Genomic DNA, 72,089 nt, shown 5'->3' with positions numbered 1-72,089 from the left:
ACCCCTGTGAAGGGGTCATTAGTCCCTTAGAGAGGTTGTGACCCATAGGTTGAGAACCACTAATCTAATGGAAGGTTAGCCAAGTCCTTCCACTTGGTCTACGTTGTTCTTCCTCACTCTGTTCCTTAGGGAATAAAATCAGTGCTACCCATCCGGCCTCCCATGAATGGTGGCTTCCTGCAGACTTCAAATAAAACCTGACTTAAAGGCTCAGTCCGTAAAGCACTTGCTGACTCCATTTTGATCCCTGGAATCCAGGTGCAAAAGCTAGGTATGGGTCTAGCGAGATGGCTCAGTGGTTAAGGTGCTTGCACCCAAGTGTGGACACTGGAGTTAAGACGCTACAGACACCCACAGAGAGTCACATCTGCAGTCCAGCCACAGAAGGTCAGGACAGGGAGCCCTGGGGCAGGGGGACTAGCAAGACTAGCTGTGTCGATGAGCTCTGTGTTTGATTGAGAGATCCTGCTGCAGTGAATCCGGTGAGAGAGTGATTGAGGATGATTGCCACCATTAGTGTCTGGCCTCCACCTGTGCACACACACGCACGTACGTGCACACACGAACACACAAAAACATGTCCCCTGAACCAAGCCTATGCACAGAGATACATACTACATGCATAAAAGAATTGAAGAAGAGAGAAAGAGCCAGGTGCAGTCATGTGTGCTTGTGATCCCAGCACCGAGGAGGTGGAGACAGGGGGACCCCTAGGGCCTGCAAACCAACCAACCTAGCCAAACTGATGAGTACCAGATAAAAATGAATGACCCTGTCTCAAAAACACAAGGTGGGATACTCTGGTGTCCGAGGCTGACCTCTGGCTTACACACACACACACACACACACACACACACACACACACACACACACACTGCACACATCAGGCATACCCATATCTATATACACAGATATGTACACACGTTAAAAAAAAAAAAAAACCCTGCCTAAAAGGCAAGGTACAAATCAGGTGTTAGATTGTCCAAGGTCTTTCCCAGGAAGTCATCATGAATAAAAACAATAGCTCGCCGGGACTTTTAAACCTGCAGCCTCTTTCTTAGGCCAGGGCGGGACTCTATTAATAATCTCTTACATACTCTTGAGCCCTCCCTCACAGCAGTGCTTGGCAGTCAGGCACCATTGCAGAAATCCAAGCCAGGCCTCTCCTCCCCACTGTCACCTGTAGCTTTGACTTACAACCAAGACATGGCCACCCACAGATGGTGTATGAGAGGCCCAGAGGACAGACAGACGGCTGGGCTGGCCACATCCCCAGCACACCTGTCACTTAATCACCCTGCTCGGAGGCCTGCCAGGTGACTGCAGCAGCGGCAGCCGCAGTGAAAGCCAGTTAGCAGTTTGTCTCCCAGCCTCCCAGCCATCTGCCGGAACTAGTTCGAATCGTTTTGTTTTGGTTTCCAAACAGATGCGGTAAACAAAGCCGGTCCGAGGAACCCAGTCAGCTGGGGTTCCTACCACACCATCTTACTGAGATAACAAGCCACAGAACGAATCCATCTCTTTAGAAGAAGGGTCCTCAGGGTACCGTACATTACCAGTCACTTCTCTCTCCCTTTCCCTGCCCCACCCCCCATGTGTATACATGTGTATGTGTCTGTGCAGATGCATCGACACACATACATGCCTGTATATGGAAACCAGAAGTCATCCAGAGGTGGTGTTCCTGAGAGCACCATCAACAACAGTCTTTTTCTTTTTTACCCGGGCATCCAGGGAGCCCCAGTGATCCTCTATCTACTTCCACCTGGATCTACCTCCCCAGACCTGGATTGCAAATGCACCCCACCATGCCCAGCTTTTTATGTGGGTTTTGGGAACCCGACTCAAGTCCTCATATCTGCAACGCATGAACTTTGTGCACTGAACGATCTCCCCAGCCCAGAGCAGAAAACTGATAGTGAGAATTCCTTCTCTGAAGAGAGCAGCTGTGAGAACTGGTTTGATTTCCTTGAGTAGCCAGCCCTCCATCTCCAAGGTTTGTCTTAGAGTCTGGCTTCGCCAGGGTTGCGTCTGCTGCACTGAACACCATGCCCAAAGCTACCTCGGGAGGAAAGGGTTAATTTTCATATTTCTGTTCATCATCGAAGGACGTCAGGACAGGAACTCAAGCAGGGCAGGAGCTGATGCAGAGGCCATGGAGGAGTGCTACCTACTGGCTTACTCATTATGGCTTGCTCAGCCTGCTTTCTTGTAGGACTCAGGACCACCAACCAAGGGGTGACACCACCCACAATGACCGGTGCCCTCCCCCATCAATCACTAATTAAGAAAATGCCCTACAGGCTTACCTACAGTCTGATCTTATGGAGGCATTTTCTCAGCTGAGGCTCCCTCCTCTCTAATGACTCCAGCTTGTGTCAAGTTGGCATAAAGCTAGCCAGCCAGAACGGAGTCTATCTGCCTTGCCTGTGGATCCCAGGGCCCCACTATTAACAAACTAATCACATTTCTCAGGAACAATGGCCGTCACTACTGAGTGCTGAGCAGTCAGTGTGCCTGATATTTGGTCTTAATAAGAGCGAGGGGGAAATGCAGAGAAAGAAGTCTAAGAAAGGAGAACAGGAATTATCCAAACTCACTTAGTTTTCTTCTCAAGCAATTTCAAAGGCATCTGTAAGGCCTTGCAAGGCAAACCCATGAATTGTGAGACCACTGGACTTGTTAGATATTTTGACAGATTCAGGAGTCCTCATAAATACTGCCCCACTTGGGTTGCCCCCTATTCTTTTGGCCTCCTCCTTACCAATGGCATGGAATGATGCTGGGTGGTTTTTAAAACAGTAAATTTTGAGGCTGTATTGTGTAGCTGTTTTCTTCCTCTTAACATTCCACTAAGATTCAGGAAGTGAACAAAACTTATAATGGCCAGGAAGTTCCTGAAAATTACAAGACTCACAAGGCCCCCTTGATTCACAAAGCTTATCCATTGCCAGGGAGAAGAGACTCTTCAGTCCAGCCGCCTGCAAGTCCTGCAAAATGCTCCTGGGATGCCGTTGTCATGTAAGGCCAGCTGTGGTGGGCTTTTCAGTGATGCAGCTGCCTTTGAGTGCCCGTGTTCCTGTAATTAACCCCTCACTCACACTCCTGTAAGTAACCCCGCTAAACTCACTGGTTCACTAAACTAGACGTGGGTGTATTGAGTTCTTTGTTTTCTCACTGGTGCCCTAGCTGGAATGAATAGAAGTTTATTTGCCTATGCAAGAAATCACACACACACACACACACACACACACACACACACACACACACACAATTTTGAAGAAGTTGGTTACGTAATTGATTTTCAATGTAAACAGAAGGAATAATGGCAACGCTGGATTTAAATGCCACTGGTGCAGTGGGTTTTGACTAACAATTAGCTTGAGTATGGTTGGACATCTGTCACTAAGGTGCATATATGACCGCTGCACCATACTCAGCAAGTGCAACTCTGTATGGCTAGAAAAACATGTCAACAGGGGCTGGGACAATAGTGTTTGTTCTGACTCCCAACATTCAAACATCAGGTGGACGGGGTTGCCTGCTATAATCCCAGGGCAGAGGAGGCAAAGACAGGGAATTCCTAGAGCAAACCTCTTTGGACCACAGGTATGCCTGGTTTTTGCAGTGCTGGGGATGGAACCTAAAGCTTAGGGCATGATAGCAAGCATTCTATCAACTGAACTGCATCCCAATCCAGGTGATTTTTTTAACCTAAGATGAATGACGTCAATGTTTCGGTAGCAGACAGAAACTAGGTGTGTTTTAACAGTCATTTCCCCCAACATTGCATACTCCTTCAGTCTCTTCATAGAGAACTCAGCCACTCCATTCCCCCTTTGGAATGTTGGACATAACCTAACCCTTTGAAAGCAATTAGGGCATAAAATATGCTTTATGCTGAGGAAGGCTCTATTTGGGAATAAATCTGAGAAAAATAATTTCTCAACAAATTCAAAAAAATGTGTTTATTCAAAAATAGAATGAAAACTTGATTTTTAGTTAACTACGTCTGGCAAACTCCTTTTAGTGTGATGAAAATACCTGCCGAAGACCAATAACTGATATCAAAATGTGACAAGCAAAACCTAGACAGACCTGGAAGAGAAACAGGAGAATCTACAGTCCTCTTTTAATGATTAATAGAACAATTATCAGAAAACCAGCCAGGATATAAAATGGTGGAACAACATCACCAACCAGCAGGACCTAATAGAAATGTATAGAACACTGTACCCTGAAACAGCAAAATACGTATTTTTTTCAACTTTTTAAAATGCATATGCCGGAACTGTCAATATCATAGCCAAAACACAAAGCTTGACAAATACGAAAGGATTGAAATTATATAAAATGATTCTCTGGGGTCCACAGAATCGATAAGAGAAAAGAGAACAGGAAACTCTCCAAATGCTTGGAAACTTCACAGCGTGCTTCTCAGTAGTCTACGGATCAAAGGGAGGCTCTCTAGAGGAGTTTTAGCATGTGGTGATGGAACGGAATGAAAATGAAATTCAACATATCAATACCAAAAAGAAAAGTGAGCAGCATTGCAAGAACACACTGATAAAAAAGAAAGTGCCCACTAATCTAATAGAATCAGGGCTGCGGAGACGGATGGCTTAGTGGGTGAAGAGTGTACCAAACAAGCATGATTTCCAGAGTCTGCATAAATAAACCGGGACCCCACAGACAGGGCACTCCGTCACTCCCAGCACACCTATGGCGAGAGAGAAGGCAGAAACAGCAGAGTCCCTGGGAGCTTCTGGACCAGTTGGCCTCCTGTACAGAGGCAAAGAACAAGAGTTCCTGTCTCAAACGAGGTAGACAACTGGCACCCGAAGTTATCCCCTAACCTCCACATGCAAGATGGGAGTGGACCTCCACACACAGACATTCACACACACATGTGAACACACAAAGAAATGTGTAAAGACTCTAATACAAATAATTAAAATAGGGGCTGGTGATGGGTCAGAGAATAAGGACATCTGCCAACCCTGACAACCTAAGATTATCTCTGGGACCCACGTGGTGGAAGGAGAGAATCCACCACTGCAGGTTGTCCTCTGATCTGCACGCGTGTGCTAATAAGGCACACCGTGCTCCCACAGCCAAGCACACAATAAATAAATACATAAATAAGTAATCAAATTTTAAAAAACAAAATTAAAGCCAACTGGAACAGGAAAACAAACCAATAGGAGAGAAAAGGGTGAAATTAAAAACAAGAAGAATGGAAAAAATAAATGAAACAAAGCTATCTCTTCAAAGAGTAATGAACTTTAAGAACACTTAGCAAGAAAAACAAAGGATAAAGAGAGAAGACGAAAACTGCCAGTATTAGAAATGAAACCCGAGGTGTTGAGACGTGGGGAGGAAAGGTACAAAAAACAAAAACAAAAACAAGACATAACCCCTGCAACAACTTAAGTGAAATAGACTTTCTTCAAGAAATAAAAACCACCCAAGAGGAAACAGACACGTTAAATAGCCCTGCGATATTATATAATTTGACATCCTGGCCCCTCCCTAAAATCTACAAAGCCAGAAGTTAGGACTAGAGAAACCTACTAACATTTTAATGGCTAGTTTCATGCAACCTCTGACAAATGTAATTTAAGGGAGAGAGGACTTACCCCTGACCTGGGTTCAGCCCATGATGGTGGGCAAGTCAAGGCAGCAGGAGCCTAAAGCAGTTGGTCTCAGTCAGGAAACAGAGAAGAATGCAAGCTGCTGCCCAGCTCCATTTAAACAGTCGAGGATCCCAGCCAGGGAAAGGGCACCATCCACAGCGGGTGCATCTTCCCACCTCAGTTAATACAATGTCCCCCAGTCAGGCCTGGAGGCCCATCGCCCAGGCAACTCTAGATGTTGTCAAGTTGACAGCATCAACCACCATAGAAGTCTACACACAGAACTCCAGAAATTGGCAACCACAGGGGCTCTGGGGAACACAGCTTAGCAGCAGGAGGCAAGACTGGAGACAATCCACTCTCCCTCTTTCCTGCCTGTCCGATCTTGAACAGTGGGAATGTGTTGTTCTTCAAAACACAAATTACTGCTTACTAAACTACAACGTTAGAAAAGTACAAAGTCACATGCTTTTACAAAACAATTTTTCTTTTGGTTTGGAGTTATTTTTTCTTTCTTTCCTCCTTCCTTCCTTCCTTCCTTCCTTTCCTCCTTCCTTCCTTCCTTCCTTCCTTTCTCCCTCCCTCCCTCTCTCCCTCCCTCCCTCTCTCCCTCCCTCCCTCCTCTCTCTCCCTCCCTCCCTCTCTCTCTCTCTCTCTCTCTCTCTCTCTCTCTCTCTCTCTCTCTCTCTCTGCCTCTCTCTCTTCCTTCTTCCTTTCTTTCTTTTTCTTTTAAACAGGATCACACTGTGTATCCCAACTGCCCTGTAACTCTATATAAACCAAGCTGGCCTTGAACACACAGAAATCTGCCTCCTGAGTACTGAGAGTAAAGAAGTGTGCCACCATACCCCATTTTATGAAGCAAAAGTTTTAAATACAAAGAAAACTGTGATGTTAATAATAAATCTAATGAAGTTATTGTAACAACTTTTTAAGATTTGTTTGACTTTAAATTATGTGTGCATATGGGTACAGTGCCTACAGAGGCCAGAAGAGGGCACTGGATCCCCTGGACCTGGAGTTGCAGGCAGTTGTAAGCCACCCAGTGTGGATGCTGGGAACCAAACTCTGTGATGCTGGTTACCAAACTCTGTGATGCTGGAACCCAAACTCTAGAGTCCTCTGCAAGAGCAGTATGAGCTCTTAACCACTGAGCCATCTCTCCAAACCCTGTAACGTCTTAGATATAACCAACTTCCTGTGATGCATTTAGAAAAACATGCCAAGAACAAAAACATAATTTCTATAAGCTGGCCTACAAGGACTAATGAATACATGAAATTGTCTTTATCCTAATTAATAATCAAGGATATATAAATTAAAAAGAGCACATTTCACCTATCAAATTGGCAACAGATTTTTAAAGTTGATATTCAGTGTTGGTAAGATGCATTAACACCACTCTAGATTGCCTCCAGAATGTGGGTTGAAATAATAACAGTGACAATGGCCAAAAGAGAAAAAATGTTTACATGCAACATGATGTATCCTTGCCTTGGGATATTATACAGGCATGTGTGGTTGTTTTACAATGCTCACATTGTGGTGGGATATTAGCATACAAAACCGAACATGGAACATGGAAGCTGGAATTGTGTGATTCAGGCTTGGGAAATCGTTCAGCCAGCGAAGCATTTTCTACACAGATGTGACGATCCGAGTTCAATCCCAGAACGCCTGTGAAAACGCCACATGTGCTGCTGCAAGCTTGTAATCCCAGTGCCGAGGGTGGGGTGTGTGTGTGGACAGACAGTCCCCTGGGGCTTGCTGCTCCGCCAGTCTAGCCTACTTGGTGAGCTCAGGCCATGACCAACCTTGTCTCAAAAAACAAGGTGGATGGCATCTCATGAATGACCCAGTTTGATCTCTGGCTTCCACATACATGTATACCCCTGTCTATATACATGTAAACACAGGTGCATGTACACTCATACACACATACACAAAAATGATTTGTGTAATTGAATTTTTTGTCTGTTTGTTTGTTTTTCGAGACAGGATTTCTCTGTGTAGTTTTGGTGCCTGTCCTGGATCTCACTCTGTAGCCCAGGCTGGCCTCGAACTCACAAAGATCCGCCTGCCTCTGCCTCCCGAGTGCTGGGATTAAAGGCGTGCGCCACCACCGCCCGGCTCTAATTGAATTTCTTTGAGACAGCATCTCACTGATCATGGAGCTCACAGATTTGACCGGACTGGGCTGACCTTCAAGCCCAGGGACGGTCCTGCCTCTGCCTCTCCAGCCCTGAGGTTCCAAGTACTGCTACACCTGGCTTTTTAGATGGGTTTTTGGGATCAAACTCAGGTCCTCATCCTTGCTTGGTAAACACTTTAATCCCTGAGCTATCGCCCTAGTCCCTAAGTTTGGAATCTTTGATTGCAGAATTCTCGATTGAAAGCGAGAAACATTTTGACAGTTTTCTGAAATCCGGTGACTCACTGCCTTCTGCCTGGGCCTCGGAGATGTCAGAGTTGAGCTCAAGTGGCTTTCTCACTGTTTGGTTTTGCTCAGCTCGTCAACATCCCCTCTCCAAATGTGGCTCTTTTCTTCCCATTATCTTTCTCCGTGGCAGTTGAGATTCGCATTCAATTACTTTCAGAGGCTCCTCTAACCGAGTTCAGAGTCTTGGATATGGACTTGTCTCCTTGCCCATTGAGCTTGTCAATCAACCCATCAGATGGGAGGGACCCGGGAGGAGACAGCTTGAAGTTACAAAAGACCGAAACACAATTCACCATGCAGGGAATTCACTGTGCAGGGATTGCTCCCACTTGGCTCCCACGTCGGCACCTGTGGAAGGGGCAGATGAGTCTGTTCCATTCCCGTCATTCAGACTGCCAGGGCTCTTGTCTCACCAGCCAGCCTCGCTGAGAGGGCAGCACTTTGGCCTGTGTCAATGTTCTGCTCGAAAATGCTTGACCCTCTCTCCTCCGCTCTCCCCCTTCGCATCACTCAGAGCCCTTCCAGATTGCTTTCCTCCTCTGGGAAGCCAAGGTGTCACTCACCAAAATGAGAAGCAGCAGTGAACTGATGGTCACTAAAGCATCCCTGGTTGGTACCCGCCGCCCAGGGGAAAGAAGCCAAGGACGGAGGCTGCATGAGTCACGTTTCCTGTTGCTCTGACTAAATATTTCACACAAAAAAAGCCACTCAAGAGAAAGAAAGGGTTTGTTTGGGCTCACAGTTTGAGGAGATACAATCCATCACGGTGGGGCAGGCATGGCGGAGAAGCAATGAATGAAAAAAAAAGAAAGAAAGGAAAAAGGAGGGACGTGGCTGCTCCTAGGTAAGGCAGGAGAAAAGGTTTATTGTAGATAAACGGGAGAGCAGAGGCGGAGGCAGGAACATCTGGGAGTGTCCAGAGTGTGCATGATCCTGAGCCAGGCCATGTGAGGAGAGCAGGGTGAGAGCAGGGAGAGGAGCCTCCAACCAAGAGGGGCAGCCTGGGCTAAGAGAGAGTAAAGGGTAGACCCAAGGGCCAGGTAACCAAAATGGCTGGATTGTACAGGGAAAGGCAGCTTGGGGAAGGGTGCTCCTGGGTTAGAGAAGTTTAGGGTAGGGGGTGGGATGTGCCAGCCATACCCTATAACAGGTAGGGACTGAGGGATGCCTGGAGAACCTGGTGGACAGTGTCTGCTTTGATATGTTAATGGGCGCCTCAGCTAGCCCAGGTTTGAGACCTAATAAGGAAGAAGCTATTGGTCATGTTTCATCCAGCCGGGAAACAGAGAGAGGTGACGCTGTACTCAAATTATTTGCTTATTTTTCTTCAGTCCAGGACTCCATCCCTGGGGGCAGTGCCATCCATATTTAAGGTGGGTCTTCCCACCTCAACTAGCCTGATATAGAAACTTCCTCACAGACACATCAGGAGATTTGTCTCTTTAGTGAGCCTCGATCTTGTCAAGGTGACAGTATCAACCATCACAGACCCACAAACTAATTCCAGGGGATCAGCCCATCACACCTCAGACGGCTTTTGGTTTCTCCAGGCCTGGGTCCTGGAAGCTTAACCTTCTGCAGACACAGCTGGGCTTCTGCGTCCTCTCCGAGAACCTGCAGGTACCCAAGACTGACAGGTCGCATCTGGGCTCCATGAGCCTCTGCTGAGGTCGCACTGAATTTCCCAGACTTTTGCATATTGTGGTATCTTTGCGGGGTGCCACAACCTCCTTCAAGAGACCGGAAGTAACTTGAGGACCAGGGATGGCTCCAGTTGCTGGCCGGGCTCCATTGTAGCTGAACAGACCCCCGGTGATCTCTGCATCCACTCGGAAGACCCCACTTCTGCCTCCTGCCTGCCCTGATAAGGAAACTTCAGTTAAGACCCCCGACTGTTGGGTGCTACTTGCCCGTTCAGTCTAGTGCAGCGCTAGTTTTTACTGCGTGGTTTTCTTCCTGTGTAGAGCTCTCTGCTCCAAGACCCTGAAATGGTTTGATCAACACCTGGTTTTCTACTTTACATATTGCAGAAGATGATCTCAGTTTCAAAATGATCACAGCTTTCACAGCAGGGACATTAATTTAGCCACCCTGTGACTCTCCTCTGAATAAACGTCCAAAGGTAGCCACCCTCCTTAGCCTGGGTTAACCCACACTGTCCACTGAACATTGATTCATGAAATAGCTCACATTTGAATACTATGCCTTGACTTAATCACTTCTTGTGTGCCAGTGTTTCTGAACAAAAATTTGTGCATGTGCCCGTACATGTGTGTGTGTGTGTGTGTGTGTGTGTGTGCATATGTGTGTGTGTGTGTGTGTGTGTGTGTGTGTGTGTGTGTGTGTGTGTAAAACCTCACCTGTGTGGACCGGAGACCTTCAATTGCTCTCCACCTTATTTTTTGAGTCAGGCTTTCTCATTGAACACGAAAGTCACTGATTTAGCTAACTGGCTACCCAGCAAGCCTCCTCCCATCTCTACCGTCCCAGGGTTGGGATTCTAGGAGCACATCATCACACAGAGCTTTCTAAATGTTTTTTATTACACTTTACTTATTTGGCAAAGGAAGTGGCCCATGCATGCCGTGGCACCCATGTGGAGGGCGGAGGGTGAGTTACAGTGTGGTCAGTTCTCTAATTCTACCATGTGGGTCTGGGAAATCAAACTCAGGGGAACTGAACTCAGGTCCTGTCACTTGCACAGCAAACAGTTCACCACCTGAGCTATCTTCCTATTCCTGAATCACTTCTCAATGCAGAAGTACCTAGCGACCCAGCAAACGGACTGGGGTAAGTGTGGAAGCAGAAGTTTAAACTACCCTGTTATCATAATGTCAACTGGATAAAATTCATTTCCTCAGCTAATGTTTTCAAGCTTCAACTCACAAAGCTCACAGTACCACACAGAGCACCACATAGAGCACCACACGGGAGCACTACATGGGAGCACCACCCGGGAGCAGAATGAAAAAGAGAACACCAGACAAGCTGACACCAGCATTGGGCTCCCTCTGCTTCCTGACTGCCGGGGCCATGTGACCAGTGGCATCACGCTCCTGCCATTAAACTTCCCTTCTGTGATGGACTGCACTCTTCAACTGTGAGCCCAAGTAAGCCTTCCCTGCTCTAACTTGTTATTGGCTAGGTCTCTCATCGCAGCAGTGAGTAGCTAATCCACTGTCTTCTACGTATTTGCTCTCCTTGGGTTGTATACAATGAGCTAGAGGTAAGCTAACTGAAAGGGAGGAGGCGAGGGGTGACAGATTTGCATGGGAGTGGATGCCATCACAGGATGGCAGATTACAGAGCATGTACTTGCTCTGAAATCATAAGGACAGACCAGAGTCTGAACTCCAGTACCTGTGGCAACAAGTCAGGGTTCCACACAGACGCATGTAACTACAGCTCCAACTTTGGGGGAGACAAGGAGATCATTGGGGGGAGGCTGGCTTCCAGCTCAGGTGAGAAAATGTGAGCCCCTGGTTCAGGGAGAAACCCTGCCTCAATGAACAGGTGGAGGGCGACAGAGAACACCCAACAGCCTCTTCTGGTCTGCCCCTTTCCCACACATGTGCATATACACTCACACATAAATACACATATATGCACACACATATAAATAAAAATAAACCTTAAAAGAAAAAGCATGAAATAGTTTTTTTTTTTTCACTCTGAAATCACCATCAGAGAAAGTCTATGTCTTTTAGTAAGTACATCCACTAGCAGTCAAAAGATGCTGCAGTGGTTCCGGGCATTGTATCTGTCTTCAACAACTCTGACGCCATGAAGTGAAGAAATGACCCCTTAGAGGTGAAGGTATTTCCTGGCTCCTCCATGCCCTGAATCAGCCGTTGGTAAAGAGAATTGAAACCACATGATTTTTCTAGATCCCTGACCCCAGGAACGGATTGTCACCACCGACAGCACTTTATACCTACTTAGACCCAAGGCTCTAATTTTTCATTGTGTTTGTTGGCATCAGGTCTGACGCGGCTGGCCTCATTCTCACTCAGTAGCTGAGGGTGACCTTGGACTTCTGCTCCTACTGAGTGCTGGGATTACAGACATGTATCGCCATATCTGGTTTATGTGTCCTGCTGGGGATCAAACCCAGGGCTTTGTGTAGGCTAGACCAGTACTCTATCAGCCAACCACATCCCCAGCCCCAGGGGTCTATATTTGCAAAGACCTTCTGATGCATGGCCAGGGTTGAAAAACCCTGTTGGAACTAATCAAATGTCAGTGCCTGCTCCTGGGTCAGATGTCTGGAAAAGCTCCCGGTTCTGGCAGCCAGAAAGAAGGTATGTAGAGAGAGTTGCCGGAAGGCCAGAGAGTATGTTTGTCACAGATGGTCCCACTAGCAGGAGTATGGAGATGCAGGACTCAGGACCGGAGACTGATATGGCAGGAAAAGGCATTGAACAGAAAACGCAGACTGTGAGCACGAAACCTGAGTCTCTGTCCCAAGCCAACTCAACAACTCATCAATCACAAGACACCCTGCACCCCCTGACCCATCCCAGGCCCGCCCACACCACAGCCCTGTCTGCCTTGCACTGCTGATACCCACACAGCATCATGGAAAGGTTGGCAGAGCCACAGAGGAAAGGGTAGTTTGGACAGAAGCCTCAGGAGGACACTCCTAGAGAGATTAAAAAAGACACCAAACATAAAAGCTCCCCGTTCTGGGATTTTTCCGTGGTCTGACCTAGCCTTCGGTCTCCTAGGAAACTTAGGCAGCCACATGTTCTTCTGCAGACTCCAAACGGGCGTGGTACTCCTGTGGGGTCAAGGCGGGATGCTGGGGAGGCTGCACCAAGAGGCACTTCTCCTTGGGTCTCCTCCTCACGTCTGTCAATCACTAGCAAGTCTTGATCCTCCTGCCTCCACCCCATCAGTGCTGCAGGGATCACAGGGACTACTGGGCCTCCAAGCCGGTTTATGGGGTGCTGGGGGTGGGGATCAAAACGTGTTCCTGATGGGTCAGCTTTCTCATCTGCTTATGACCATGTAGTGTGTGTGTGTGTGTGTGTGTGTGTGTGTGTGTGTGTGTGTGTGTGTGTGATATGAAGACTAGAAGAGAATGTCAGGTATCTTGCTCTACCTCTCTCTGCCTTATTCACCTGAGAAAAGGTCTCTCATTGAACCTGGAGCTGGGCTGGCAGTCAGTATACCCCAGCAATCTGCCTGTCTCTGCCCCCCATGGTGCTGGGGTAACAGGCTCACACCGCCATGCTCAGCTTTTGCTCAGCGCTGCAGACTTGAACTCAGGTCCCCACACTTGCACAGAGAGGGCTCTTACCTCTGGAGCATTCTCTCCAGCCCTGGGTTTTATTTTTCAAGCAGAAATGAGATCTCTCTCAGAGGCCAGGAGCAGGTCAGGGAGGGTCATGACTCTCATGTGCTGCTCCACATCACAGTGGCCGGGGAGCTTTTATACATCCTGATGTGGACACCAACCCGCTTCCCACAGCAATTACCACGACAGCCTCAGGGTGTGAGCCAGGCACCCAGCACTTTCTGAAGCCCTTCCAGTGAATCTAGCTCGCTAATGTGTGGACAAGATGGGAACCAGTCAGCTGGTGGAGTACACCTCAACTTGGACCACTCGTTGGGTTATCAGAGCAGGGTTGAGAGCTGGGAAGAGAGTCGGTAGAGTGCTTGTGGTGAAAGTCCAAGGACTTGAGCTCAAGCCCCCAAACCCAAGTTTAAAAAGCTAAGTATATTGGCACAAACTTGTAATCCTAGCGTCGGGAGTGAGACCAGAGAATCCCTGGGCCTCAGTGGCCACCCAGACTAGACTACTAGAGGGCCTTAGGCTCCAGTGAGAGACCCTATCTCAAAAACAGAAAGCAATTGGCGCTAGAGAGGTGGCTCAGTGGTTAAGAGCACTAACTACTCTTCCGGATGACCAGGTTCAACTCCCAGCACCCCATACGGCAGCTCACAACTGTCTGTAACTCCCGTTCCAAGGGATCCAACTGCCTTCTTCTGGCCTCTGTGGGCACTAGACACACACAAGGTGCATAGATATACACGCAGGCAAAACACCCGTAAACATAAAATAATAAAATGTTTTTTAAAGGCAGATGCCCCCTGTGGAAATCTGAATGAGGAATGTTCTCCGTGGGCTCATATATTAGAACACTCGGCCACTGTTGGGGGTGATGTCTGGGGAGGTTATGGACCTTTAGGAGGTATAAAGTGCTGGAGGAAGTATGTTACTTGGGGCAGGCTGAGAGAGTTCACAGTCTCACCCCATTTCATTCTGTCCTTCGTGTTTGTGGCTGATGATGTGACCTCTCTGCTTCCTGCGCTGGCTGCCTGCAGTCCTGCCTCCCCACCATTATGGACTGTGTCTCTGGAACCAGACTAGCCCTGGGGAACTTGAAGTCCCATCAAACTCAACCTTCTGTAAGTCTCTTTGGTAATGGTATTCTATTACAGCAACAGGAAACGAATACAGACCCTATGGAATGACACCTGCGGTTGACCTGTGGCCTCCATGCCCATGCAGCCACACATATGTGGACATATGAACACACACACACACACCACCACTACCACACACACACACACACACACACACACACACACACACACACACACAAATGTATCAGTACCAGGACTGCACTCCCAGACATTCTCCTCTAAGCTGGCCTCTGCATCCTCACAGGGTTGGGAAGACACACAGGCTGCCTGTGAGGTAGGTGCTTCTGGGCAGTTTCACACCTCAGGGCCTTTGTCAACTGGATACTAATAGATCACACACATTAAAAATAAGACCGCGCTAGGAAGATGTTTGGGAAAGAATCCATCTGCAAACTTAAGCCTCACCTCTCAACTTCAGGTCCCGTGGAGAACTCCGTGTTCTGAAACAAGAACACTTTGTTGTGCTGGGGCTTGATGCTCTATGATCATCAAGGTTGGTATACCTTTCAAGATGACCAGTCTTGCCACAGATGCTTGTTGCTTAGATCCACAGCCAGGAACAGAGAGGGAGGGATGGACACCTGCTGCTGCTCAGCTCCCTTTCTCCATCTGTCCAGTCCAGGATCCCACCCAGGGAATGGTGCCACCCACAGTGGGAGGTTCTTCCCACCGAAGTTGAACACAATCAAGATCACCCCCCACAGACATGCCTGGAGGCCCATCTCTCAGGTGATTCTAGAGCATGCCAAATCAACAGTGAACAGTAACCATCCCCTGGATTTCGTCTCTGATCCTAACAACTCAGTGAAGTTGCCCTTTTTTTCTTTCCACTGAATAAACCAATGACAGTGTTAGAAATAGAGGAAATGGACTCATGCCCCGTCCCTGTCTTCATCTGTCATGCAGGCGAGATCCAGAAGGGGCTGACCAATGACAACAAGGCACAAAGAACACATCCAGTATTCGTTCTAGTTGATGGAGTTAGAGCCTCACTCCCCTGCAGTGCAAAATTAGGTGGTGATGATCAATGAAACAAGACGTGGGAAGAGGTGGAGTGCTAAACTCCAGCGGGGTCCACTCAAACTGCTTCCTTAGTAAGGGAGTGGGCACGGAGTATGCTACTTTCCCTTAATGAACTTTACAACTTTAGGGTGCTGAAACCCCTATCGTGAATCTTATAATTCACTAATAAGAGACTGAATTCTGGGTAAAATAGGCTATGAGACGATCAGGACCCTTTCCAGGAAGTAACCACCCTGGGGAGACACAGGGAGGGGATAAGAGGGAGAAGAGAAACATAAGCCCCATGCCTTCGAGAATGGGGCTATGGCTGCTTGACCTGACCCTCTCTTCATCTAAAGAGTTTTCAGTATTGCTCCCTTGTTTGCTTTAATTAAATTCTTGAATACTTGCTGGACTACTGTATTTCATCTGAACTTCCCTCTCAGAAGCACAAGAACCAAGACTGCTGCTAAGATCCACACCAGAAGAAACTGGAGTCCTTGTCCGTTCTACATGAATTGTATACTAGTGTGTGCCTTGATTTTTGTGCTGTGTAAACAGTGGGTGGCCCCTTCCATTAAGTAACCTACCCTAATGGTTCCTAGTCTGTGGACTTTCTATAATTGCACATACCTGAACAGGACTTCCAAGAGCAGATGAGACTGGATTGGGGGCAGTTTTGAACATCCACAAATACAGAGAGCCACAAAGAAGCCCAGAGCAGATCAGAATAACCAGACTCTGGTGCCTTCAATGGACCCTAGGAGATGAGGCTGGAGAATTAGGCAAGGCCAATCGTGAAAGGCCTCATCTGATGCACCAAAAGGCTCGTGTAACCCACCAAATCATTTCTCCAGTAGCAATGGGAATTTACTGAAAGATTTAGACCAGGGGACCAAACATAATCCAATTTCAGCTTTAATAAAGCCACTTTAATGGCAGTGTGGAGGGTGGATTTGAGGGAGAGGGGATTTAAGTGGGAGCCCTCTATGTGTAGGAGTCAACTGCTAAGCTTTCAGAAAACAAGCAAGTGTCTGGATCCCACCTTCTGCAATTCTGATAAAAGGACTTCGGGATGTGATTTATATAGCAGGAGCGTGACCACCTAGCAGTGGTCACACATTTGGCCAAACAGGATCTGAGGGTACCTGGGAGCTTGTTTCTGAGTGAGTTTTACATTTGAATTCATATGGAGTCAAACAGATAGTTTTCCTTAGTGTAGACAAGACTGCCACCCAGTCCACTGGAGACCTAAAAACATACAAATGTCTGGCTAAGAGGGAACTCCAGCGCAGGACAACTGAGCAAGAACATTGGTCTAGAGATGTGTCCAATCTGCTGACACTACAAAACGATACTGTAGTCTACACAGTTCACACTCAAGAACCACACAATAGTTACCCAAAAAAATGCAAAAAAAAAATCTCATAATCTTTTAGGTAAATTTACGTTCATAGCTGTCCGTGGGCTCATCAAGCGTGTGGGTCCTTGGGTTAGATGTATCTTGTGGCAGCACCGACTGTTTCAGGGTCTTGAGCTTACTGGTTTTCAGAGAGGACCTTATACCCTCGGCTTCCCCGGTTCTCAGGCCTTTGGGTTTAGATTGGAGTGATACTGCTTGTTCTCCTCGATCTCCATCTAGCCAACCCGCATCGTATGGCATAGAAGCCTTTTCTTTTTTTAATGAAACACACACACGCACACACAGACACACAAATTTAAGGAGTTCTTCATATGGCCAGTTGTGGCGGTTCATGCTGAGAAGAAATGCTAAAGATGCAGAGGCAGAGGGATCACAAATTTAAGGCCAGAGTGGGCTAAATAAGATGTATATCCTGTGTATTGGATGTGTACCAGCTTGTTAATATTTCCTAACAATACCGTATGATATATAGAGTATCTGGTGCACTGAATTATAGCCCTGGACCAATCCCCAGTCATACAGGGGGATGATACAGGGACAATGTAAGCTCATTATAAAGTAGAGGCACCACTGATGAGGTAGAGGACAGGACTACTGTTGGTGGCTTGTGAGGCAAGGAGAGGGGGGAAGTCCCAAGACTGGGGTCTAGGAGATGTAAAGTCAGGACGGCAGTTCCCCTGGCATGCATACATCTACATGGGACCCAGAAGAAAAGTGAGCTTTAGAGAAGATGAAGAATCCATTTTGCAAGCTTGAGGCACCTATTCAAATATATGTCCATTACATGGAGAGACGGGAGCAGGAGGCATAGACAAGGAGTCGGTGGTATAGAACTGGTTCATTAGGGTCAGAGCCTGGGCCCTGGCAGTCCTAACAAACTAAGCCTGGCCTCCCCTCTACAACAGGCCAGTTAAACAAACATAACTGTGAAAAGCAGAAAACGAAGACGAATTCAGTGTGGCCACCCTGGGAAGAAGAACAAATAAAGAGGTGCACTGACCCACCCAAGTACACTTCCAGGGCCCTGACATAAGGTTTAGGTTGAAATAGAGGACAAGAAGTGGGCACAGCAAGGCAGTCCTGGCCAAGGCTTGACCCCATCCATCATTGCTTCAGCTCCCATGTCTTCTGCAAAGAGTCTAACAATTGCCAGAACTGGGGAAGATTCCTTTTCTCTTCTCCCTGACACCAGCCTTTTCCTTGTCCAGCATGAGATTGCTGGGGGAATTTTTGAAAAACTCTGGAGTCCATTGTTCTAAGATTCACTTATTTTATTTTACATGTATGAGTTTTTGCCCACATGTACATATGTACACCGTGTGTGTGTGTGTGTGTGTGTGTGTGTGTGTGTGTGTGTGTGTGTGTGTGTGGTGACCACACAGGCCAAATGAGAGCCTTGGAACCTCTAGGAGCTGGAGTTACAGACATTTGTGAGCCATCATGTGAGTACTTGGGAACCGAACCTCAGTCCTCTGTAAGAGCATCTGGTGCTCCTAGCCACTGAACCATCCCTCTACCTCTTTAGAGTATCTTCACCCTTGACAGAAGGAGGATACACAGACAGGGGATCTGCCCAGTGGAGGATGGTTGTGGTTAAAAGAGAAGAGAGTTGAGGCCAGAGGGCTGGAAATTGTCAGCGGGTAAGGGATGGGCAATGGAGAGGAACCAGGGAAAGAGAGGATAGAGGACATGGGGAGATGAGGCTTCATGACAACGTGAATGACTTGAAGGACCAATCAGCCAGGCCTGAAATTCCAGGAAGGCCACTTCACGGGAGCTATTTCAGTGGCACAGGAAGGCAGAAGTCAGATGGCAGTGGGTTTCCAAGAGGAGATGAGAAGAAGCAGAGAAACAGCAAGTGCAGAGCTGCTCTTTGAAGCAGTTTGGGTGAGTGGGCTGTGAGGCCAGGGAGTAGCTGGAAAGGGATGCAAGATCAAGGCCAGATGCTCAGCGGTACAGAACAGAGAGCAGGTTCACGACAGAAGAGCTGCAGATGGATGGAGCCCAGAACACATGAAGGAGGAGAGTGATGAATGCATTGTGGCTTCGGAGCCCCAAGGGTGTGGGGCTGTCTTCCAGAGCACACACACAATTGAGGCTCAGCCAGAGGAAAGAACAGCGTGATGGCAGGTGGTGTGTGGAAACTTCGAGAAAAGTAGTCGAGGCTGAATGGGGCTGTTGTTGGGACTGGAGAGAGAACTAGCTGGCCATGGGCTGCAGGTGTCTCTGGCTGCCCAGCATCATGTAGGAATGAATAGATGCTGTTACCAGTGAGAAGTTGGGGACAGTCAACCCCAAATGACAGGTCCTAGCCCACACTGCCCACCACTGGAATCTCACACCTGTATTTATGGCTCCACTCCACAACTCTACAGAGAGGGCTAAGGGTCACAGCCTGGGCCTCACCTGGAACAGAAATGCATTATTATCTCAGGGATTGTACAGCCTCCTGACTGAGACTTCCTGCAGGATGGTGAGCAGGTAAATGCAGGTCCCTTAGAGAATCAGTGCCTCACCAAGGAGACGCTGGACCAGCAGACTCTTATCATGGACTTGCTAAACCTGCTAAGTTTCCAGCTCTACCCAGCAGCTACCAAGTGGGGAACGCCAAGGACGAGGCCTAGCAATGTATGCTTTAATGGGCCCTAAGGCAATTCTAACACACAGGATAATTTGAGGTACTGACCCATTATAATAAACGACTTCTTTCCAAAGTGCAAAGCAAATAAACTTTAGCCATTTATCATCTCTTTATTGTATGTGCATGGTACACACTCCTATTATATAATCAGCAAATTATCAGGTGCTTACTAAGGTCCATTGCTTCTCCGCTCTGTTACAGTCAGCCTTGAAGATGACCTCTAGAGGAGCTCTGGTTAGTTTTTAATTGTCAACTTGCCACAACCTATAATCACCTGAGAAGAGATCCACAGCTTGGGAGTTGTCTAAATCAGGTTATCCTGTGGACATGCTTGGGCAGGAATTGTTTTCATTAATTAGTATAAGACGACCCAGCCCACTGTGAGCAGCACCATCCCCTAGGCAGTTGGTCCTGAATGACGTGTCCAGAAAGTAAACAGCAGCAGAAAACAAGCAAGCAGAAACCATGGGTTTCTCCTCTCTGCTCTTCACTGTAGATTGGAAGTTTAAATTTCTGCCTTGACTTCCCCATAATGATGGACTGTAATGTGGAATTGGAGACCAGATAATCCCTTTATTCCCTGGGTTGTTTTTTGTTGGGTGTTTGTCATAGCAACAGAAATAAAAGCAGAATAAGAAAATAAACCCTGCTATCCTTAGTGTTGTTGCATCTCCTCCCGTATTGAACTGCGGGCACCCTCTGTCTGGGTGACCCGCAGGCTACTCAGAAAGCCTCACAGCTACTTCTGATGCTAGGTCATAAAAGACATCACCGTCTCCACCAGTCTGGGGCCTCTGGACCCGGGGACACAGACAACATGCGAACAGGATAGTCAGCAGTCCATCAGAGAAGCCTGTACGAGGAGAGTGGAGACCCTGAGAGCCAGAGCCAGCTACGTAAAGTGCCCCCTGGAAATGCACCCATGCACCCATCATCCCCCTGCAGCCTCCAGATGACTACAGCCCGGCTGGTATTCTCTCTCCCTCCCTCCCTCCCTCCCTCCCTCCCTCCTCTCTCCCTCCCTCCCTCCCTCCCTCCCTCCTCTCTCCCTCCCTCCCTCCCTCCCTGTGTGTGGAAGACAGTAGTCAGATTGGATTGTCATTCTTCGGGTACCATGCACATTTTTTTTTTAAGACAGGATCTCTCACTGGTCTGGCACTCACCAAGCAGCCTACGCTGGCTGACGGCGAGCCCCAGGGACTCTCCCGTCTGTCCCTCCCAAGCACGGGGATTGCAATCTTGTGACTCCATGCCAAGCTTTTTATATGGGTGCTAGAGACACATTCAGCTCCTCATTCCTGCAAGAAAAGCATTTTAACCAGGGAGCTCTCTTCCCTGCCCGACTCCATGTTCTCATAATGCGTGGGAACAGAGCAAGTGGTGGCCTCACACCTTGGGAACAACAGAAGTCACAGAGTCTGGGTGTGTCCTGCAGAAGGCAGACTCTTCCACTGCACAGATCCCCATTTCTCAGTCTACCAATGATCAGCCTGTCACGTTCTAGAAACGTGGCACCATGGACCCACCTCCTCTCCACAGCTGCCCTTTGCATGTCTGCCGGCTATCCCTTCCCTCCCTGTAAAATAAGCATGGTCCTCTTGTGCTTGATCTTCCGCTAAACTATAGACACTAAGTGGCTCTTGCAATACTTAACTCTGGTGATGCTGTTTGCATACTCATTATCTTTCAGGCTGCAGCCTCTGGCTTCCCTGGCTTAGCTCGCTCCATGCTGTTTGGTGAATTCAGAACTAGACACCTGGGCTGAATAATCAGTCAGGCTTTCAGGGGAAACCCTTGGTGTCCCTTTTTTGTTATTTCTAATCCCGTGTGTGTGTGTGTGTGTGTGTGTGTGTGTGTGTGTGTGTACAAGTGCAGGCATGTTAGTACCAGAGTATCCATATGAACGTCAGGGGACAGCCTGAGGTGTCAGTCCTGCCTTCCAACTTCTTTGGGACAGGGTCTATTATTGACTGCCACTGAGTACTACAGTTGGCCTGCGGCTTTCAGGATTCCCCTGTCTCTGTCTTCCATCTCATTATAGGAATGCTGGGATTACAAATATGCTCTACTGCATTCTGGTTTCATGTGCGTTCTGGAGATTCAACTGTCAATCTTCCAATGGCCTGGCAAGCACGTTACCCAGCGAGCCACCTCCCGACGTAATTCACACAACCGCTGAATGAGCCCCTGTTAAAGCCCTGGGTTGCTGGCATAATCCAAGTGTCAGGTAAGCAGAGATAAAAGGGTAGTTCCTGACCTCCGACTCTGAGGGCAGAGTTGAAGACAGACAGTGAATGGAGTGCTATGCCACAGGCTGTGAGTACAGCCACTAGTCTGTATCTGGATGTTGCACCCGTCTGCCCCCAGTTCCAGAGCCTGACATTGTCCTCTTCTCAAGAGGCCCCCAAGAGTTCTAGAAGCCAGCATCTCACAGGCCAAACGTGCGTACATAAAGTGCCCAGCCCCCAAGGCCAGGGGTGGGGGATGAAAGAGCCTGAGCATGGGGATTAAGCTCATAGCTTTGCACATGCTAGGTAAGGGCCCCACTCAGTCACTGATTGACGACCTGACGCCGTTGTAGGTGCTGGCACTGTATGTAATAACAACTGAGCAATAACTACCTCTGGCTATAAAGAGAATAGAAGTAAACGAGTTCATTATAAACCCCATGTTCTTGTTTTCTTTACTCTATTCAAAATACACAAGGGATAGACCTGGCTTATTCAGTAAGATGTTTGCTGTGCAAGAATGAGGTGCTAGGTTTGGATCCCGGGTGCTTCTGCAAAACATCTGGCATGGCAGCTGTAATCTCAGGGCTGAGGAATCAACAGAGTGGAGGGATGGGGTTCCTGGAGCTCATGACCGTGGATTCACTAACGTGGCTGAATCCATGAGCTCCATATTGAGTAAGAAACCCTGTCTCAAAAACACAGTGAAGAACCACTGAGGAAAGACACAATCTGTTGAACTCTGTGCCCCCCTCCCGACAAGATCCCACGCATGCATTTATACGTGCGCACACAGTTAGTGCACGCAGATATAAATATTTTGTAAATAAACTTAAAAGGCATTCACCGAATGCCAGGGACCTCAACACTCATCCTAAGACTAGACTGACATCTTCTTACATGAAAGTTGGTTAGAGTCATGATGAGGGTGTGTGTATGTGTGTGTGTGTGTGGTGTGTGCATGTCCTGGCCTGTTCTGAAGGTCAGACGTGGCCTCCCTAGGTAATGCTTGCCAAGAACTCTAAGAACAGGCATGGACTCTGAAAGGTGGGCAGGCATAGAATCTAGACCGCCTAAACTGACAACTTAGTCGGCTGTGTGCCTCGGGGAATTCTTCCCGTCTGCTACTGCTGTGCACATCGATCTGCATGCTACAGTGGCCCCCGGAAGCAGGTCTGGCTTCCCCACTTTTCAGTGGAGGAGACTGAGGACTATCAAAGCCGAGTGACAGGTGAGGTCACACAAGCAATACATGGAGAGCTGGTGTGCAGGAAGATGGGCCGAGGAAGGAAAATCGCACCTCCTGCCTTAGCAGTTAGATTCCTTTACTCAACAGTTCTCTAAACGATACACTTCCAAATACATATTTACTCACTAAGACTAACCATTAAGCATCAAAGGTAGTCCTCTGAGCTCAGAGAATATGGTCTAAATGCCAGGGAAAATGGACCTTTTGCTGTTCTGATAGCCAATTAGTGCTAAGTGTTTCTCTGGTTGCCTCCTAAGGAAAGTTGCATTTGTTTTTCATCAGAATTACTTAACGGCAAGACCCCAATGGAATGCTCTAGAAGACCTTTAGCAATTGTCCGTGGCCTGTTATTTAAGCGAAAAATGATACTGGAGAAAAGTATCATTTTTTTTTTTTTTAGTAGAAAATTAAAAATCACACTTGAGCACCAGCCTGCAGATTGGAACTGGCCAGCTGCAAAGGAGACTCCATGACTGAAATCTCTTCCAGACTATTGCATCCCTGAGGGGTTTCAGCAGGAAAAGGAGCTGGGGCATTATTGGGGAGGGTTCGTTTAAGAACAGCAGAATTGGATTAACCTTGAGGAGGGGGAGGGGGAGGGAACATTATGCAAGATGCAAAAAGATTTTGGAAGGAGAGGAATGAGGATGCAGGCTGCAAGAACATCTCAGCCAGCGAAGCAGACAGAGCTATCCATCATTAACCTCATTTAAAACAAACATGACAGATTGCTGAGAAAATATATGATGAGCTCCATTCTTCAACAGCATTAGGAACGGACAAACTGGGTGTCTTTTCTATACCTAATTTGGGTAGACGTCTTTCAGAATTGTTTTTCTCACACTTGTGGGGGCCTTTTCCACTCTAAAATGAGTATCAATGCCCAAGTCCCCCGCTATGATCTGCAGGTGTCATGCCCACGGTAGCTCTAATAAAATCTCAACCCAGGAAGAGGGATGGCTTGCAATGCTATTTTAAGCATCTGTTAGCTGAACTATCATATTAATGAGGCCGACTCCTTAATCCTACTTTACTTATAATCTGCAGGCAGGCTGTGAAGATTCTAAATCACGCAAGGTGGGCCAAAGACAAAAGGACGTGTCCAGAATGCAAACCCAGCTGACCTAAACAGTTATTGACTTCTCAGGACATGGAGAAGAATAAAAAGTGTGGCCATGGGAGAGAGCTTGGGTGTCAACATCCCAGTGTGCCAGGCCAGGGAAATCTATAAACCTCTACAGCCATCTTCCCTCTGGCTAGCTCAGGGACATCTTCAAGCTCCTGGGCCCACAAGAAGAATTAATGTCTGTGCACTGCTGCCCCCTGCTGGACATATGGGGTCCAGCTACACACTTTTGTCTGGGGTCCAAGAAAATGCCATTTACCATGTCAATTAGTTTTCGATTCTCTCTCCTCCACCCCCTGACAGTGCCTTCCACCCTCAGGACCCTGTTAGGAGGCAACTTCATCTGAGCTAATGGGCCAATATTCCTTATAATGCAATCTTAGAGCTTTCTTGTGAATAACCCCAGAGACCCTCCCTTGGCGGGCTGGCCAAAGACAGTGGAAAATACGGAACACACCATCCGCTGTTCCAAGTATTGTTTTATGAAAACACTCCCTTGAATTTACATGCATACAAGCATGATGGTTTCTCTTCTTAAAAGAACCAAGCGCAGCCAGCATGTCAGCTGCCAGCCCTTCATATGAGTTTTGTGGATAATGCCTCTTTCTCACAAGGCTGCTGCAGACACAACCAAGCCACCCCAGTATGGCCAAGGCCCCAAAGCCCACTCCTGAGAGTGGTAGTGGATTCTCAGCGTGCCAGCTGTGAGCTGGGGAGATGGAGAGGTGACTCAGGTGTTCATTTCTGAGTGGGTTTTGGGAAATGCCTCAGAAAGAGTGAAGGGGAGGAACTGTTCTTAGTTATGATGGCCAGGGTACCAGTGTGCTAGGATAGTAGAGTGGGCATGGAGGGATAAATAAGATTGACATATGAAAGAGGCCAGCTGACAGAAAGATTGAGATCCCTTCCCTCCAGGGCTTCATGTGACAAGCACAGATCACATGGGAAAGAAATCTCTCTCTGTCTCCAGACCTGGGAGGAGGTGGTGCTTTGTGAGTGACCTAGTAAGAGTCGTGACTCTCGGGGCTTCTGAGCCCCTGAGCCTGCTTCCACTCTCAGGAGCGCGTTTGTCTTTCCTAAGAGCTGTCTCTAGCTCTAACACAATCCCTGCACTCGGACTCAATGGTCCATGAGAACGTGGACATCTCAGCAGGCACCCTGTGGGCTCTTATCCACATCCATAACACCAGGGAAGAAAAACTATGGCATGAACAAATCCCAGCTCACCTTAGGCAGAGTACGCCTCAGCTGTCATCTCTTAAGATCCCTTCCACACCAACTGTGCTAAACTAAGACGAAGGGAAATCCTGGGACAGGAAACGGGGAGAGACACCCTTTCATTCTGGATCTGGTTGAAGCCTTTGCCCCCACCCCAGGCACGCACCCGAACCTCACCAGAAACTCTATTTACAGAAAAAGACACGCACTGAAGCTGATGTGCAGCCCTGTTGGCTGTTGGTTTCGCCTGATAAGATAACCACTCCCTCTCTCTGACCAGGTCCTCTCAGTGGGATAAATGCCATCATCCTTTAGGCTCCTGGACCAGTCACATCTGCATCTTCAAGAGCTTGTCAGAAATGCAGAGTCTCAGCCCCATTCCAGTCCGACTGCTCTGAAACTGCATACAAACAATTCCTCTTGCTGACCTGAACGTGGCGAGAACTCCCAGAGTAACAGCGTGTAAGCACTTGCTACACAAATGAGGCCCTGAGTTCAGATCCTCAGAACCCAGGTAGACGTTTGATATGATCACACATCTCTATAATTCCAGCATCCTTACCAGTGAGATGGCAGTTGAGACAAGATAACCCCCACACAGTTTATCGGCTAGTGAACTTGGCACACAGGTGGAAATATGGGAAGCCCTGTCTCCAGCAAGATGTAAAGCAAAAAGTAACACCAGATGCTGTGCTCTAACTTCCAAATGTGCATGTGGTACACACATGACTGCACACACACAAATACACACATTATACACATATATAAATACACATTGATTTTAAAAGAACTGCTACTGGTGTTGACTATAGAAATCTAAAATGCATTTCTTTTGCTCTAGAAATTCAGGGTACCATTTTTTTTATTTCCCATACTTGTGTGTTTCCATCTCCAGCTCAGGCTTCTCACAGAGGAAACCGGTGTCTCTTTAGCTGACCCTGGTTCCCAGAGGAAAATGGAAGCTGAGAGACAGAAGAGCTGGTCAGAAGGGGTACTGTATAGAGGTCACCAGGCAGATGGCAGGTCACAAGTTTGCATGGGGTGGAAGGCATGCCTGCTGGACTGATCCTCAGCCTTGCTAAATGTTCTTTTCCCGAGAAGGACAGCTTAGCTTATCTGGAGGGAAGACTATCCCCAAGTCTATTTCAATTTCACCCTTTGCTCTGAAACCAGAGGATACGGGCACCCAGGTTAGGGCTCAGGCAAAACACAGGCAGCTTCCAGCAGGCATTTCACCGTGGTGGCAGGAAGCATGCCCTTAACAGCACATTAGCAACTGATGGGCAGTGGCTGAGGTGGAAAGACCAACTCACACACCCGTGGTCAGCAGAGCACTGCTTTGACACACTGAAATAAAAATACTCCTTGGTAGATTTCCTCCATCCTCCGCATTCCTGAAGCCAAGGATGCTCCCTGGTTCAATGTCAAAGGTACCTGAAGTCCTGAGGCCAACACAGGACAGAGTTCCAGCAGGAGTCAGAAAAGCACAGTGTGCTAGAAAGGGAGCTAGCTAGAGAGTCCATCAAAAGAGGCTCAACCAAAGGTGCCAAGAGGTAACACCAAGCCATCTTCTCTGGAAGCCCAAGTGAGCTGTGTTCCCAACAGTAAGAAAATGAAGGATCCTTATGGACTCCCAACTGCAGAGGGAGCCAAACTCAGTCTGTGTGTCAAAGACAGCAGAGCTGGGGGCCCTCAGGGAGTGGGGAACCATTCGCCTAGTAGTGTTTAGGAATACAAACTTGATAGGAAGCAAGATGGATGGAAAAGCATCCTTCTCTCTGTGCTATTGGTGAGTTGTCAGTCTTCAAGACTAAAAATCCCTGGGGACAGGTGTGTTCCAGAACTCAAGTGATATAGTGAATTTACTATACACTGCAAAGTATCCTGTGAACTGGAGAGACCGCTCAGCCCTAAAGTTCTTGCTGTGTAAGCATAAGGAACTGAGTTCAAGCTCTGGCGCCCGCTTAAAAACGGATATGTGCTGTGCATTGATACTCCCTTTGCTGGGAAAAAGAAGATAGGCTGATCTCTAGGACTCTCTGGTCAACCAGCCAAGCCTAATCTGTACATCTTGCACCAAAGATTTGTTCTCAAAAGAACGAGGTGAATGGATACTAAGGAATGCTACCCAGTGTTAACCTCTGACCTCCACAAGCACACAGACATGTGCGTGCGCACACACACACACACACACCCCAAATCTGTGAAGTATTGTGACAGTTTGCATAAAAATGGCCCACATAGGCTCATATATTTGGATGTTGGGTCTCTCCTTGGTGGAACTGCTTTGGGGGAGGATTAGGAGGTGTGGTCCTGTTGAAGAAGGTGTTCTCTGCCTTTGACTTCTGGATGCTAAGATGTGAGCTCTCAGCTACTGCTCCAGCACCGTGCCTAGCTGTTGTGCCCCCCACCATGATGTCATGGACTCACCCTCTGAAACTCACGCCCAATTAAATGCTTTTTTAAAAAATAAGTCACCTTGGTCATGGTATCTCTTCATAGCAATAGAACAGTAACCAAAACAAGCATCTTTCAGTATCCTACACACACACACACACACACACACACACACACACACACACACACACACACACACAGTGGGGGTGGGGATAAACCAATGCACTTGCTCTCAGTAAAATAAATGCCACATACCACCAGTACTCTCATATCAGGTTGGTCCAAGTTTCACTGCCAAATACATTTTTCAGAACTTTTTGGGTCTGGGCTTGCGGACCTGTGTGGCTCATACTCGGTCAGTTTTCTCAGCAAGGCCATTTGTCAAGATGTCACTGAAAAAGGCTGTTTCCAAGCCAGGGGCTGTGGTGTTTGACGTCTCCTTCCTCGGATCATTTATCTCAAAGAGCTCCCAGAGAAGGAGCCTCCCCCTGTTCAGACCCCATCCGCTCTCCCCATCTGGCTGCTATTCAGGTAATGAACGAACAGCATGGGGAAACATGGGCTTATTGTCACATGCATATTGCTGTGTCTTCAAGTGGCCTTGGGGATCATGTCTGCCTGCTCCACCGGCTGGTACTGTGCAGAACACATAGGGAAACACTTGCTACCTGTCTGAAGACCGGGGGAAAGGCTCCATGTCTCTGTCCTGTAGGAAAATGGGAAGAAACAAGTACTTGAACCCCACTCACACTTTGATCAACAGAGATAGTCCTGGTCATATTAGAACATCGAGCTATCATCCATGGGGCTGGTGATGTGGCTCAGGCAGTAGAGGGCTTATGTAGCGTGCACAAAGCTCTGGTTTCCATCCTCAGCACAGCATACAACCAGATATGGTGGTGCACATCTGTGATCCCAGTACTCCACAGGCAGAGGAAGGGGAACCAGAAGTTCAAAGTCATCCTTAGTTGTATAGTGGATTCTAGGCTAGCCTGGGATACATGAGACCCTATAGCCACCCCTCCCCAAATGAGGAATTTGTGTCTCTTGAAAGGCAAGTTAATAAACAGGGATTGCTTCTATCCTTGACTATGCATGACAAATGTCATGTAGTATTAACAAGCATAGATAATCCTACACATGATGACATAAACTATCTCTTCCAGGCCATCAAGCTGGCTCAGCAGGGAAAGGCACTGGCTGCCAAGCCTTGTGACCTGAGTTCGAACCCCAAGTCCCACATAGTGGGAGGAAATAACTTACTCCCACAAATTATCCTCTGCCCTCCATACATGAGCTGTGGCATGCACATACCTGTGAACACACACACAGATTAATAAAAATACTTCTTGTGCTCTAATCCCTTCTTATTGTCATGCTTCTCTCGCTCCACAGTGCATAGGGAAAACATGATGTTCGATTTGCAGGTGAGGATTCCCTCAGTCTGCCAGCTGCCCACCTAAACCTGCAACTCAATCTTCTGCTCCAAACTCAGGGATTAACAAGTCAACTCCATAGAAAGGATGGTGAGAAGAAGGGCTGGAAAAGATTGAGAGATGTGGTGGGAAAAAGCAAAGGGGTTCTGGGGAAAGGCATGCCATTGAAACTGATGCTTAAAGAACATGCATAGAGGAGGTGTCCTTGTTAGCTCAATCTGTCTGTCTGTCTCTGTCTCTCTGTTTCTCTCTGTCTCTGTCTCTGTCTCTCTCTCTCTCTCTCTCCTGTGTGTGTGTGTGTGTGTGTGTGTGTGTGTGTGTGTGTGTGTGTGTGTGTGTGTTGTCAATTTAATAGTCAGTTTCAGAACTCGATTGTCCCGATGACCATGTCTGTGAAGAACTGCCTTGCTGGCTGTGGTGGAGATTCCAACCCCCTTTGGGCAGTGCCACCATGGGCAGGTGGTCCTGGATTATCTGGCTGTGTATAAAGCCAGGGAGAGCGAGCCAGCAAGCGGCACCTTCCATGGTTTCTGCTTCCGTTCCTGCCCTGACTTCCCTCCACGATGGACTGTGGCCTGGAAGTGTAAGTCAAATAAACCCTTTCCTCCCCAGTTGCTTTTGGTTTTATCACAGCAACAGAAAAGAAAACAGAAGAGGGTGTATGGATTATGTTCCTCATTGCGGTGACCAAAATACATGACAAGAAGCAGCTGAAATAGGGAACCATTTATACGCTCTCTCGTGGTTTGAAGAGGCACAGTTCATCCTGACTAGAGCAGCATGGCAGCAGGAGGCATCTGGTCACGATGCACCTGCAGTCAGGAAGCATACAGTGACAGAAAGTGAGGCAGAGCCATCACACCTCCAGGCCCACCCTGAAGGGACCCACTTCCTCCAGCCAGGCTCCTTATTCTTTTGTTTTGTTTTGTTTGTCGAGACGGGGTTTTTCTGTGTAGCTTTGTGCCTTTCCTGGAACTTGCTTTGGAGACCAGGCTGGCCTCGAACTCAAAGAGATCCACCTGCCTCTGCCTCCCGAGTGGATGCTGGGATTAAAGACGTGCGCCACCACTGCCCAGCCAGGCTCCTTATTCTAATGGTTCCACAGCCTTCACAACACTACCAGTTGGGAGCCAAGTGTTTAAGCTCACAAGCTGGTGAGGACCACTCCACATTCGAACTTCAGTGAAGGTCTGAGTAGTGAACAAGACAGCTAATTGCAAGGGGGCTGCTATCGGGAGGGGGGTTCATCTGACCTCCATAGGGGGGTCATAGCACACTAGCTTCCGCTGGGAATTCCCAGTGATCCATTCGAGCTTCACAGGAGCAGCTTGTGTGAAGAGATTTAGAGAAGAAAGTTGGTCCTAAGTACTGATTTCAGGAGCGATGGGGGAAAGGCTTCACCTATAATGATTATACTAAAAATGGATTAGGGCTGGGGATGTAGCTCAGTGATCAAACGTTTGCCTGGTGTGCAGGGGAGCTCTGGGTCCACCTGGAGAACCCAAACCAATTAATGGCTGCCATGTGGGGAGGGCTGGCCAGGTTCCACCCCGTCCCCCAACTCCCCCAGAGCTAATGGTTGCTGAGGGAGTGAGAGACATTTTCTTCAGTTGGAAAAGCTACTGGTAAGTAGCCAGTGTTCCTCTAAATAACCCTCAATCCCTACTTCTGTGAGCACTTCTAATAAAGCCATTAGTTAAAAATATTTTAGTAAGTATGAGAAGGACTAGCAGGGAAGAGGACCAGCAGGAACATTTTCCTTTTCAAGTGTGTGTGTGTGTGTGTGTGTGTGTGTGTGTGTGTGTGTGTGTGTTTGTGAGTGTGTGTGTGTAGAGGGTGTATGCACCTGAGTACAGTGCCCTCCAAGGTTCAAGGAGAGGGCATTACATCCCCTGGAGCTGGGGTTGGAAGTGGTTGTGAACTGTCTGATGTGGATGCTGAGAACTCCATTCAGGTCTTTTGCAAACGCAATACCATGTCTCCAGCCCCACAGCTGGACTTGACCACGAGGATCCTGGGACCATCGAGCAGCAGCGGTCTAAAGCACAGACAGCGTGGATGGTCAGCCAGTCACCACAGCTGCGGCTCACAAGCCCCGTGCAGGCGAGGACACGGCACCTGCCACTCCATCTGATCCACAGCCAGTCACAGGGTGGAACTTGTCTCAGTTCATGACAACCTGGGTGTCAGAGACAGATGGTGGAAGAAGAGGCGTACGCTGTCCGCCCAGCAATGCCACTGACCACTTCTGGGCTCAAAGATAGCCATGGGGGTGGGGGATTCTCCAAGCTTGCCGGTGAGGAATCTAACAGTGGCAGGTGCTGGATGGACAACCCAGATCAACACAGGAGATAACAATGGCTCCTTCCATGAGTGGTGGCTTAGTGGAGAGAGCATGGCTGGAGGTGGGTGATTTCCAAGGAAACTGAAGCCTGCTGGGTCCTACTCTTCGTGGGTGCTGCGGGAACTCTGCTGGTCCTTGGCTGCGCTAGCACAGCAGCTGCCACCATGAGTTACAAAGCCAGCAGGAGAGCATCTTAAACTTGGTCACACTTAACAAGAGGCTTAAAGTACAGACTTCTGAGCTTCAGGTCACTTTCTCATGACGTAGGTTGAGACCCAACACCTCTCCCTTGTTCTCTCTCTCTCCCTCTCTATCTCCCCACTCTCTCCCTTGTGTGTTTTGCGTGTGTTTGTGTGTGTGCGTGTGTGTGAGCTCACACACATGCGCATCTTTCTTTCTTCCGGTGCATGTGTGCACATGTGTACCAATACATGCATATGTGGAAGCCAGAGAGACCTCAGTGATTGATCCTCATGCACCATCCACTTTGGAAGTCTTATTGAGACAAGATCTCTCTGGCCTGGAACTTGCCAAGTAGGCCAGGCTGGCTAGCCAGCAAGGCTCAGGGATCCACCTGTCTCCACCTCTCCAGAGCTAGGATTACAAAGGTACACCACCACCCCAGCTTTGCTTTCCCATGGCCTCTGAGGAGTGAACTCAGGTCCTTAAACTTGCAGAGGGAGCACTTTGGTGACTGGGACATCCACCATCCCTTACGTGAATTTACTGAGGCCCCTAGGTGATATTGGTTGTTGCCTGCTTGGACTCATCCTGAAAATTATGACTTACAAAATTCTTAGTATGTCCTAAACTCCTCCTCTGGGTCCTGGGCACTCCGCCTGTTCATGCGGAATCTCTACAATGCTTGTCTCCCCCAAAGCAGTTCCAAGCACCGAAAAGTTAAACAAATACCAAGGCCTCTAGATAATCCGTCCAAGGTTGCCCAAGCCCTGGGTGGTAGAGCTAAGATGGCCTCTCCTCCTTTGCTCCTCATTTGCCAAAGCGGTGCTCACTGATGGCTGGTGGAGCCTCCGCACTGGAAGCCGAACAATGCGAGGACAGAACCTCTCATTATGTGAACCATCAGAACTCAGTTTAATGGATCCTTCTCTTTGTTCCCCCGAAGATTGTCCCATTCACAGAAGGAGTTAAAATGCTTTTATGTAATGATGACAAGAGACAGTCTTTCATTTTCTCCATTTTTGAATAACCGTAATTGTCAAAAAAAAAAAAAAGTAGGTGAAGAGTGAATCTCAGTGCCTGTGTTTTCTCTACCTCTCCGTCCTCCACAGTACAATGCCAGCCTGCCTGGACCAACTGTAAGTAAGGAGATCCCAGCATAACTTGTGCCCGTAGAAACAGCTGCGGCAGCTTCCTGAGGGAGCACAGCCCTGCACCCAGAGTGCAGAGTGTTCCTCAGGTCTCTGGACCCACAGCTCACGGTCTCAGGCATCTCTTCAGCTTCTGGCCATTCCCATTCCTTTCCCAGATGGCTGTGAGTCTCTCTAAGTGGCTGTTCCTGAATCGGATGCCAGAGAACTCTGTTTCCTGGTCCAAGTGTCGTAAAAAATGAATAGTGTCATCCACGGTGCAGGGGTGAAGCAGACTGGCTGAGACGCCACACTGCCCAGGGATAAATCTGGCGCTCCTCCACACTGGCCGTGCACTTAGCCAGCCAGGCTGCTCACCATCTCGCCTGGCTCAGCTCCCCTTTCCATTAAACTGGAATTATAATGCTCACTTCATAGGGTAGTTGCAAAGATTAAATGAAGTCTAGGGGAGGATGCATGTGCGGAGGCCAGAGGAGGCCAGGTGTCCTGCAAATCACTCTGCATGTTAGGCCCTGGAGACAGGATCTCTCTCTCAACCTGGAGACAGCCAAATTTTTTGTTGTTGTTGTTTTGTTTAAGCTCACTGGCTGGAAAGCCTCAGCAATCCTCCTGTCTCCACTTCCATCACTAGGGTTGCAGGCATGCACAGCCACCCCCAGATTTTTACATAGGTGCTGGGGATCTGGTAGATGCTCAGCAAGCGTGCTTCTCTGTGGATCCATCTCCCCATCCCTAAATATGCTAATATAGTTAAAACAACTAAGAACAAGGTCTGTCATATAAAATGCACTCAGATGTCAGTAGCTGTGATTACTCAGTTCTTCAGCATCACCCAGTTGACTCCCTCACCAGGCATCTAGGGAGACAGAAAGGGGTGGAATAAAGTCCCTCCTCTCCAGAACTACCAGCAGATAAGTGGTGGGCGACTGCATTACAGGACAAAGCCTATTTGCAGAAGCACGGGAAAGTTAGCTTGGGAGCCAGAGGGAAGCAGACGACATCAAGGAGCTTCCTCAAGATAAATGTGTATGCTGTACGGGCCACCAGAGGAAGGGCTCCAGCTGGCCAAGGACAGGGCCTCTGAATCCCCCCACTACCCCACACCCCACTCTATCCCACCCACATGTCTAGTAGGGGCCGTGGAAAAGGCTAACTCTCCACTTAGCACAGCTGTTGACAAATAATGAAAATGGTAATGGCGGAGGGGGGAAAAGGATCCCAAACCTGAATTACAGTCTAGCTGAGTAGTTCCAGCCATTCTTCCTCATTTACAAGTGCTTCAGAGGATGGGAAAGAACCTCTGGTCCCTTTAGAGGCAAGTACAGAAGAAGACAGAAGAAGGGACCCCCATCAGATGAATGAAGACCCAGTACTAAGATGGAAATTGAGACTCCAATGGAATTTCAGACCTGCCAGCTTTGTTTTGTTTGTTTCTATAGAAAGAGCTGATCAGTCCTGAGTGTCACGGGAGTGAAGCTGTTCAATGAAATGAGGGAAAAGAAGAAAAAGGGAGAAAGTTTCCAGAGGTTGAAGGAAGATGTCTCCTCTGACAAAGTCAACTTTTGCCAAGAAGTCTTTGACTCTTTCTTTGGAAGATGTATGGATTTCTGCTGAGAATCTTTTTTTTTTTTTTGAGACTGGGTCTCAGGTAGCCCAGGCTGGCCTCTAACTCCCTGTGGAGAGGAGGATGACCTTGAACTTCTGATTCTCTTGCCTCCACCTCGCCAGAGCTGTGATCATGGGTGTGCACCACTATACCTGGCTTACGTGGTGCTGAGGATGGCACTCAGGGCTTCATCCATGGTAAGCCAAATGAGTTACATCACCGGCCCTCTGCGGCTGATGTTCATTCTGGATCCAATCTACAGAACTATGGGAAATGGGGCTCTGTGGTGCAAGACAGGTGCAAAGGTCAGTACCTAACAAGAGGGACAAGGCCCCTCCTCTCACGGAGCACACATTCTAGAGCCAGCATAGTCAACAAACATACAACCGAAGCAGCTGCACACAGCGTTTGGTGTCAAGCGGAAAATAGAATGAAACTCACAGAAAAACCGGAGAGTCACTGTGGTGAGCAGCTGCACACCATGATAATCAAGCCCACTCTCAACCCGACTGGATGGAAATCACCAGGGGAACACTCTGGTGTGCCTGTGAGGATGTCTACAGAAAGGTTTAACTGGGTAAGAAAGACCCACCCTAGCCGGGCGGTGGTGGTGCACACCTTTAATCCCAGCACTCGGGAGGCAGAGCCAGGCGGATCTCTGTGAGTTCGAGGCCAGCCTGGGCTATCAAGTGAGTTCCAGGAAAGGCGCAAAGCTAACAGAGAAACCCTGTCTCGAAAAACCAAAAAAAAAAAAAAAAAGAAAGACCCACCCTAAATGTGTGGGCGGCCTTGTCCCGTAGGCTGTGGTCCTGGACTGAATAAAGGAATAGAGTGAGCTGAGCACCTCTCTCTGCGTGTCCTGATTGTGGATGCAACGTGACCAACCATCTCACTCCTGATGCCATGTTTGCCCAGCAATAGTGGACTAGATCCCTTCATGTCATGAGCCAAGAAAGCCATTCCTTCTCTAATTGTTTCTTGCCAGGTATTTAATCTCAGAATAAGAAAAGTAAAGAATATATCCATCCAATATTTAGTCTCCCTCTTTCTCTCATTTTTTGTTATCTCCCTCCACATGTACCCATATATATGAATTATATTCCCATATATGAGTATATACTTCATTCTTTTGGACTGACTTCCAAGTGTGTTGAGATGATGTTTCCCAGGCTCCTTTACAGGTAGCAGAACCAATGCCATAGTGTCCATGTGATTGATAGACAAGCAGAGGATGCTGGGTGGTTGTCTAAAAAGAAGTCTCAACATTGTGTCCCTTTGTACTTGACTCCTTACCCGCCCCCACTTTGTCCCTGCTTCAAAGACAAAGCCACCCTGTGATCCTGAAGATGAAGTTCACCTGCTAAGATCATGACATGTGACAAACAGGCCAGACAGATATAGAATTGTACCAGCCCAGCGGCCCATTCCTAGACTTGTTAGATGAGAGAGAAAGAACTCCCAATAGCGTTGAAGACTCTGTTTTCTTCTGCTCCCAACACTGCTAGTCTTAGCCAATTCAGGTCTCTGCCTCTGGCTCCTTCCTCTGCATTTCTCTCCTTCCAGAGAGCAATATAAGCAGACACTTGCTGGACACCAGCAACCGGACACCCGCTGAGCATCAGCCACTGTGTCTGGCTTAGAAGTTTCACAATATGCATGCAGCACAGAAGAAAGGTGCTCAAGGAGGCATCGTGCTCATAAATATCCCAGTCCCTACCTGGAGCGGAGTGAAAGGGCTTGGAGATGGGTTCCTAAAGAGAGTGGAGCCCAAGAAGGGTTTTACAAAAGAAGTGGATCAAAATTTGATGAAGGAGAAGCCAGAGGAAGAGGAAGAAAGAAGCATTTGGTCATAGAGCCTTGAGGATGCAGAGCTGGGGGAGTGTGAATAGTCAGTTATAGGAGGAAAGAGAAGAGAGTAGGAGTCAGGAGGGTTAGAGCCCAGAACAGCACATACAAAGTCTGTTAGGAGAGCAGGAGAGATGGGCCAGTGGTTAAAGTGCTGGCCACACAATGTGAGGCTAGAGATCAGACCCCCAGAAGTCAAGCACAATGCTAAGTGAGTGTAGTGGCTGGCCTTTAAGTCCAGTCTTAGAAGGCGAAGATAAAGGGTCTTGAGTGGTAGTTGGCTAGAGACCAGGTACATCAGTGGGCTCTGGATTTGATTGAGAGACCCTGCCTCAATGAAACAATGTAGAAGGGAAATCAAAGATGATTTCCAACATCAACCTGGGACTCCCAGTTGCACATCTATACATGTACGCCCACACACTTGCTGTAATGGATAATGTATGCATGTGTGCCCACACACTTGCTGTAATGGATACATGTATACATGTGTGCTCACACACTTACTGTAATGGATACATGTATACATGTGTGCCCACACACTTGCTGTAATGGATACATGTATACATGTGTGCTCACACACTTGCTGTAATGGATACATGTATACATGTGTGTCCACACACTTGCTGTAATGGATACATGTGTATATGTGTGCCCATACACTTGCTGTAACAGATACATGTAAACATGTATGCCCACACACTTGCTGTAATGGATACATGTAAACATGTGTGCCCATATACTTGCTGTAATGGATACATGTAAACATGTGAGCTCACACACTTGCTGTAACGGATACATGTATACATGTGTACCCACACACTTGCTGTAAAGGATACATGTAAACATGTGAGCTCACACACTTGCTGTAATGGATACATGTAAACATGTGAGCTCACACACTTGCTGTGATGGATACATGTAAACATGTGAGCTCACACACTTGCTGTGATGGATACATATTAATTGGTATAGGCAGGTGGGCCCGGGCTGTCTGAGAACAGTCCCCAACACCAGGCTGGGAGTGAGCCGGCGAGCAGCATTCCTCTGAGATTTCAGCTTCAGTCTCTGCTGGAGTTCCTGCCCCATTTCCCTCAGCGACGGACTGTGATCTGAAAGCATGAGGAAGAAACGCTTTTCCACAACTTGCTTTTGGTCCGTGTTTTATCAGAGCAACAGAAAGCCAACTAGGACACATGCAAACATGCACTACACACACACACACACACACACACACACACACACACACACACACACACACACCACAAATGGAAAAGAAATAATGTTTCTAATCTGAGGGTATGTTTTAACTCTGTAATGGAATTCCCATTAGATTTCAGAGAGCTCTCTCTGATGTCTGTGCTGGTGATGAACTTGAGGGGAGCCAGTGAGGGACCTAGGAGCCATTTATTTATTCTGAAAAAGATGGGGCTATAAACATGAGATGGTGCCTGTGCCCGTGGCACTGGAAGGCTGCCTCACCTGTAACTACCTCTACACGTCCACAGGAGAAGGCATCTCAGTGGCTCCTCTCCACACACACACACACACCCCGACTCCTCCTCCCCCCTGACCTTCTCCAGGCATCTCATTTCATTAGGTTTGAGGACCTCCTGAGAATGGAAACTTCAGTGCTCCAGGTCCACAGAGCTCCATGCTCACAGGACACGTCTCCTAGTGTGCAGTAATCAAGTTCAGTGATGAACGGGATCCTTGTATGATGCCTCAGAGTTCCTATTAAACTTTTAGGATATGAAACAATTAAAACAGTCTCCTAGATTTGAGCATGAACTTTCTTCAGGAACACCACTAGGGAGATGAAGCAGGCAGCAGCTTCTAGTTCCCAGACACACGTTAGCAGTATGCTTTGTGTTCCATTTGATCTCAAAGCACTTGCACTCATTAGAAGTTGCAATTAAAATATATGTATATATACACATTATATATGTATACTTTCCACAGGTAATAGTTATGATAATAATCTTCTTTGTGTGTGTGTCTGTGTGTATGTGTATGTGTCTGTGTGTGTGAGCGTGTGTGTGTGTGTGTGTATGTGTCTGTGTATGTATATGTCTGTGTGTGTGAGTGTGTGTGTGTCTGTGTGTGTGTCTGTGTGTGTGTGTGTGAGCGTGTATGTGTCCTGTGTGTCCGTGGAAACCAGGGAAAGGCATCGGCTGTCCTGCTCTATTACCCTCTGCCTTCCTCCCTTCTCACTGAATTGGCAGCTCGCTGTTTTGACTACACCAGCAAGCCCACTGAGCTCCGAGGAACCACCCCGTCCTTGCCCACCATTCCCCATGCTTGTGCTATAGGCACACAAGGCCATACCCAACGCTGAGGATTGGAACTCGGGTTCTCAGCCTTGCACAGCAGCACTCTTATCCACCTGCCATCTCTCCAGACTAGCAAGCTTCTTTTTTATGAGGCTGCGATTGGTAGCATCAAGCTCCGATAATGAGGAAGCGAGATATTTATGAGGATCTGTTCCGCCTTTATTAGTGTGAAGGTAGAGACGTGTCAGCAGGAGCTGTAAGCAATTCATGGAGATTGTAAATTTGCCAATGGTTTGCAAGACTGTAAACAAGTGTAGGCTTTGTATGCTCTCCATGCCACCAAATCACCTAAACCTTTCCCACCTTACCCCCAACTTGTAAAACTCCAAGCAGCAAGTGGGGTTTCATTATGAGCAAAAACAGTCTGTCCCAAACGTCAGCCATCAGCTCTGTGTGAGCATTATTCATTGGAAACAAGGCCACAGAGAATTGAGATGTGCTATAAATGTAAAATGTGCACAACATTTTGAAGACTGATACAAAAAGGAATGTAAACTAGTGCATTCATATTTTAACATTGTTTAGACATTGAAATAATTACAGTTTGAATATACTGAGTTAAACAAAAGAAATGTTAAAGTTAACATCACCTGGATCTAGGGTGATAGTTCATCTGTGTGTGTGTGTGTGTGTGTGTGTGTGTGTGTGTGTGTGTGTGTGTGTGCAAGTATGAGGACCTGAGTTGACCACTTCACAGAGCTCAATGTAAAAAAGCTGAGCATGCTGATGTGCACATATAATCCCAGTGTTGGTAAGGCAGAGACAGAGGAACACTCAACCTTGCTGACTAGAGAGTGGAGTCTATCAGTGAGCTCCAGGTTCACTGAGGGACTTTTTGTCAGAAAACAAGGTAGACGTGGGCTTGGGAGGAGGTGGAGTCAGTAAAATGCTTCAATGCTTATCTTGCAGTCAAGAAGACCGGAGCTCAGATTGCCAGCACCTCCATAAATGCAGGTGTGGGGGCCCACCTTGAACTCTAGGACTCAGGAGGTGGAGCCTGGGGTTACCTGGGGCAAGACAGCTGGCTAGACTAGTGAAATCAGTGAGCTCTGGGTGCCTTAATGTATCAGGTAGGGGGTGATTAAGGAAGAAATTCAACATCAATCTTTGACCTCTACACATACATGGAAACATATATTCCATATATGTGCACAAATAAAAATATTAAGGTAGAGAGTGTTTGAGGAAGACATCCAACTTTGACCTTTTTCTTCCACACAAGTACATACATGTATCAACATATCCTCACACATACATGCATGTACACACAAATACATACACACAAATTTAAGGTAATCTATTTTCATTCTTAAAAACTATGCTGGCAACTGAGAGATGGTTCAGTGGTTAAGAGCACTTGCTGCTCTTACCGAGGACCTGTGTCTAGTTACCAATGCATACATAGAGCAGCTCACAACCGCATGTGCCCTCCAGGGGATACAGTGCCCTCTTCTGGTTTCTGTGGGTACCTGTACTTACATGTGTACACACACACACACACACACACACACACACACACACGCACACGCACACGCACACGCACACGCACGCACATGCACACGCACACAAGTAAAATGAAATCTTTAAAAATATGGGTGCTGGGGAAATGCAATCTAGACCCCAGAATTCATGCAGAAGGCAATTATCAAGGACCAGTGAGCACAGGCTCCAGCTTTGAGACCTCTAGTAATTCATAGATTCCAGCCCACCAGAGCACACGGCTGTCATGGAGCCCATGCACAGGGCAGGCAAGACAACCCTGAAGGTCCCTCATCACTAACCCTCAAGCACGAATAGGCTGGAGGTTCTGCAAGTGGAAGGGAATAAAATGCAATAACAATTTTTATAGTGAGCTGAGTTAGCGGCTGCTCATTAGTGGCTGCGAGCTAAATTAATTCGAGCCTGATTGTCCCCTAATTGGAGAGGGACATAAATCCAGTAGAATGTGCTATTATGGATGACACCTTGATCCTGCATCATCTCATGCCTCTGCATTTACAGTGCTCTGCAATGAAGGAGAAACCTCTGCTTTCAATAATTACCTTAAAAATTATGAGTATTGACCAGGAACATTTTACTAAATGATTTAATGTGCTAGGTGAAACATATTTTCTCAGTAAAGACACAGGTCAAGTCTTCACTGAGTGAATATGTGAAATCCTGATATTATGATCAAAGAATTATGGATTATTATTAAATGAGAAATATAAGGTACTTATTATGCCAATATATTTACCCCACAGTGATTATTTACTATTTCTCTCAAATGGTAGTGGGGAGGGGAACCTCACAGATATCTATTGGGCTTCCATATACCCACATCTCTGTTTTCTAGTTTTATATACAATATCTGCTATTGATCTTCTTCAAAGAAAGACATAAACAAAAATAAGAAAGAGCAGGAGGGCTGGAGAGGCATTGAGTGGTCAAGAGCACTCTCTGCTCTTTCATAGGACCAACATTCAGTTCCCAGCAACCATTCAAGCAGCTTATAATCACCTGTAACTCCAGGGGATCCCACAGACCCTCCTGGTCTCTGTGAGCACCCACACTCATGTTCACCCACATACACACAAATGCACACTCATATCCATAGCTAAAAATAAAATAAATCTTTAAGTGTGAACATAAAAGTAAAGGGTATGAGGCAGTAAATTGCTTGCCATGCACGTAGGTGAACCTGAGTTTGAACCTCAGAGGACACAAAAATCCCAGGCATGGTGATGTGCATTTATAATCTCAGCCCTAGGGAGGGCAGAGACAAGAGAATCCCTGGGTATCACTGGCCAATCAAGCTATCCTGCTTGGTGATGACATGACCAGTGAAGGAGCATGTCTCAAAAAGCCAAAGTGGGCGGCACTGAAGGAATGACATCTGAAGTTGTCCTGTGGCCTGTGGCCTCTACATGCACACATGCACACATATGCACGCACACACCCAGTAAGGGGCAGTGAGACACATACCTGTTCCTGACTCTATATCTTGCACAAAATTTGGTGTTCCTAAATTCTTTCAACAGTTAAAACCCTTTCCCTTGTAAAACTGAATGCTTTTAAAGACACAACTGCCCACAAATTTGGAGATCAATACTAGGATTGACCCCAGTGAGAAGTAAAAAGCGGCGGCGTATTTAAGCACTTCCTTCTAGCCAAGCCAATTTTCTCTCCTATCTCATATCATGAGGGCAGTGATTCAGATGAGGTGGATTTGGCTGGCAAGAGAAGGATCAGATTCTATTATGAAATCAATTTTGTCCTGATGGAGGAGAGCTCTGGTCAACGCTACACTGGGCAGGAGATAAAGGAATTCAACCAGAATGCTCCCCTGACTGTAGGCCCTTAAAAGACAACTTTCTGAAGAGACATATATCCAGGCACAAAAATTTTAAAGAAATAGTGAATTTTTTCCCAACTCATCCCCACTGCTAGCCCTCCTGACATCTGAAGAAGTAATTACTTATATTAGGGTCCTATAGTTCTTTGAATGGGGGTGTTGCTTTTTAGACATATTTTTACTAATTCTGAGAATTTCATACAATGTATTTTGATTATATTTCTCCTCAACTTCTATCCCTAAGTCCTCTTGAATCTACCCTCACTTCCTTGCCCCTCCAACCTCATGTTCTCTTTATTTTTTAATTTAATAACTCACCAACTCCAATTTGTGCTGTCTATATACTTCTAGATATGGGGCCATCCAGTGAAGCCTGGTAGGTCTATCAGGAACTGTATCCCCTAGAAGCTGTCAACTGTCTGTAGCTCTTCAGTTAGGGGTGGGGGAGCTAATAACCCTTTTCCCACTCCATGATGGAGTGCTGAGTGGCTTGATCTTGTCCAGTCTTCTGCAGGCAACTGCAGCTACTGTGAGCTCCTGAGTTCACTGGTCCTCTCACGTCTGGAAGATGCTGTTTTGCTCCAGTCCTTTCAACCTCTGGCTCTTACACACTCTCTACCTCCTCTTCTGCAGCGGTCCCGGAGCTCTGGAGAGGGGGTGTGATATAGATGCCCCATTTGTGGCTGAGAACCCTATGGTCACTCCTTCTCTGCACTTTGGTCAGTTATGGGTTTCTGAGGTAGCAACCACTCATCCTGCACAGAGCAACTCCTCTGATGAGCTGTGAGAGTTGCACTAACGCACAGGCAGACAGATACAAATTCAAAGGACAGTTGGGCACCATGTCCACTTAGCAAAACAACAGTAGTAGGTTCATCCCTGAGGTCTGTGAGATCAAAATATGATGGCTAAGAAATATTTTAAAAAGTGATCCTTTACATCCTTTCAGGGTAAATATACATTCATATTTTCATCTCCTTTTTTCTTTTTACTCAAAAGGAGACAGAGGGCTAGAGAACGGGCTCCACGGATAAAGTGCTCTCTTTATCATGCAAGACTGACGACCAGAGTTTAGCATCCCCAGGGTCCACATACAAGCAAGGCAGTATCCCCAGGTCAAGCTGGCTATCTAGATCACCTGGTGGTCCAGCTCTTAGTCAAGCAAGAGACTCTCCTTTGGTATATGAGGTGGAGAGAAATGAGGGGAGATGTCTGACTTCTATTTCTGGCCTCCAGAAAGATGCACACATGTACACATACATTTGCACACATATGCAAACACACTAACACACACACACATATACAAAAAAGTAGACAGAGAGAGGAGAGAGAGAAAGAAAGAGAGAGCAAAGTGACTTTGCTTTAGCAACTAGTAACTCAGCAATTTCTTCTCATCAATACACAGAGGGTTTGTCTTATAATACTGTATCACTTGTATATCATTGTGCAACATAATTAACCCAGCTCTGCAGGTAGATAGTGGGCCACTTTTCGCCTTTGCTATCATAAAAATGTAGAGATGTCATCGTGAGAAGAAGGGAAAATGGACTACATGGTTAGTTTTAATTGTCAATTTGATCAACTCTAGAATTACCTGGGGGGACAAACCTTTTGCCTTAAATGGGTTGAGGTGGGATGACACATGTCAACTGTGGGTGGAACCATTCCCCAGGCAGGAATCTACTTTGTAAAACATGGAGAAAGTGGGCTAGCACCGGCTCCCATCACTGTTTAACCAGCTGCTGAAGCTCCTGCAGCCTCGACTTTCCCACCATGATGAACCGCAAGACAAAATAAATCTTTTCTCTAAGTTGCCTGAGCCTGGGTGCTTTCTAACAGCCACGGGAAAAGAAACTAAGGACGTGTTATCCAAAGAAGCCATTGAAGTGAACTCTAGAGGAGAGCTCAACTTCGACCCGACCGGATGCTCTAACTGGAAGGGAGCTCTCAAGATGGAAAAAACAAAGACACTCATTGACAAGACTTCATTTCCCGAGTGCCCGGGGAGAAGAGGAAAGAGCAAAGAGATAGATCTGCATTTTCTCTGCTTTGGGATGAGGTATGCAGCTGACAGGCTCCTCCTCCTGCACTCACCTGCTAGAATCCAGAATTTGGGAGACTGATTCTGTACTAACTTCAGAGGAACAAAAGCAGCTGTGTTCCAAAACAAGAGCACAGGGTGTCTTGAAGCTTTTAAGTAGGATGGCGGGGGCATCCTTGAGCTACGCAGCATTAATGATGGGCAGCTGACATTACACTGAGGTCAGGGACAGCATACGACTTCAACCTGGGGCTTGGGAATGCTAATTTCTGGGATTCTTTTGTCTTGGGGCCCAATCCATGACATGTGAAGTTTATGCATAGGTGTGGTCATGGGATTTAGTCACTTTAAACAGACCAATCCAGCCGGTCGGTGGTGGCGCACGCCTTTAATCCCAGCACTCGGGAGGCAGAGCCAGGCGGATCTCTGTGACTTTGAGGCCAGCCTGGGCTACCAAGTGAGTTCCAGGAAAAGGTGCAAAGCTACACAGAGAAACCCTGTCTCGAAAAACCAAAAAAAACAAAAAAAAAAAAAAACAAAAACAGACCAATCCAGTGAAGCCAGCCCACAGGTAAGGATAGATCCATCCAACTCTCGGTGGAGCAGAACTGTTGAGTTGAACCCAATGAAACTCAAAGAATTATAAAAGATAAAAAAAAGAAATGGTGGTTGCTTCAAGTCACTGTTTTAGAGTGGTTGTTATGTATATAATGATAGGTACTGATTTTTTAAATTAAAAATAAATTACAGTATGGTAAGGTACTCTGTTTAGGACAAGAGATTTTACATATGGGTGAAAAATTTTGATGTTTAAAAAATTGGATTGGCAGATGATACATTAAGCACTAAATGTTATTTACATTTACATTAAATAACAGCAAACTGTTATTTACTTGGGGCAAATGGCCCCAAGCCTTACATGTCAACTTTAGGGAATATAAGTCTCCACCCCAGAATTATAACACCAAATTGTCAGCCCACAAGCTTGCCAGATGATGTGACAGCCCTCTCAGTGAGACATGCTTCTAATCCCCAAATGAGAATGGATTTAGGAACCTTAGACATGTTACTTTTGCTCACACTGACATACAGGCCTGATTTTTAAGCTCAATGGATTCCATCCAGACCAGTATAATATTAAAGAGTGACTTATAAATTTTATTTCTAATTGTATTTAATAACATTCATAATACACTCACCACTGAAACTTTATCAAGTTATTCCACGCCGGGCGGTGGTGGCGCACGCCTTTAATCCCAGCACTCGGGAGGCAGAGCCAGGCGGATCTCTGTGAGTTCGAGGCCAGCCTGGGCTACCAAGTGAGTTCCAGGAGAGGCGCAAAGCTACACAGAGAAACCCTGTCTCGAAAAACCAAAAAAAAAAAAAAAAAAAAAAAAAAAAAAAAAAAAAAAGTTATTCCACTTACCAAGTGATGCACATGGTTTAATTTACTTGAGATTAATTATGTAAGAAAAATAATTTGTTGACAATTAATTTCAAAGTATTTAATATAGCAGGTTTGGTTACAGAAGCAAATGCATATTAAAATGAAGGTGGAAGTTTTACTGTCTGTTGATACTGTGAAATGAGATAAACCCTACTTTAAGGATGTAACACTGGGAATTCTCACAATATGTGCTTTAAAAATGAACTCATTAATTTTCATAATTTTACTGTTTTCCTTTTAGATGATGAGATAAAAAGAAATGTTTATGTTTGAGGGATTCTTGTTGCTTTCTCAGCATTTCTCTGCAAATAACCAATTTGGGGAAAAGAAACCCATTATTCTGAATAAATGAAAAGCCGTATCAGACACAATAATCGGTCTAGTTTCCTTGTCGGCTTTTGGGAGTCCTGGAGCTACCCTGATGTGTGGCAAGCATGCCAGGAAAATGGACGCGCTGCAGAGGCAGGTAAGGGCCATCCAGGGTTGTGTTCGAAGAATTGTCAGAATGTTTACGCTAGCTCATTTTCTATATTCCAACCTCAACATCCTGTGGCCATTTACAGCTTTGTTACTATAGGAAACAAAACAAACACAAGAACGAAAGGATTGTTAGATCCATGCAAATTATAGAGCAGGCTACAGATACCTTTGCTGGGCATGCATGATGCCCTGAGTTCGATCCCTAATGCTACATAAAACCACGTTAGTGCACAGAGAGGCAGAGATAAGGGGGGCAGAAGTTCAAAGTCAACCTCAGCTACATAGGATGTTTGAGGCCAGCTGGGACAAAAGACTGACTCAGATGAAAGGGTGGGGCGATAACTCAGTTCTTAAAGTGTCAGTGTCTCAGGATGAGGGCTTCAGTTTGATCCCCAGAACCTATATTTTTAAAAAAAGGCTGAGCCTGTAATCCCAGTCCTGCACAGGCTGAGGTGGTGCAGACCCCTGGGGCTCTCAGACCTGACAGTCTTGCTTATTCAGACAAGTTCCAGGCCAATGAAAACCCTATCTCAAAAACAAGGTAGCCAGTGCCTGAAGAAGGATGCCTAGAGTTGTCCTTTGATCTTTTACCCACACTCCACATTTCAGAGCAAGTTAGAGCCCCCCTATATTGCTAGTTGTAAACTCCTGATCATCCTGTCTGAACATCCTTCCTGAGGATCGGGATTACAGGGTCACACCAGCATGTCCAACTCCCCCTTTAAATATGCCTCCAGTTCTTGGGGATAATTACAATAAACCAATCATATAATCTCCAGAGATAAGGAGAGGATGGCTACAAGAGCCAGGTCTCCGTTCTAGTCCCCACCCCAGACACAAACTGTTCTTCAGCACCTTAACTCAGTGAGAGATCTTCTCCTAGGATGGAAAAAAATGATGTTCTCTCGGGCCTCTCAGCTGCAGTGACCTCTCAGCTGCAGTGACTTCTCAGTTGCAGTGACCTCTCAGCTGCAGTGACCTCTCAGCTGCAGTGACCTCTCAGCTGCAGTGACTTCTCAGCTGCAGTGACCTCTCAGCTGCAGTGACCTCTCAGCTGCAGTGACCTCTCAGCTGCAGTGACCTCAGCTGCAGTGACCTCTCAGCTGCAGTGACCTCTCAGCTGCAGTGACCTCTCAGCTGCAGTGACCTCAGCTGCAGTGACCTCAGCTGCAGTGATCTCTCAGCTGCAGTGACCTCTCAGCTGCAGTGTAGTTGGGACACAGAAGATGAACCTCCCTGTACCCAGTCTTTCCCAGACTCAAGGCACTGGCATGCACCCAATCCCAGGCTTCCTTTGTCCCTTGTTGCCTAGTCCCCTGTCACTTATGTCCCTTATGCCACATTACTTCATGCCACTTATGTGCTTGGCTATCGGGTGTTCTGTCTCAGTGCATTCAGACAAGTTGGTAACCAGTGTACACGTTCCTTCTTAAAAAGAGCTGCCACAGCCGGGCAGAGGTGGCGCACGCCTTTAATCCCAGCACTCGGGGAGGCAGTGGTAGGTGGATCTCTGTGACTCTGAGGCCAGCCTGGTCTACAGAGTTCCAGGACAGCCAGGACTACATAGTGAAACCCTGTCTCAAAAAACCAAAACAAAAAAAGAAAACAAACAAACAAACAAAAACCTACCACAGTGGGTCACTTGCAAGGAGTCCAAGTTCAGATACCTGTTGTGACAGTGTGTTCAAATGGGCTCATTCTCTTGTACCCACACACCAGTTTCTCAGACCTGGTGAGGAGATATGTGGACTTTTATAGTTAAACGGCCTGAGCAAAGGCTCAGTCGATAAAGTGTTCGCCATTAGAACCCACAACAAACTCCAAGTGTGGTAACATATACTTGCAGTCCCAATTCTGGGGAGGCAGAGACAAGAGGATCCCTGAGGCTCTTTGGCTAGCCAGCCTAGTCAAACCTGTGTGTTCCAGGCCAACAAGAGCAGGCAGACTGTGACTAGGGAGTGAGACCTAAGGCTGCCAGATACCCTCCTGTCACAAACACTTGCATACAACACACGTACATACGACCGCACCTGCAAACACACGATCACAAACATGCATGAACCCAAAATTGGAAACACCACTTTGAAACTGTATTCCTCCCTGTTCTTAGTGACTTTTCTGCATTCATGGCAACCGGCTTCCAGGAGCCTTTCCCTACCAGCTTCACACAGGCCTCTGACCTCTAAGCTTTACAAAGAGTTCTCTATTCAGGTGCTCTGAGACTGTGGACAAGGGTCTGCAGGAAGGCAAGCCATCGTTGAGTTGGACCAGCTGTTTGAACCAGTGAGTTCGGCAGGAGAGAGGGAATCAGCCGTGCCCAGGAGCAGCCTGCTACCCATGCAGGTTCAATGTTCCCGCAGCTTGCGTCCTGTTCAGTCCTTTCAATAAGCCCATGCTACAAGGCAAGGCAATGTGCCTATTTATAGAACAAAGACCTGAGAACTGAGCTGTTAAGTAATTTGTTCCAGGTCACAACTGTTTGGTGTTTGAAGATTTATAGAAGACTCCAGTGCGTTGACTGCAAGAATTTTCAGGGAATAAACTGGGAGTGGCTGCACAGAAGCCATCCGACGAAGTAGGTAGCAGGAGAAGCACTGTAGTTCAGTGGCAGAGGAAGAAAACTTCGGAGAGTGAAACAGAGAGGTGTGGATGTAGCTTAGTTGGTAGACTGGTTGCCTAGGATGCACAAAAGCCTTGGCCTGGTCCTTAGCACTGCATAAACCAAGCAGCTGGCATGTACCTGTAACCCTAGGAGTTGGGAGGTAGAAACTGAAGGATCAGAAGTTCAAGGTCATCCTTGAGACTCTATTTTTTTTTTAAAGAACAGAAAGAGAAGATTCAGAATCTGTTCCATGGGCTCAGATACAATGGGGAGTTTTCTGCCCCTGGTGTGGAAATAAGAGTAACTGTAGAGAGGAGGAACCATGGTTGACATCTCATAGACAACCGCAGAAAATTCTCTCTTGTCTCAGTACCATTTTACACGAAAGGGGGAAAGGCCACAACTGAACACCACTGAACACAATGATGGTGGTAGCTTATACGCCACATTCAGCAGTTGTGACAGTCTCAATTGTCCACTTACTGAGATCCAGAATGCCCTGAGAGGCTGGCCTCCTGGCATGCCTGTATAACCTCATCTTGACTGGGTTAACTGAGAGGAGAAGACCCATCCACTGTGGAGGGCACCATCTTGCTGAGATGGAATTCGGTACTGTATGAAAAGGAGAAAGTGAGCTGAGCACCGGTGTCCATCAGTTCTTGACTACAGATGTGATGTCAGGCTCTGTCAAGTTCTTGCCGCCCTGACTCCCCTCCCTGACTTCCTGACTTCCCCTCCATGACTTCCCCTCCATGACTTCCTGACTTCCCCTCCCTGCCTTCCCCTCCATGACTTCCCCTCCATGACTTCCTGACTTCCCCTCCCTGACTTCCCCTCCCTGACTTCCCCTCCATGACAGACTGTACTCTTGAACTGGATCTGAAGTAAACTCTTTCTCCATTGAGTGGCTTTTGTCAGGACATTTTTATCACAGTAACAGAGAAACTAGAGGTTGTCTAAACAAAAACAAAAAGCAAAATCAACAAATAAGAGAACAAAACCCTCATAAAATAAAAAAATTAAGATAAGAATTAAACAATATCAAGGTTCAAATGGGCTTAACAGACACCTATAGACTATTTCCCACAAATATTGCATAGTACATACTCTTCTCCGGGGCCCATGGAACTCTCTCTAAAATAGACCAATATGATACAAAGCTAGTCCCACCAATTTTTTAGGTGAGATAATTTCTTCTAGTATATATATTGACAAGGAAATAAAAGTAAAAAACCAACAGCAAGAGAAATTGCAGAAAATATACCAACACATGAACACCAAACAACACATTGTCAAATGATGAATGGGTCATTGAAGAATTCTGGAAGGAAATTATGAAGTTCCTAATTAAATGAAAATGACAACAAAACACAACATAACCTGCAGGGCAGTTAGTTATGAAGCTTGAACATGTGGGATTAGAGGCAGATCTGCCTAAATTAAACAAACAAACAAAACCCCAAATCAAACAGAACAAAACCCAGAGAAACATCAAACAAATGACTTAATGATGTACCTCAAAGTCTTAGGAAAACAAGGCCTGGCCAAACACAAAATCAATACACAGGAAGAAAAAAATAAAGATCAGGTCAGAAATGAAGGGAATGAAAATGGAAAGAACAGTCCAGAGAATCACTAATGCCAAGAGCTGGTTCTCTGAAGAGGTAAACACAATCGACAAACTTGTAGCCAACCTACCCCCCAAAAGAGAGAAAGGACCCACATTGATGAAACCACAGATGAAAAGGAAGACATCACAATAGATACCAATTAAATTCCAAGGACATATGTGGGAAACCTGTATTCTGTTAGATTAGAATTGAAAAGAAATGGATAAATTTCTAGGCACATATGACTGACAAAAATTAAACCAAGAAGATATATTAAAAAAAAAACTAAACTGGTCTGGAACGTGTAATGAAATTGAAGCATGCCTTGGTTTTGTTTCCCTGTTAGCAAATGGAGTATTAGGAAAAACTGTATTTCGAGGCTGCGGCTGTCACTCAGTTGGAGGTATACAGGAAGCCCTGGATTTCCCTGCCGGCTCTGAATAAACCAAGTGTGGTGGTGTTCACCTGGAACCTCAGTGCTTAGGACGTGGAGGAAGGAGAATCAGAGGTCCAAGGTCATCTTTGTCTACACAGTAAGTTCCAAGGCATCCTGGGCTACAAGGGATTCTGTCTCAAAAGAAGAAAGGGAGGGAGGGAGGGAGGGAAAGGAAAACAAAGGGAGGAAGAAGGGAGGAGGAGGAGGAAGGAATAAAAGAAGGAGGGAAGGAGGCAGGAAGAAAGAGAGAGAGAGAAGAACGTAATGTAATGTGGGAAAGAAGTACAGCTGTAAGTACAAGTACATGAAAGTCTAATTGGAATCCAGTATTTAACGAGTCACAGGCAACAACGTTAAGGGAGAGAAGTCCAGGTGGTTCCGGTTTCAGAAGCGCTGTGATTGAGGCTGGTGGTAGTCACTCGAGTTTTTCTCTATTTCCTTCACTTCCCACACCTTTTGTCCTTTGGCCTTTCCCACCTGGCCAATGTCTGTGCTTCCTTCCCCTCAGGTTCAGCATACAGACAGACCAGTGAGGGTGAGAGGGGTGGGAGCAGTCTCAGAAGGAAGGCTAGGAGGACCTAAGCAAGCTCAAGAACATCCGGAGGATTTTCTGGTTGTTCAAGGATGCCCACTGAAGGAACTCGCTAATGCTTATTTGGAATGCCGATGCAAATGAACATTGGCCCTCTGGCTGACCACATCCCTCCTGTGTTCACATTCACAGATAGCCACAAAGCTGTGCCGCACACCACAGGATGGGTTCCTCTGGCGAAATCTTGAGGGTGATCCTTGGTATAAAAGATAGGCTTTGGGTTGGAGGGTATGGCTGAGGCAGTACCATAGGCACCTTACAACTGTGAGGACCTGGGCGTGATCCTCAGAACTGATACCTAGAACCCATGGAAAAGGCTGAGTGTGGCTGAAAGCTTGACCTCAGTGATAGTGACATGGGAGGCAGTGGCAGGGACCGACCAGTTAGCCTGGTCTACTTGGCAAAGTTCCAGGCTGAAGGGGGATCCTGTCTCAAAATCAGAAAGGTAGAGGCTCCCAGGGAATGACACTACCAATGATGTCCTCTGACCTCCACATACAAGCATGCATATGCATGTGCTCACCACACACATGTTCACCCCCCACACACACACACACCACTCAAGGTCAAGCTTTGCAAAAAAATAGAGATCAGGGTCTCATCTCACAGGTAATTGTTCCTGTCAGGATAGGAAATTTCCACTGTGGCTGCATGAACATGGGACTAACAGCTGGAAACCAAATATAATTTTTAAAAAAAAATCAATGAAAATAGACTTTCGTCCCTGCCTTCCTCGACACCGTCTTGTGATCCTGCACACCCTGGGAACCTGAGTATCACTCTGACTCCACAGCGCCATCAGGCTCCATAGCTCATTCATCAAGGATGCTAATGGCTCCTGGCAGGGACATGTGGTCCATATTGCCATGATTCAGGAGGCCAGTGGCCCAGCAATACCAGGCCAAACGAAGCTGATGAGAATTCGCATCCAATTTGCATAGATTTGCACAGTATGTCAGAACCACTTTGAGTCTCCAACAGACCCAGCGCCCGGGAGAAAAGGAGAGATGGCAAGAATTGTTGATAGATTGATAAGGTCTGCCCAAAATCTTTGTTCCCAATGACACTCATACTTTTAATTGCCTTGTCGGTGATTCATATTATAATTTAAAAAAAAATCACTAGCTTATTTTTTCAGACTCTTGTCTTTGTTGTAAGGTGACTGCTTTTTTATTTTGATTTTTATATCTTCTACTAAAAATTAAATTAGCTTGCAAAATGACAGGTTTCCTTATAGCATTTTCATACCTAGAGTGAGCTGACCCTCCTCTCCACACCTTCCTCCTCTCCATCGCCCTGCCCCCATCCCCTCATCCCCTTCCAGCCCCAGGATTCCCCTTCTGCTTTCACAGCTCTTGTTCTCCTACCCGCCTCACACTTCTGCTTAAAACCTCAGCAAACAGAGTGGTTGCCGCCCAAGCACGAGGACTTGAGTTCAGATCCCAATCACGCCGTGCACGCCTGTAATCCCAGCGCTGGGGGCAGAGACAGGAGGATCCGGTGCTGGTCGGCCAGTTAGTCAGATGACTCAGAAAGTTCAGTGAGAGACCTATCTCAAAGCAGACTTAAAGAGGCATAGAGGAAGGAACCAAAGTTGTCTTCTGGCCTGCACACACACACACACACACACACCACACACACACACACACACACACACACACACACACACACACACCACACATACACACACACACATACACACACCACACACACACACCACACACACACATGCACACACACACATCACACACATACACACACCACACACATACCACACACACATACACATCACATACATACACACACCACACACATACCACACACACATACACATAACATACATACACACACACACCACACACACACACACACACACCACACACACACACACACCACACACACACACACACACACATACACACACACATACTTACACCTCTCTGTCTGTCTCTCTGCCTCTCTTTTTGCCTCTCTGTCTCTCTCCTGTCTCTGTCTCTGTCTGTCTGTCTCTCTCTTTCACACACACACACACACACACACACACACACACACACACACACACACTTTTAAAAAACCTCTTCTTTCTCCTCTCATGAGTCTCTTTATAGTTTCCTGGCCACATCCCACACTCACACCACCCTAAATACACGTGTAAACATGAGAAACTACACTCAGGTTTTTATTTATTTATTTTGAGTGTGCTTTTTTTTTTTTTTTTTTTCAGGAGCACAGGCAGCTCCAATTAACACATTTTCCTGCTGGAGGTCCACGAGTGTCTCCACAAGCCCCATAAATAACAACTAATGCTAGGTTCGATATAGGAAAATATGACCCTGTGCTCGGATATCCACCCACTCAGAAGGAGCGACTGGTAAACCCGCTGAGCCAGGCCTTACCCTTGTTCTCGGAAATGATGGAGCATAAACGAAAGCACTTCCTCGGTGGGGGGGGGGGGGGGGGCAGCGCATCCAGCCATCTGTGCTTCCCCACATCACTAATTGGGAATAATTCCATTGCTCCTGGAGCCCAATAGTTGTGAGTTTCTGGGAGCGGGGCTGGTTTCCCAGGCCTTCCCAGTGGCTGTTGTCTGGCACAAATGAAAATTGGAAGTTTGAAGGCAAATTGCTCATTAAAACCACCTCAAGGAAAGGGTTCCTTCCTCTTTGAATCTTCAAAGACAGTAATGAGTAAGTCAGCAGTCTGTGCAGAGAAGAACCTCCCCGTGTCCCTAAATTAATTTCCAGCGGCTCGGGACCCTAGAGGAGCAAAGCTTTTAAAGGTAAGGTTGGGAGGTAGAAAGGGTGGGGGGAAAGAAAATATATCCTCTGGCCCGATAACTGATCAGACTTCCCCAAGACTGCTTCTCAGGAGAAAAACCCGCCAGCTGCTCCCTGGCAGGAAAGTTGAAGCTGTCAAGAAATTCCATTTACTGCTGGCTGATGTGTCGGCATGCAAGGCTACTCCTCCCGCCTCAAGTGGAATTTCACTCCAACCTCACCACACGGCTGCCGAGGTCAGCAAAGAAAGCCTTTCAACGATGCGAGCAGTAATGAACATGGGCATCCCGAAACACTTGGCCGGGAGAGGCGGTCCAAGCCAGAGAGAATGAGAGGTGTCCTGTTCTGACCTTGGCAGACCCCAAGGTCTAAGATGTCTAAACTGAAGTCACATGCTGACCTCAGCAGCCCACGGCAGGCCTCATTCTGGCCAGCGCCGCCTTCCTAGCAAGGGTTGGTCTGGATGCCTGGCCACATTCCAAGTAGCTATAGCCACTCTCAATCCAGCGAGCACGAGGATCACATGCTCTGCCTATGTGTTCTTCCTTCTTCAAAGCTCAATTTATTCCATGGAGCCTTCCAGAACATACGAAGACGGGATGATCTCTCCCTTTGAACAGACCTTGTGTGCTGGTTGGTTTTAAATGTCAGTGTGCCGCAGCTGAGAATAAATACAGTGTCCATTGAGGAACTACCTAGATCAGGTTGGCCTGAGGGCATGTTGGGGGGAGAAGGGGGTGTTGTCTTGATTGTCTAATTTATATTGAAGGGGCCTAGCCCACTGTGGGAGGTACCATTCCCTGGGTGGGTGGTCAGGGGCTCCATAAGAAAGCTAGCCAAGCATGAACCTTCACAAGCCATCTGCTGTACTTCTTTGGTTTTGAGTTTTCTGGGTATAGGTGATGCTGAATGGAATAACAGTCCCGCCATGATGGACTGTGATCTGGAACTGTAAGGCAATAAACCCTTTCCTTCCCTGGGCTGGCTTTTGGTCCATATATTTTACCCTAGCAACAGAAATGTAAGTAGAGCACCACACATCCCCGATGGAACATTCATAGCACATTCTCATCCTATGAGACACCTGTCTGGGTTACTGATCTATTGCTGTGAAGAGTCACCATGACCAAGGCAACTCTTAGAAAAGAAAGCATTTAATTTGGAGCTTGTGTGCGTATAGTTTCAAAGATAAGTCTGTGATCATCATGGCAGGAACAGACAGGCATGGTGCTGAAGCAGCTAGGAGCGTTACATCCTGATCCACAGGCAGCAAGCAGAGAAAGAGAAATTTGAAATTCCCAAACCACTCCCAATGACACACCTCCAACAAAGCTGCACCTCAGCCGGGAGGTGGTGGTGCAAGCCTTTTATCCCAGCACTTGGGAGGCAGAGCCAGGCGGATCTCTGTGAGTTCGAGGCCAGCCTGGTCTACAGCGTGAGATCCAGGATAGGAACCAAAACAACACAGAGAAACCCTGTCTCGAAAAAACAAAACAACAACAACAACAAAAAAAGCTGCACGTCCTAATCTTTCCCAACATGAGCCTATGGAAGCCATTCTTATTTAAACCACCACACCACCATTGTGGTATCTCTCTCACATGCCTTTGATTTGGCACCAAGACTAAAATCTGGAAGCCACCAGGGTTGTGGACTGTATTTATGTCTTCCCTGTCCCCACTGCTTCTTACCCATTTCACTTCCCTCAAGCCCTTAAGCTCCTAAGCCCCTAAGCCTGAGTCACTCAATTTCTAGTGATCATCTCATCTCCTCTTTTCAGGATGTACAACTCTGCTTCAAAAAGTATTTGAAGAAGCTCAGAAAATAAAATATAGGAAACCCAGAAAAATGGAAAAAAAAATCATGTGATGAAAAATAAGCTGTGTCTTTTCCAACCCAACTTTGGAACCTGGATCCTGGGATGGCTACCTGCCAGACAAGATACGCCCACAGGTACAGTGGTGGTATGACTATCTAGGGATAACCAACCACTTCCTCATTGGGTTGGGGAACTGCACCATGGGAAAAAATACATTCCTGCTACTGTAAACCTGACCTAGCTCCATCTTATGAGGAAATCTACTACTGATGCTCTGCTAAATGGACATACAGTTAAACTGCTATCTAATTAAATGTTTTAAGAGGAGTCCCTTAATGTCTTATTTTCTCTAGAAATGGGTGGCTATAAATGCAATGTTTCTAGTGACCAAAAGCACAGAGATAAACAACTTCAGAGGATAACAAAAGTCAAGGTGGATGTTCCCTATGATTACAATAATCCCATGGCCCAGGGGAGGCTCAATCATGTCTGGACCTAAGGCAGAGGGCAGTCACTCCATCGGATGTCGTAATGGGAACACTGTACGGGTAGCCAGTAAGAGGAAATAATGGTTGCATGATCTAGGGGCCCCTTAGAGGTGATGAGGCAAGACAGAAAAGATGCCCACTTTATTAGTTATTTTTTTTCTTCATTCTTGTGACAAATGCCTGGTAAAAGTAACTTAAGGAAGAAAGAGGGTTTGTTGTTGTTGTTGTTGTTTTAAGGTCAGAGTTTGAAGGTACAGCCCATCATGGTGGGAAGTTCCGGCAGCAGGAGTGTGAGGCAGCTGGGAACATGGCATCCACAGTCAGGAAGCAGAGAGAGACGAACACAGATGCTCAGCTTGCCTTCTTGTTTTCACTCAGTCTGGGCCCCAGCCCATGGCACAGGACCACTCACACCCAGGGTGGGTCTGCCCATTTCAGTTAACCTAGTCTAGAGGTTCCTTCACAAACACACCCAGAGGCTTGTCTCCTAGGCGACGCCAGATCTTGTCAGGTTGACAGTATTCACCATCACACTGGTCTTCGTGGAGCTTGAGTTTTACTAGAGGAGAGATGGACGGTAAACCCACTGAATGGGGAGTCTAGGAGGTGTAACTGAGATGTTACGAGGTCTTTCTCGGGACAGAGGGATGCTGGCAAGGTGGAGACTGGGATAATTTTTGTAAAGCTCTGTAATCTGACCACTAAACTCCAAACCTGACTCTTGAAAGGGTTATGCGCACATAAGTGTTTCCTGCATATATTCTCTCAACCGCCCCCTTCATGGAAGCCTCCCTCCTCCCTCTCAGATCTCCTCTTGTGTCTGTTTATCCCATTCCTCTTCAGCCACCTGTCCTCCATCAGTTCTGTGGCCTGATCTTATTCCCCTTGCTCTCAGGATGCCCATCTTTCCCAGGATGCTACCCGAGCCTCGTTATCTCCATTGCTTTCCTTTTATGCTTTTAACACACCAAGACCTCTGCTAAGGACTGACATGTCTGTGTCTACCTATGACCTATATATGGAGGGATGAAATCTCAGGCCTATGACATCACCTGCCTGCTGGGAACCCTACACTGATACCTCAAAAGCACCTCCTACCCAACATGTGTATTTTTTTTCCCTTTCTGTCTTAGGTAGGGTTTCTATGGCTGTGAGAAAACATTATGACCAAAAGCGACTTGGAAAGGAAAGGGTTTAATTCAGCTGACAGTCCCACTGCACAGTCCATCACTGAGAGAAGTCGGCACAGGAACCCAAAGGCCGAAACTGAAGCGGAGGCATGGAAGAACCCTGCTTACTGGCTTGCTCCTCATGGCTTGCTCAGCCTGCTGTCTTATACACCCTAAGACCACCCATACTGATCACAAATTAATGTCCCACACACTTACCTACAGGCCAAGCTGGTGAGGACATTTTTTCAATTAATATTCATTCTTTCCAAATGACGCTATCCTGTGTCAAGTTGACATAAAAACTAGCCAGCAGAGTTTCCAAGCAGCTCCTCTCCCAAACTCTCTACGTACATGGTCACCACCTCCCCAGCTGCCCACATGAGCTCCTTCACATTCCCACTGAACAACTCACTCTCTCCCATAATGAATCCTGTTGCTTATGTTTGCTACATGTAGGGCCTATCCACTACACTGTTTATCTATCAGTGAAGGTAAGCAGAGCTTGCTGAGCGTCCACTCCATGCAGAAGGGGCATGGTCACAGAACATTTGTGTGATCAACACAGATCACACAACAAAGAGCTGGGAAGGCAGCATTCAAATCACGGCAGCTTCTGATACAATACTGCTGCTTTTCCATGTGTGTGTGTGTGTGTGTGTGTGTGTGTGTGTGTGTGTGTGTGTGTGTGTGTGTATGCGTGTACATGTATTCATGTAGGGCTGTGCACATGTGTGTGTGTGTACATATAGAGGCCAAAGGTTTATACCAGATGTCTTTCTCCATTGATTTCCACCCTCTTTTTTTTTTTTGTTTGTTTTTTTTTTTGTTTGTTTTTTTTTTTTCGAGACAGGGTTTCTCTGTGTAGCTTTGCGCCTTTCCTGGAACTCACTTGGTAGCCCAGGCTGGCCTCGAACTCACAGAGATCCGCCTGGCTCTGCCTCCCGAGTGCTGGGATTAAAGGCGTGCGCCACCACCGCGCCCGGCTAATTTTCCACCCTCTTTTTTTGAGACAATGTCTATAACTGAACTCTGAGCTCATTCGTTTGACTAGGGCTGGCTGACCAGTGAGCCTCAGGGATCCTGCTGTCTCCACCTCCTCAGTGAGAGGCTTACATGCATGTGCCACTTCACATGACTTTGCACGTGGATGCTGGAGATCCAAACCCGGATCCTCATTCTTGTGTGGCAGGCATTTCACCACTGAGCCGTCTTCCAGCCCCTCACTATTGCTGCTCAGTCTCTTCACACCCCCCACTACTAGAGTTGGTTCCTAAGACATCTCTGCGCAGGGACCTGCCTCCCTTCCCCTATTGCTGTCCATGGTGTAATTTATCTGAAACTCAAATCTGATGTGCTCGCCCTCTGCTTAAAATCTTCCAGGGGATTCTTCTGGCAGGCAGAATCAATCAAAATCTTCTTGTCATTTCTGCTACCAAGTCTCTCCCTTACACCCAACTGCAGATACAACACCAGAAACTGTGCTGAGGTTTGTGAGCAGTACAAAATGCATATAAAGTCATCAGGAAAGTTGAGGGAGGGGGTGGAGAGGCAGCTCAGTGGTTAAGAGCACCGACTGCTCTTCCAGAAGACCTGGGTTTGATTCCCAGAACCATCTGCAACTCCAGTCCCAGAGAATCCAATGTCCTCTTGTGGCTTCCATAGACACTGCACAGGTGTGGCGCACAGACAGACAGACAGACAAGCAAAACACCCAGACATATAATTTTTCTTAATTTGAAGAAAGTTGAAGGGTGGGTAGGCAAACTCTATCCGTGGGTAAAGGTACTTGACACCAAGCCTGAGCCACATGGTAGAACTGACTCCTGAAAATTGTCCCTCAGACTCCCAAAGACCAAAACTCCAGGTAGAGTGCCCTGTGCTTGTAATCATAGCGCTGGAGTGGGTAGACCACACAGATCCTTGGAGATTGCTGGCCAGCCAATCTAGACTGCTTGGCAACCTGCAGGCCAGTGAGAGACCCTGTCTCAAACAAAAGGTGGGCTGAGGAATGACATCTGAGTCTATCTTCTGGTCTCCATGCACGTGTGTCCATATGTGTACATGCACACACACATATGGACACACACAAACTTTTTTAACAACACAAAAAGGAAAATATGGAATAAATGAGCCAAGGCAAATTACCAGTGAAAAGTTAGGCTTAAGAATTCAAGGCAAGGTTTCAGTGTAGAGAAGGAGGACATGGGTGGTTTAATTTAGCAGTGAGGACGGCAGACATGTGACATGCACAGAATTGTCTCTCCAGAAAGAATTCTTGTTCCATTCCTTGCTAGGCACTTGTGAATGATCGGCTCAATCCTGGTTTAGTTTGAAAGATACTTTAACATTCCTGTATTGTTCCAGCTCGATACTTTTAGAAAATGAATAGGCTTGGTTCTGGTTCAAACTGGCTTACTAGGTGTTACTGTTTTCAAAAATCCTTGGTTCAGTGCTCAGCACAGTGGAAAAAGAAAAAGATTAATTTGGGGCTCAGTGTGGTTCATGGTTTGAAAATGAGAGTAGCTTTCATTTCTGGGTCACACTTGAGCTGGTGCCCCACTTACAAATTCAGATCTGGGGTCTAGTGTGTGGGTGCCTGGCCCTCCTGGGACTCTGCTTCCACGCCAGCCCACACACAGTTATCGCCGGCTCCCTCCACCCCAGGTACATATTCGCAAAGCCACTTCCTCTGGGGTGGCCTTGCTTTGGACTCCTGGAGCTGGAGACCAAGGACTGGGCACGATCTCTTGGTATAAAGAGGAGCAACGGGAAGCAAGCCCGTCCACTCCCTGGAACCTTCCTTCCTGCACTTCCTGCAGGCCTCAGCTTGGAGACCTCCCGTGACTGTTCTTTAACCGGCCACCATTCCATCCTTCTCTCTCTTCCACATCTCTTTCCCCTGATTTAGTCTCTCTTTTTCTCTTTGATTGTTTGCTTTGCTTTGTGTGTCTGGAGGGGTGGTGTTTGTTTGCTTTTTGCCTTTGTTTTGTTTTGAGTCAGGATCTCATGCAGCCCTGGCCGTCCTCAAACTCACCCTGTAGCCGAGGATGACCTTCCCCTGACCCTACCACCCGAGTGCTCATATCACAGGCAGGCACCACCACACTCAGTCCCTAAGGTGCCGGGGTGGAACCTCGAGCCTCACAGACATTAGGTGTTCCAGCTTTCTTTCTAGTTGATTTCCGTTGCTGTGACAAATACTCCAACCAAAAACAACTTTGGGAAAGAAACAGCTTTATCTGGCTTACAATTCTGGGGTACAGTCCATCAATGTAGGGAAGTCATAGGGGAGGAGATTGAGACATAATTAATAGTAAGTTTTAGTGCCATTATTTTGTAAGCTGGAGGATGGTTAAAAAAAAAAGCTTGTTATAACAGTAGTAAAATTACAGTTATGAAGAAGCAACAAAAATAATCTTACGGCTGGGGGTCATCATAACATGAGGAACTGTATTAAAGGGTCACAGCATTAGGAAGGTTGAGAACCACTGGTTTAAGGATTTCTGCAACAACTATATTGTGATTTGTACTTGCTGAGGACAACCGTCAATGCGCTTTCTATTCACTGGGCTTTCTGTATCCATGGTTACCACATCTGCAGATTTCACCAATCACAGATTAAAATAGTTACAAAATATTGCTTTGGGGGGGGGGGGGAGGATCTGGAGATGTAGTTCACTGAGCAGGTTGCTGGCCTAGCATGCATGAGGCCCTGGGTTCTATCCCAGCACTTCGTAAGTTCAGAAGTTCAAGACTATCCTCGGCTACATATATTTGAATTGGAGCACATTTGAGGCCACCCTAAGACCTGGTCTTTAAAAAAAGAAAACAAAACGACAGATAACTGAAATTTCACTATCTATTGGGATCTTCTGTGGTGATCATAACTGATCTGTTCAAAGGATGCGAAGACATGATTGACAGGAGACGGGTGTTACTTCAAATAAAAGAACTGAAATGCAGAGTTCTTGACTTGGAGTCAGGAAAGCCAGCTAATAAGGTGATATTTAAAAGAATAGGAATGAGGACTGCTTTGTAGTACCAGTCAGGTACTCCGAGCTTCTAGCTGAGAAGCCACATGCCCATCCTGAGAAGCCCCATGCCCATCCTGAGAAGCCCCATGCCCACCCTGAGAAGCCACATGCCCATCCCAAGAAGTCACATGCCCACCCTGAGAAGCCACCATGCACCTATGCGAGCACAGCCTCAAAGCACAGCTCTGGGCTTTGGGTTATCTCTCACCCAAGGAATGCCAGTGGATTTTACACACACACACACACACACACACACACACACACACACACACACACACACGCAAAAGGATCAAGTCAAGAGAAAAAGACAGCCCAGGGTCTCTTGTTGAGTGACAATTCCAGGCCACCAACCACAGACAGTGAGTGTAGAAACCTGTGAGCACTGAGACAAAATGAATGCAGAACCAATCTCAGACACCCGGCAAAAATGGAGAAGAACCTCAAAGAAAAGATGAAGTGAGCACTTGGGAGGAACTTGCCTTGCAAACACGAGGACCTGAATTCAATCCCTAGATCCTGTGTAAAAATGCAGGCTGTGATATGCGTTTTTAATTCTAATCCTGAAAAGACAGACAGGAGGAGCCCTGGATGGCTAACCTGGTTTAATGGACAAGACTCTGCCTCAAAACAAATCCAAAACAAGTTGCATCTGAAAAAGACAGTTAAGGTTGTTCTTGTTCTCTCTCTCTCTCTCTCTCTCTCTCTCTCTCTCTCTCTCTCTCTCTCTCTCTCTCTCTCTCTCACACACACACACACACACACACACACACACACACACACACACACGAGAGAGAGAGAGAGAGAGAGAGAGAGAGAGAGAGAGAGAGAGAGAGAGAATGAAGTGACCTGATATGATACAAAGAGAAAGAAATAGTTCAAATACAAGGTCTGTACCCAAATGGTTACCAGCCCAGCCATAGAGGGGGTAATCAATGCTCAAATGATCTGGACAATGAGTCCCATGTGGGCAACATAACCATCACACAACAGTATTGTGGGAAGAGACTATATGTTGTGGTCTAGGCCAGAAAGAGTGAATTTTGCCTCTGCGATCTCCTGGTTGCTCTGAGCATCAAAGCCATGGATTTAAATGAGACGGTCTCCCTTGGCCTAGAGTCTGCAATGGCATCTTTACCCCCAGGGAAGTACTTCCTGGTCAGGAGCTCTGCAGAGGGAGCCATGGGGAGGAAATTGATGTGGCTTCTTAACTGAGGTTAAGAGAGTCTCCAAAGAGAACTTGACTTTCGCTGAGTGCTTCCCTCCGACCTCAGCCCACTCCACAGTCCCATTTCAACAGCTGCCTGAACATCATAATTCAATGGCTCCTTCTAAAGAAAATGTTTTATAATAATGGTCAAAGCTTGGTTGTCCACCAGAGATACTCACTCCATCCAGACACATGGAGGTAGTCCTTGAACCCATCTCGGTCTACTTCTGAAAGGTACTCTTGATGGACACATCTTGCCGCTGTGTGTCTAGTAAATGGTGACTTGTGACTGTTGAGGGCTTGTCTATAACATTCTTATTTGGTGACATCTCTTCTGTCAGCTGTACTGTCATTTTGCAATATTCAGATTCTCAAAGGAGCAAGGGGATTTCAATTTGTCTTCTAACAGGCGAAAGACTGCACTGTTCGACAAAAGAGGTAAATGGTGAGCCCACCACTCTTTCCCATCATCCTTGCCTCTTTACTGGAGTACTAACAAATAAACACAGCTGCTTTGTGCTAAGCTATAAGGGATGGGCTGGCTAATTAATACTCGTTAACAACTTGACAGGATCTACAATGACCTGGGAATGTTGGAGAAGGAGTTTCTAGTTGGGTTAATTGCAGTAGAAAGATACATATACAACTCATAACCACCTGCCCAGGGGTGGCACTACCCATCACAGGCTGGGTCCTTCCACATCAGTTATTAATCAAGAAAATACCCCCACAGACTTGCCTACAGGCCAATCTGATGGAGGCATTTTCTCAACCGAGGTTCCCTCTTCCCAGAGGACTCTGGCTTGTGTCAAGTTGACAAAAAACTAATCAGCACACTGGGGGGGGGTGGCATAAGGGGAACAGAGTGGGAAGAAGAGGGAGGTGGGGGAGATTAACACAAACCAACTTTGCTTAGTTTTAACAAAAAAAAATAAACACACACACACACAAAAGTGTTTAATACTCAGTACATGGAGTTGCCAGGTGCCACCGTTAGTCCGCTGACAGTCGAAACTGAGCTTAGGCTAGTATGCTTATCAGCAAATATCTGAGCTAATATCGACTTACCAGATCCCACCAAGGTTCCCTACCATCTCTTCCTTCCTCTCTCCGCTCCCTAACATCACATATTGTACAAATCCGTGTCTTTATGTACTTGGTAAGGATCACAACGACTTTGAATAAAGCCAACAGGAGTACATTTAGGAACATACGTTTATATTCAGTGAATTAATTAGTGCAGGCTCACGTTAGACGCTCCTGGTCACATTTCTGAAGGACAACTTGACGGCATGCATGAAAAGACCTCAAACAAAATTTCACGTTTACGGTTTCCCTTATCCCCAGTTAATCACCATCTACAATATTAAATGGGGGCTGGCAAGATGGCTCAGTGGGTAAGGGTGTTTGCTGCCAAGGCTGACAACCTGAGTTTGATCCCTGGGACCCACATGGTGCAAGGATCTGACCTCCACATGTTTGCCATGGCATGTGTGGCACACACACACACACACACACACACACACACACACACACGGTGTAAATAAAGTAAAATTAAAATAATAATTGGGAAATTCTGAAAATTATTCAGAAGCTTTAAATCCCACAGCATCTGAAATGACACTCTGCAATCCTGCTCTGCCCACCCCATCCTAAGGCAGTCCAGAGTGTCTACGCTGTATAATGCTGCCTTCACGTTACGTGGAGTACCTACCTTTCCCTCAACTCAACTGTTCTGGTGTCACAGAGTTTACGTTCAAGTCATGCTTGTTTTACCTAGTGATAGCTCCAAAGCATGAAATTTGACATGCCAAGAGATAAGCCCTAAACCATTGTGGGTGTGCAGGTTTCACACAACCACTGAGCATCATGAAAACGGTCCCCTTGGGTAAGGGCAACATTATATGCTGCACAATATAGACATTCTATTTTGTTTTTCATTTATTTAATTAATTTAATTTAGTTTATTGATTGATTTATTTGAATTTTTAAAGATTATTTTATGTGTGTGTTTTGCTTGCACATCCTGTGTTCCGCACGAATACATGATGTCCGAGGTCAGAAGAGGGCTTTGGATTCCCCGAACCTGCATCATCTGCAAGGGACAAACGCTCTTACTCTGAGCCACATCCCCAGCCCTGGGCCTTCTCTTGGGAGGGATTTAATCTGTACGCACAAGACTTCAGTGGCAGCTCTGCTTCGATGGTTTCCACACGGGTTGCTGTAGCCAGGCTCCTGACCGTGCACACAGGCATGCCTCCGACACAGACAGGAATTCTCCTCCTAAGACCGAGGCAGATGAGTGGAACCACCAGCGCAAAGTGGAAGCAATCTGTGGTGAGGATTTCTCAAAGCCAGACTGGGCAGCAGCTCCCAAGCACTGTGTGTCTGACAGCTGAGACCTAGGGGAAGGTGTGCCTGACACAATGGCGGAGATGCTGCCAGACTGCAAGTTGAGATGCGTAGCGTGGGTCCCTGAAAATGCATGTACACGTAGACTCATGTGCACACATAGAAACAGGAACAACACATAGATAACCATACACATACACATAAACACATGGCACATGTACATAGACACATGGACACAGACACACACATACAAGCACAGACACATACATAAATATATGCACATATCACATATACACACTTATACACATAAAACACACACAGACATATAGAGAGACACAGGTACACACATTGATGCATATACATGTATACATACATATACAAATATATATGCATGCACACACTTCTTTGTACAGGTAAGATGATATGATATGATGTTAGGAGTGGTTATTTCTTGTGAAAAGATGGATCTTTTTTTATTTAACTATAATGTATATGTATATGTGTGTGTATGTATATGTGTGTTTATGTGTACATGTATATACACACTCTAGCACTTAGCTACACCCCTAAGCACGCTCCCATAGTGGACATGTATTATACCTGAAGGTTCAAATAATACTGTTCACAACTTCTTGCAGAAGCCAACACTGCTTTCTAACTCTTATTTCAAAATGCAGTGGCTCTCCAAAGCAAGACGAGCTCCCCAAGTATTTAAGCAACTCGGTGCTGAAATATTCATGCTCTGTGCTCGGCAAAGCTCAACCTCACTTCAGCATGTGCCACCACACGCCATGAATATCAGGGAGATAAATGCTTTTAGACATAAGTGACACAGTGAGGACCACAAAATTGCATCCCATTAGAGGCCCAGATTCTGGCCTTTGAAAATACCCCCAGATGTTTCTTTTCCTTGCTGGCATGGCAGACATCAAAGGACACTGTGGGCAGGGGAGACGGATTACCATGCCCACCATGCCCACCATGCCCAGAACCCACAGAGAGCCCACTCGCATGGCGAACTCTTTTAAATACGCCCAGGGCTGGACTCACAGGCAGATCCCAGAGACTTGCCAACAGTCAGCCTAGCAGAAAAGGTGATTCCAGATTAGGAAAGGAGCCCCAAGGTCACCCTTGCCCTCCACTCACGCCTGTGCAGGCGAGTACAGCTGCACACGTGTGTACACAAACAATAAACACATCTCACAACGAATGCCCCAGTGATTATTGCTTTTGCACACCAAGCCCTGTCGGGCTGACACCAAGCTCCTTCCTCGGTTGCCTTCCTTGTTCATCCTGGACAGAATTCTCCCGAGTAGAAAACACAGATTTCAGGCAGCATGTGTCCCCCCATGGCCACCTGGGAGTGCAGAGGTGGAGACCGTAGGATGCAATGGCATGAATACATTTATAAACCTCTGATCTCTGCACAATTCCTCAAGTAAAGAAATATGCTCACACATTCCGAGGCTGCTTCTACCTTAGACAAGAAAGTGTTGGATCCGTTTGACCAGCATACGAGTGAAGTTTGGGGGGCAGGCCAGATGGCTCAGTGGGCAGAGCACTGGCTACCACACCTAACGACTGGAGTTCACTCCCCAGAACCACACGACAGAGGACCAAATCCATATGTGCCTTATGGTGCTCTCTCTCTCTCTCTCTCTCTCTCTCTCTCTCTCTCACACACACACACACACACACACACACACACACACACACATACACACACACACACACTCTAAATAAATAAATTAATTAAATGTAATGAAAATTTCAGTCCAGTTTCTGAACCGCGAACATGGCGCAGTTGATGGAGCATGGTCTAGCACACATGGAGCCTTGGGTTCCGAGCCCCACCCACACAACTGAGTGTAGTGGTGTGTGTGGCAATCCCAGCACTGGGGAGGTGGAAGCCAGAAGATCCGAAGTGCAAAGTCACCCTTGGCTACACATGAGCGTGAGCTCAGCCTGGGCTGCATGAGACACTGTCTTCAAAATGGAAGAAAACGTTTCCAGTGAAAAGAGTTGTAGATTTTGTTTTTAAACAAAGAGAAATAGGATATTTTGGGTAAGGAAATGTCACGATTCTCTAATGGTCACAATGAGCCCGATGCATATTCGACATCCAATTGAGGAATTCGATGGGAGAGTTCACGAGAGACACGGGTTATAAAATGTGAGAAGTGACATCATTATGCACCAGTGTAAGAAATGACGTCATTATGCACCAGTGTGAGAAGTGACATCACTAGTGCACCAGTGTGAGAAGTGACAGTCAGTAGTGCACCAGTGTGAGAAGTGACAGTCAGTAGTGCACCAGTGTAAGGAGTGACATCATTAGTGCACCTGCAGGCCCCATCAGAGAAGCATCTTTGGAAGCTAGTGCAGAGACTCACTACTGGCCAGGGCAGCGTGGGCGTGTCTGTGGAGTGCTCAGCCCCAGCTACAGCATGGGGCCGACATTCCCGAGAGCCCCAGGGAGCACTGCGGAAGAGGGGAGGAGGAGGAGGAGTGCGGGCTCCAGAGCCCCAGCAAAGCAGGGTGTACCCGTGCCTTTGGACACGACAGGCCGCTGCACACACAGACTCCCGGCGCTGGGGTCACCTGCACAAGATCAAACCGGTCAGCAAGCCTCCGCTGGAGGAGCCACGGGCAGTCGCCGGCTGCTGGGGAGGACGACTCAGCCCTCTTCAGGGTGTGGGGTCCCTGGTGAGTCGACCGTGAGCCTGTGGAGGACCCCACACCCATGTGTGCATGGGAAAAAACAGGTCGGACTCCGGGGTTATTAATTAATGAATAAATAAGGCCGAGAAGTTGTGAAGCGGGTGGGGCAGGAAGCGGACCTGGAGGAATGAGGGGTAGGGTCTGGGGAGGCGAATATGATCAAAATACATTGTGCGCGTGTATGAAGTTCTCAAGGAATCAAAACAAGTATATTGTAAAAGGCACCGGTGGAGAATACATGGAGAGGACATGAGAGGAACTGCTCGTCCAGGTTCCCGGCATCCACTTCGGCGGCTCTCCACAGCCTGTAACCCCAGCTCTGGAGGGATCCAGTGCCTCTCCATGGGCACCTGCACTCACACGCACATACCCACACGCAGACACATATCATACACATAATTTAAAAGAATAAAAATAAATCTTTAAAAACACAAAAGGAGTTTCCAGCAGCTCCTAACATGGGCCAGTTGGCACTTGCACAGCTAGACACAAGATGCTGTCAGAATTCGTCCAAAACCAAACTCTTTTTCTCCTCCTTAGGCCGCCCGCCGTTTGGGGAGTGCCTCCAGCACGGTCTCATTAGCGCAGCATCTCTGACTCACGCTCCAAGTACAGTCTCCAGCAGACACGCCAACGCTGCAAAGGCTACTCTGGTAACCTCTCCCCAGGTCTAGGACAACAGCTTCTAAACTCATTCTCCACTTCCTCTCTTACTTAACTTCAGGAAAACTCATACCACATCTACATTCTGTATTATTATCACTATTACAGTCTTTAAAGCGTTATAATTGGCTATTATCCCGGTTTCACTTCTGTCCCTGTGATAAAATACCCTTTACAAAGCAAACCAGGGGGAGAGGCTTGATTTCAGCTCACAGTTACAGCTTAGAGTCCATTACTGCAAGGAAGTCATGGTAGCAGGTGTTTGGGACAGCTGCTCACGCTGCATCCACAGTCAAGAGCAAGGAGAAATGAATGCACAAGTGTTGGCTTGCTTACTTGCTTGTATTCAGCTCTATTTCCCCATTATTACAGAATTTAGGACCCTCTGCCTAGGGAATGGTGCCACCCACACTAGACTGGGTCTTCCCACATCAATTAACTTAAGACAATCCCCTCCCCCCACAGATGTGCCCATAAGACAACACAATGTAGACAATCCCTCACTGACAGTCTCTTATTAGGTGATTCTATATTGTGTCGAGTTGACAAATACAGCCATTTTAAGCGTGCAGTTCAGTGATGCTAAGTCACACTCATTGTTTTACTACATATCTTTGGAAATCTTCCGTCTTACAAACCTGAAACTCTGTGCCCATTAAATAGCTATTCTTTCCCCTCTCCTTGCCAGCATTTGCTGTTTTCCAGGTTGGTTATTTATCAGAATAGTCTCTTAAATAGGAAAGAGGTCTTCCATGCATTTTTTTAGATGCCATGTAAAAGTGGAGCATATAGTATTTCTTTTTTGGAATAGTTTCTTTTGCTTAGCAGAGTGTTCTTAAGGTTGTTCCATGAGGCAGCATGTGATGAAATTTCCTCTTGGAGGTGCAGTGATAATTAATTGAACACACACACACACACACACACACACACACACACACACACACACACATCACAGGTGTTTATCCCGTCCATTAATGGACACTTGGTACTTGGAATGCTCTTATCTCCTAACTATTGTACAGTGTTGCTAGGAATGTAGGTATGCAAATATCTCCTTGAGATCTTGCTTTCCCTTCTTCTAGGGATAAAAGTGGGATTGCTGCATCGTATGGTGCTGTACCATTATTGCTTCCAAACCAAAACATGTTCATAGACTCAAGGAAGATCATAGGACACAAGAAGTAAACAGAACTCACCAGACTCAGGAAGTAAACAAAATTTACAAGTCCAGGAATCAAACAAAACTTACCATTCTTGAGAAAGAAAGGAAGGAAAGAAGGAAGGAAGGAAGGAAGGAAGGAAGGAAGGAAGGAAGGAAGGAAGGAAGGGAGGGAGGAAGGAAGGAAGGAAGAAAAAAATCTTACAAGACTCAGGAAGTAAATCAAACTTAGAAGGCTTAGGAAGTTCCTGAAACTTAAAAGATACACAAGGTACTGCCACCAACCTTATGTAAGTAATAACAATTATTAAAAAGAGGAAACTCTTTAGCCGCCAAGCTGCCTATAAGGGGTGTAGCTTTCATGGCTCTGCACTCACTGGGGTGGGCTTTTGGTAATGCAGTGCTTGTGAGTCACCTACATGTAATGAGGAACCACAGTAAACTCACTGGTTCACCAAGCTAGGCTTGGGTAGAACTGTTTCTTTGGTCTATCATTCGCGTCCTGTCTGTTTGGAATACAAGTCTGTTCACATGCCCAGAGGGGGAAAGTATGCCATATATTGTTATTGTATTTTTAATGTCAAAGAGATTGTATTTTATTTCGAATTATGTGGGGTGAAGGGATATATACATGTGAGTGTAGATACTTATGGAGGCCTGAGCCAACTTAGTTACAGACAGTTATGAGCCATTTAACAAGTGTGCTAAGAACTGAACTTGGGTTCTCTATAAAAGAAAGAGAGAGAGAGAGGGAGAGAGAGAGAGAGAGAGAGAGAGAGAGAGAGAGAGAGAGAGAGGTGCTCTTACTTCTGAGCCATCTCTCTAGCCCCCTCTTTTTAATTATTTGAAGAATCTCTATATTGCTTTTAATAGTGGAAGGACTGTTTTACATTCCCACCAACAGTACACTAGAGTACCAATTTCTCCATGTTCTTGTCAGTGCATATTATTTTCTCAGATTTTTTTCTTTTGGTATTTGTTTGTTTTTGTCTGAGTTATCTTCAGCTATCAACTTGATACAGCCTAGAGTCACCTGAGATGAGGTAACCTCTCAATTGAGGGTTCTCCAGATCAGATTGACCTATGGTCACGGCTTGGGGGTGGTGTCCTGACGGTTGATGTAGGAGGGCTGGCCCACTCTGGGTGGCACCATTCCTTAGGCAAGTGTCCTTGGGGTCTAAGAAAGCTAGCTGAACATGAGCCTGATGGCAAGCCAATAAGCAGCGTTCCTCCATGGCTTCCGCTTCAAGATCTTGCTTAAGTTCTTGCCTTGACTTCCCTAATTGATGGGACTGTAACCTGTAAGATGAAACAAACCATTTTCTCCCCAAGTTGAGGATGGTAACGGTGTTTGCACAGCAACAGAGTGAACCACATGGTTTTGGGGGGTGGTATATCATTGTGGTTTTGAACTTTTCTGCTAATTGATAAGGCTAAACATTGCATCCAGATTCCTACTTCTCGTCTCTAGTCAAATCATTCCTCCGCTTGCCAGCTACCTAATAAAATAAAAACTTATTCAAGCCTTCTGCAACCACACCACATCCATTTCCTTTATATTATTAGATTCTACAACTCTTCCATGCCAACTCAATTAAATGCTCCATCCTACTCCAAACAGAACCTGCTCTTTCTTTTCCTCCTGCAAATATTTACAGCTCAAATAGCATCTCCCTTAAGAGGGGTGCTTTGTTCTCTCAGTCAGAAGTCTGGGTCACCTGAACACTTAGTCCTTGATTCTCTGCTATGGATCCCATTTACCTTTCCTACACCGATTTACTCCAAGGTTTTATCATTATTGAACAGAAAGTTCCTTCAGGCCAAAGACTCAGTCCTGATAAGTCATTTATCTCCTGTTGTACCTAGAACACTGTAGGCTTTTAATAAATAGTGATTGAATAAAGGGCTTAAGATTTCGACGTGTAATCGATTGGTTAACACCACCAAAATGTCTATAATTTCAAATCATGTCACTTGACTTTTGTGCATTGGAGCCGGGGAAGAATGGGGAAAGAAGTTTCACTGCTATTGCTCTCTATCAGTTTGGGGATTTTTGTTTGGGAGGGATGGGTTGTTTGTCTTGCATTCTCCATCATCCTAACTCCCTTAACCACATTGTTTAACATTCAGCTTGGAAACAAGCAACCGGATGCCAGGGCTAGGGGGATGGCTCAGTCGGTCAAGTTCTTGCCATGCAAGAATGAGATCCTGAGTCTGATCTTCAGAAACCATGCTTAAAAAAAAAAGAAAAAGGAAAAGGAAAACGTGGGCATAATGCTGTGCACTTGGAATCCCGGCACTGGGGATGACAGACACAGGTAAATCTCTGAGCCTTGCACCACTGAGAGACTCTGACTAAAAAAAAAATAAGGTGGGGGTGTTTTAGCTTCTTCTCCTGTTGCTATATATAAATACTCTGACTAAAGCAACTCAAGAGAGGAAGAGTTTGTGTTAGCCCACAATTCAAG

The sequence above is a fragment of the Peromyscus californicus genome, unplaced genomic scaffold (genome assembly GCF_007827085.1).
Source record: "Peromyscus californicus insignis strain IS unplaced genomic scaffold, ASM782708v3 Scaffold_14__1_contigs__length_90479793_seg_2, whole genome shotgun sequence".
Lineage (NCBI taxonomy): Eukaryota > Metazoa > Chordata > Mammalia > Rodentia > Cricetidae > Peromyscus > Peromyscus californicus.
The sequence above is the reverse complement of the archived record's forward strand: the minus strand, read 5'-3'. Positions refer to the sequence as shown.